We start from the raw sequence: 61244 nt of genomic DNA, 5'->3' as shown, positions 1-61244 counted from the left end.
TTTTATCTTTTTTCTAGCCTGGCTTTTTTTACTTATGAAAGGCTGCCTTTTTATTTTTTTCTAGCCTTGGCTTTTTTTTTTACTCATGAAAGGCTGCCTTTTTATTCTATTTTCGTTTGAAGGGGACAGCGATTCACTCCCTTTGTATCTCAGTATAAATAAATACCACCTAATGAATGGTACAAAACCTCCATCTTTTTCTTGCCACCATAATACCTCCAAGAATGTGCTAGCACTTTAATTTTAGTGACTAGGGTAGAAAATATAGGCCAACAAATGGATATAATAGGTAAGCAGATATAAGGACTTCAAAATATTCAACAAAGAAATTAGGCTTTTGGGGCTCAAATTGGTTACTAGGGGTTTATGCAAGGTCAGGCATGTGATAATTTGGATATGAGGTCTTTATTCCTATTGCCTAAATCATCTTTATGCACCAATATCAACAAGATTGCAACTCATAAAGCTCTCATTCAGACGATCGGCCATATGGCTTTTTAAATTAATTTTTCAAAACCGGAATAGTTCTCTCTCCTTAGCTCAAGAAATCGGGCAACAAAGAACACTGTTATCACTTATTTGAAGCACGGGAAACCTAGGACTTCAGAAGTTAGTAAGCAACAACTAAGTTTGCAGATCAACCCTTGAGAAAAACGAAGTCTACACTAATAACCCCTTTAGAAGTTAGCTCCTCCTCAACTCCTACACAACAAACACAAAACAAATAAATCAATTATATAAAGCAGCTGATAAATAAAAATAAAGAAATGAAGCACAACATAAGTAACAAATACTTAAAGTGCATATTCAAAAGTATCCACTTAAATACAACTTAATATGTTGGACAGCAAGTTCTAGATAAAGAATCCGATAGAATTTGTAACCTTTTCGGCTGCTGCTATTCATACTTGTGCTCCATTATCTAACGCAGGTACACATATGTAGAAATATATAAAAATGAGGCTTTATCATCAAAACAACTCATTCTAATATCAAGGAAGAACATATAAATCTTAACAAAACAATAAATACATTATACACATTAATTTTACATACAATGTAGGATTGACATCATTCCCACATCTAAACCGAGGCCAGCATATGAAATTATACAGTGCATCATTGGAGAATTAGTGCGTACTTTGAGCAAATCAAGAACAATATGCTTAAGCTCGGTTCTTTGCAAACAGTTATGAATCAAGAACAATATGCTTAAGTTAGTAATTCACCTACATAGGAATCTAATGTCCATGAATGATGCAAATGCAGATTTAGACAAGTAATTAGCTTATCACCTAACACTCGCACCATGTTGGATGTGGATTCTTCAATTGAAGTCTAGGTAAAATGCATGATCATATCAAGAGTTGGAAAAGTCAACATTCTAAATGTTTTATGCTCAATCCACCATGTCATTTTAGAAAAAGGAATACCACATAATAAGTTGACATCAACATATAGGAGGATATCAACTAAGGTAATACTAAAATAAACTTATAGCTATAGTTTGTAATTTTTTACTCCCTCCTTCCAACCATAAGCGTGGCACTTTTTAAAGCACGAGTTTTAAGAAATTGATATTTAAATAGTAAAGGCTCATAGTATATATACCTTCTCTGAGATAGTATGGTACATAAATGGCTCAGAGACATTAGTCCCAAGATGCTAGGAAGACAGAGTTGCATTAGTAGGATATGCAGCATTTCCAGTTTCCTGCATTGATAAAGTACATTAATAGAGTGCACAGGTAAAAAATTGCACAAGCAAACAATGGTTGATATGCAAACAGATTGTACTCACTTTTGCACAACTGGAAGGTTCCATTAGTAGCTAGCCAAAGCAAAAGAGAATGAAGGAATGATGTCGTTTTCAGGAGTTTGTGGACCTTCGCCAATTGAAATGTGAGATGAAGGAACTGAAAACGATCACCATAATTTTACTAATTTGATTCATTTTGTTTTTAGTTGCCCGTAGGGTTTACTGATAGGAAAACAAAACTAATAATTAATAAATGATATAAAAATCAAAAGAAAACATAAACTAAACAAACCTAGAAGGAATCTGGGATCCAACAGGTTCTATATCATCAGAGCCAATTTCCGGTGTTTAGGGCATAGCACCAATTCCAATGCTAACAAGGCTAGATGAGTAAATGCTACCACTTATTCCTGACGAAGCGGGGAATTGGAAATGCATTTGAGCTCTGGGTGGACCGATTCTCTAGAAAACTAGAAAAATACAGCAGACAAAATGACAAAATTAAATGAGATACAAATAAAGATCACAAAGATGAACTAGAGACTATACATATATGGCCACGTGAATCAACTTAGATATCCTAGAATTTGTTAAAGAATCACCTCATAAACGCGTTGTGAATGTGAAAAGTGGCCTGGTTAGCATAAAGGGCTCATTTGACCTTGCGCATAAAGGCTAGCATAAAAAAAGTGGCACAGCGCCGTCTCTATGCTTTCTCCTAACAGAAATTTGTTTATTTGTTTCCCCTTCAATGGTTTGGACTGCATGTAAACAAGGTTAATATGCAACAAGGACAAAATACAAACAATATGAATTCCAAACCCATACATACTGGACTAAATTAACATAACACTTGAACAAATTTTTTATAAGTTATTTGCTCACGAAGGTAACTAACCTGTGCCGCATATGGAACATAGAAATAGTTCATTGTTATTGAGAAGAAAAATAAAAATAAGATGTGATTACGTGACTATTGGTAAACTGCAGTGCATTAAACACATAACGGTTTTGGACTTCCAATCTAGTCTGTTGGTGGGCACAAAAAAGCTGTAAAGACGAAAGGACGGAAAGCTAAAGATGGCGACAAGCACACGGTGGTCCCTATTTTAGATGGCTGGGTTATCGTCCTCACCAAGCAACATGGAAATACAAAAACTCAACTCCATGGATGAAGGCTCAAACAAAACACAACGCAATATCAGATCGGAACTCGATTTGCAAAATCAAATGACTAATCATACTAAACCCAACAATTACGCCGACTGGTTAACAGATAGTACAAGATTGCAAAAATCAAATAGATCTCATGCATTCTATCAAGACCACCCTTCCAATACTCAATCAAAATCTCTAGATCTACTAACTTAAACAATTCTTCATGCAAGCGAAAGGATAGAAGGTTAATCCTCGGATCTAACAACTATAAAGGTAAATAAGCAATTGGAATGAAAAATCATGCATAATAAATTGAAAGACTCCATTGAAACCGCGATCCAAACACGATACCCAAGTTGTTAATCAAACTAAAATCTCCTTCAAAGTGTCAAACACTAGAAAACATTAAACTAGAATTGCAAGATGAAATGAGTGAAATTGTTGCAGAATCCAGTGAAGCTTCTGACTGGACAACGAACTGGAATGGTGATGACGCTCCTCTAGCAGGTGGTCGAAAGCAGGTAAGTGAACGTTGGATCTGAATGAAGAATGAGAATGGAAAGGGTATGCGTGTGAGTGTTATGTGTGTATAGTGTGTATTTTATTTTTAAAGTGGGTGTGTAATGTAAAATATGTAATGCATGGAGTGTGTATATAATTGGTAGCTTGTATAGTGTGTATTTTTGTATAATATACTGCACATTGTTTGTAGTATTTGTAGTGTGTTGTGTATGTATATTATGTGAGTGCATTATATGTATATGTGTATACTTGGTTGTTTACAATGTGTGTATTTTGTGTATTGAGTATGTAGCGTAGTGTATATATTTTTTGTGCGTTGTGTGTATTTTGTGTATTGTGCGTATTTTGTGAATCGAGTGTTTTTTGTGTATCGAGTGTATTTTGTGCATTTTATGTATTTTTTGTGTAAAGTGTATGTATTATTTATTATGTGTGTAGTCTGTGCATAGTTATGCGTATTTTTGGTGTAGTGTGTACAGTCTATACGGAGTGTGTTTGTATTTTGTGTGGTGTTTGTAGTGCTTATTATGTGTATACACATCTGCATTGTGTGTACCTTGTGTGTGTATATTGTGTGTAGTTTGTGTAGTATGTGCAATGAGTGCATATTGTGCCAGTAGTGAGTATATCAGCTATATTTTGTGATTTTTTTGTTTAGTATAGGAAAAATGGGTGCGATGTGTGTATTTTGTAGTGTGTATATTATCTATGTTTAGTATAGGAAAAATGTGTGCAATGTGTGTATTTTTTTGTAGTGTGTGATTTTGCGTGTACTGTGTGTAGTATGTGTAGTGTGTGTATTTTTTGTATTACATGTGTATAGTGCAGTTTTAATATTGTGTATAGAGTATATATATTTTATGTGTAGTAAGCTAAATGTGTATTTTTTTAGTGTTTGGTTTTGTGTATGGGTTTAGTATGTAAGTAGTGTGTGTACAACGCGATGTTTTTTATTGTGTATAGAGTGTACATATTTTGTGTATTGAGTGTGCAGCACAATGTATGTATTTTTGTGTATTGTGTGCAACATAAGTAGAGTTTGTAGCATGTGTTCTTTGTGTATGTCTCCGCTGTGTATATTTTGTGTATGAGTGTGTATAGTGTGTATTTTGTGCATAGTGTGTTTGTATTTTGTGTATACGCATATGCATTGTGTGTACGTTGTGTATATTAACTATATTTTGTGATTTTTTTCTTTAATATAGGAAAAATGTGTACAATGTGTGTATTTTGTAGTGTGTATATTATCTATGTTTAGTGATTTTTTTGTTTAGTATAAAAAAATGTGTGCTATGTGTGTATTATCTATGCGTGTAGTGTGTTTATATTGTGTATAGAGTAGATATTTTATGTGTAGTAAGCTAAATCTGTATTTTTTTATAGTGTGATTTTGTGTATAATGTGTTTAGTATGTACTTAGTGTGTGTACAACGTAGTGTTTATATTTTGTATTGAGTGTATATATTTTCTGTGCTATGCATATTGTGTATGTGTAGCGCAATGTTTATATTTTGAGTATAATGTGTGTATGTATGTGAATTGTATGTTATGCTTTTGCAGAGCGTGTGTATTTTGCGTCTAGTGTTTAGTGTAATGTGTGTAGTAGCGTTGTGTGTTTATTGTGTAATATGTGTAATAGTGTGTAATTTCCTTAGATGTGTGTATTTTCCTTGCATGAATGTATTTTTTGTTTGCTTTGTGTTTTTTCTTACAGTGTATATGTTAGTATATTGTGTGCAGTATGTAGTGTACGTATTAATTTACCTTATGTGTGTGTGTTTTGTGTATATACTCCGTGTTTTCTTTTTATAGTATGTGCGTTTGTATACTGTGTGTGCAGCAACAGCATGGTGTGTGTATGTTTTGTGTATGGTGTGTATTGTGTGCATTTTGTGTTTAAAGTGAATGTGTATAATGTAAAGTGTGTAATGCGTGGAGTATAGTGTGTATTTTTTATACAAAGTTTTTAGCAGGAGTGTGTTGTACTTTTTGTGTATGTTATGTTTGCGTTGTGTGTTTGTAATTTATGTGTAGTGTGTATAGTGTGTATTCTTTCTATAGCAATGTATATTTATGGTTTGTGTATGTGTATTTATTTTGCGTATTGAGTGTGTGTAGCGCAGTGTATGTATTTTTTGTGTATATGTGTGCTCGTGTGCATTTTATGTAGTGTTTGTGTAATGTTTGTATTTTTGTGGTAGTATATAGCATCTTTCTATAATGTATGTGGTTGTATAGTGTACATTGTACGCTCACTTTAGAAAAAAAAATAAACATGTATATACATACACATAATACAATCACATAATACACATGTTATACAAAAAAATACAAACACTACACACATACTAAATACAGTACACGCAAAATCACACACTACAAAAACAAATACACACATTGCAGATATTTTTCCTATACTAAACAAAAAAAAATCCCTAAACATAGATAATATACACTACAAAATACAATTATCGCAGACATTTTCCCTATACTAAAAAAAATCACAAAATATAGATAATATATACACTACTGGCACAATATGCACTCATTGCACATACTACACAAACTACACACAATGTACACACACAATGTACACTCAATGCAGATGTGTACACTACAAACACCACACAAAATACAAACTCACTCCACTTTACACACACTACACCAAAAATATACATAACTATGCATAAACTGCACACATTATACATAATACATACACTTTAAACAAAAAATACATAAATTGCACAAAATACACACAACGCACACATGCACACAGAACACAAGCTACATAGTCTGCTTATGTTGCACACAATACACAAAAAATACATACACTGCACTACACACTCAATACATAAAATACACACAACTAATACACAAGCCACAAATGTTGCACACACATTATAGACTGTACACACAAAAAACAACCAAGTATACATATATGTATAATACAAACACTCACATAATATACATACACACCACACACACATACTACAAACCTTGCCCATTATACTAAGTTAAACACATTATACAAAAAATACACACTATGCACACTATATATACACTTTACGCACTACATACTTTACGTTACACTCTCCCACTTTAAACATAAAATACCCCACTATACACACATAACAAGCTACACACACAACACATAAGCAGAGATTGATACTATACACTACAAACTCACAAGTTGCACACTATACAAACACACATACTACGAAAAGAAAACAAAATACAAATAAAATACTCAAAGGTGGGAAAAATACATACAATACAAACTGCACACACTTTACAAACACACATACCGCGAAAAGAAAACAAAATATAAACAGAATACACAAAGATAAGAAAAATACATACAATACAAACGGTACACTATACAACCACATACACTATAAGTAGGAAAAATACACGCAAAACACATTATGCACATACTACCCACAAAATACACACATTACACAAACACTATACACAAAATGCACACGAGCACACATATACGCAAAAAATACATACACTGCGCTACACACACTCAATATGCAAATAAACACACATACACCAACCATAAATATACATTGCTATAGAAAGAATACACACTATACACACTACACATAAATTACAACTGATTATAAACAGAAAAAAATACAAACACACAACGCAAACATAACATACACAAAAAGTACAACACACTGCTGCTAAAAACTTTGTATAAAAAATACACACTATACTCCACGCACTACACACTTTACATTATACACATACTAAACATAGTACACGCAAAATACTTTAAAAAGAAAACACGGAGTATATACACATACTAAACATAGTACACGCAAAATCACACACATTGCACACATTTTTCCTATACTAAACAAAAAAAAATCCCTAAATGTAGATAATATACACACTACAAAATACACACATCGCAGACATTTTTCCTGTACTAATAAAAAAAATCACAAAATATAGATAATATATACACTACTGGCACAATATGCACTCATTGCACATACTACACAAACTACACACAATATACACACACAAGGTACACACAATGCAGATGTGTATACACATAATACAAGCACTACAAACACCACACAAAATACAAACTCACTCCACTTTACACACACTACACCAAAAATACGCATAACTATGCATAAACTGCACACATTATACATAATACATACACTTTACATAAAAAATACATAAAGTGCACAAAATACACACAACGCACACATGCACACAAAACACACGCTACATAGTCTACTTATGTTGCACACAATACGCAAAAAATACATACACTGCACTACATACACAAATTACACACAACTAATACACAAGCCACAAATGTTGCACACACATTATAGACTGTACACACAAAAAACAACCAAGTATACATATATGTATAATACAAACACTCACATAATACTACCCACAAAATACACACATTACACAAACACTATACACAAAATGCACACAAGCACACATATACGCAAAAAATACACAAAGATAAGAAAAATACATACAATACAAACTGTACACTATACAACCACATACACTATAGAAAGATGCTATACCACCCACAAAATACACAAAAATACATACACTGCACTACACACACTCAATACACAAAATACACACAACTAATACACAAGCCACAAATGTTGCACACACATTATAGACTGTACACACAAAAAACAACCAAGTATACATATATGTATAATACAAACACTCACATAATACTACCCACAAAATACACACATTACACAAACACTATGCACAAAATGCACACGAGCACACATATACGCAAAAAATACATACACTGCGCTACACACACTCAATATGCAAATAAACACACAAACACAAACCATAAATATACATTGCTATAGAAAGAATACACACTATACACACTACACATAAATTACAACCGAGTATAAACAGAAAAAAATACAAACACACAACGCAAACATCTTTACACACAAAATATATACAATGCACAAAATACACACACTACACACTCAGACAAAATACACACTGCACGCATATACAAAGAACACACACTACTTATGGTGAACAAAATACAAAAAAATACATACACTAAGTTACACATACTCAATACACAAAATAACACAAATAGTACACAAACCACAAAATGTTGCACGCACATTGCTGTACAAAAAATGTACATTGTACGCTCACTTTAGACAAAAAAATAAACATGTATATACATACACATAATACACACAACTAATACACAAGCCACAAATGTTGCACACACATTATAGACTGTACACACAAAAAACAACCAAGTATACATATATGTATAATACAAACACTCACATAATATACATGCGCACCACACACACATACTACAAACCTTGCCCATTATACTAAGTTAAACACATTATACAAAAAATACACACTATGCACACTATATATACACTTTACGCACTACATACTTTACGTTACACTCTCCCACTTTAAACATAAAATACCCACTATACACGCATAACAAGCTACACACACAACACATAAGCAGAGATTGATACTATACACTACAAACTCACAAGCTGCACACTATACAAACACACATACTACGAAAAGAAAACAAAATATAAATAAAATACTCAAAGGTGGGAAAAATACATACAATACAACTGCACACACTTTACAAACACACATACCGCGAAAAGAAAACAAAATATAAACAGAATACACAAAGATAAGAAAAATACATACAATACAAACGGTACACTATACAACCACATACACTATAAGTAGGAAAAATACACGCAAAACACATTATGCACATACTACCCACAAAATACACACATTACACAAACACTATACATAAAATGCACACGAGCACACATACGCAAAAAATACATACACTGCGCTACACACTCAATATGCAAAATAAACACACATACACAAACCATAAATATACATTGCTATAGAAAGAATACACACTATACACACTACACATAAATTACAACCGATTATAAACAGAAAAAAATACAAGCACACAACGCAAACATAACATACACAAAAAGTACAACACACTGCTGCTAAAAACTTTGTATAAAAAATACACACTATACTCCACGCACTACACACTTTACATTATACACATTCACCTTAAACACAAAATGCACACAATACACACCATAAAAAAACATACACACGCTGCTGCACACATTGTTATTATACAGTACAAACATCACTAATTGCACACACAGTATACAAACGCACATACTTTAAAAAGAAAACACGGAGTATATACACATACTAAACATAGTACACGCAAAATCACACACTACAAAAAAATACACACATTGCACACATTTTTCCTATACTAAACAAAAAAAATCCCTAAACATAGATAATATACACACTACAAAATCCACACTAGAAAATACACCCATCGCATCCATTTTTCCTATACTAAACAAAAAAAATCACAAAATATAGATAATATACACACTACTGACACAATATGAACTCATTGGACATACTGCACAAACTACACACACAAGGTACACACAATGCAGATGTGTATACACATAATATAAGCACTACAAACACCACACAAAATACAAACACACTTCGTATAGACTGCACCCACACTACACCAAAAATACGCATAACTATGCACAAACTACACACATAATAAATAATACATACACTTTACACAAAAAATACATAAAATGCACAAAATACACAAAATACGCACAATACACAAAATACGCACAATACACAAAATACGCACAACGCACACATACACACATACACACATAACACACGCTACATAGTCTACTTATGTTGCACACAATACACAAAAAATATATACACTACGCTACACACACTCAATACACAAAATACACACAAATTATACACAAGCCACAACTGTTGCGCACACATTGTAAACAACCGAGTATACACATACGTATAATGCACACTCACATAATATACATACACAACACACTACAAACAATGTGCAGCATATTATACAAAAAAAATACACACTATAAACAATGTGCAATATATTATACAAAAAAATACACACTATACACGCTCTACCAATTATATACACACTCCATGCATTACATATTTTACATTACACACCCATTTTAAGAATAAAATACACACTATACACACATAACACACACACGCATACATCCATTGATACTACACACTACAAACTTCACAAGCTGCACACACTATACAAATGCATGCTACAAATAGAAAACAAAATATAAAATAAAATACACAAAGGTAAGAAAATACATACAATATAAACTGCACACTATACATACACACACTATAAAAAGAAATCACAAAACATACACAAAATACACAGAAGCACATATATACACAAAAAATACATACATTACACTACACACTCAATACACAAAATACACATACACAAATCATAAACATTACATATTGTTGTACAAAAAATACACACTATACACACTACACATAAATTACAACCCAAGTATAACCTGGAACATAATACAAACACTTAACATAATATACATACATACAATGCACACAGTACACATAATACATACAATCCTCACAAAATACACACTGTGCTACACACACTCAATACGCAAAATAAACATACATACACAAACCATAAATATTACATACACATTTCTATACAAAAAATAAACACTATACACACTACACATAAATTACAACCAAGAAACATAATACAAACCCTTGACACACATACATTGCACAAAGTACATACACTACACAGACAGTACACATAATACGTACAATACACAAAAAATACTAAGCTGCTACTAAAATCTTAAAACTTTGTATAAAAAATACACACTATACACACTGTATAAACACTCCACGCATAACACACTTTACATTACACCCACACACTTTAAACATACACTACACGCGCACAACACGTTGCTGCACACATTTTTATTATACACTACAAACAACACTAGTTGCACACACAATATACAAACGTACATAATATAAAAGAAAACACACAGTATATACACAAAAACACACACATTTAGGGTAAATTAATACATATACTACATACTGCAAACAATATACTAACACATACACTATAAGAAAAACACAAAATAAACAAAAAATATATTCACGTAAAGGAAATACACACATGTAAGGAAAATACACACTATTATACATATTACACAATAAACACACTGCACACATACTACACACATTACACTAAATACTATATACAAAATACACTCGCACATACATATACACAAAATACATGCCTTGCAAAAGCACAACATAAACTTCATATATATACACACACTACACTCAAAATACAAACATTGCGCTACACATACACCATATGCACAGTCTACAACATATCTACACTCTATACACAATATAAACACCGCGCTATACACAAAATACGTGCGTTACAAACTCACACTTCACACAATACACACTTTTCACACCATACACAAAATACACACATGTACACACACATACATAAAATACACACTACAAACACACGAATACACACTGCACGCAAAATCACAAAATACACAGTTCACACACTAAACACAAAACACACATAATGCGCACATACACTACACTACACTCACACTATACATAAAATACACTGTGCACATAGTACACACAAACACCTACACCCCCAAAATGAATCTAAACATTTCCCTTTATGTGATGGACAATAAAATGTGAGGCGAGACAGAATACTCCATTGTCTGCATAGGAAATTACGTGGTGGGGGTTAAGCTATTTCTTTTCTCATCGTGTCTCCTAAAAAGTTGGCTCCTCCATAACTCCTACAAAACAAACAAAAAAACAAAACAAAATAAACTATATCAATCAACTGATGAATAAGAATAAAGACATGAAGTACAACATAATTAACAAATACTTAAAAGTGCATAATACAAACTAATATGTGGGGTAGCAAGTTATCAATGTTCATCACATAGAAAATATCAAGAAGCCATAGAAAATATAAGAAACGTACTTTTGTTCACCACATAGAAAATATCAAGAAACCATAGAAAATATAAGAAATGAACTTGGTCTTGTTCAGCCTTGTTCAGCAGCACAAATTCATTCACATGCTAAAATATTAATAAGTGTTTTAAATTAGGGAATCTTAGTTCTCCAAGCCTTAAGTATACACAAATAACCTATAAAAAAGTGTTTCTGGTTACAATCAATAGAGAAAAAACCATGCAAACACACACAAATATGATAAATTACAACCACAAAAAAGAAGAATGCACGCAAACACCCACACCTCAAAACTATTCTAAACATTGCCCTCAATGTGAAGGGCATGAAAATGTAAAGGGAGATAGAATACTTAATTTTTTGCATAGAAAGCAAATAAGCGGTGGTGCTAGGATCACACCCCTATACCGGAACCGAGAACCAGGGCAACTCCGGGGTAAGTACCTACAAAAGTGTGAGTTCAAAGTGTACTAGCATAAAAATCCTAAGAGTATTGGGTACAGCTATAACACCTCACTGTTGAAAGGGGACATCTCAAGAACTTGATCAACTGATGTAGAGCTCACATCACGCGGCCGAGTTCTGCTTGCTACGCAGCCTTACACTCAGCCTGGAATGAACGGCAACAGAAATTAGATGAGCAGTACAAGCAAACTCAAGTTTGCAATCCAAAGCAAATATGATCCCTGGATAGATAATCTAAATGTCGTAGACAAACACGAATGCTGGAATAATATTTAAAATTTTGAGTGTATCACAACATTTCACAACAAGATCATTAACATTTATAACACAAGAAAGTAATAAAGCAAAGGTTATCTATACCTACAGGTTACATTAGCATGACTTCCTGTCAACCTTGCTACTACAAATGTGTTGCATTTCGTATAAGTTTGTCAACCTTGCTACTACAAATGTGTTGCATTTCATATAAGTTTCTCAACAGGCTCCGTGGCATAGACCTGCCATTTAAAAACATAACTTCTTTAGCATTTGCATTGTTATATATACTATGGAAAAAAGGGTCCTTCAGAATTAACGGGGTAGAGTAATCTAATTATTTACAACCACATAATCAAGCATGCACACAAACACCCTCACCCCAAATCTTAATCTTAACATTGTCGTTTATGTGAAGGGAAACAAAATAATCCCTTGTTTGCATGGGAAGTTAGGTGATGGGGGTTAGGTATTTCTTCTTTCATCTTGCTTCCTTTAGAAATTAGCCCCTCCTTAACTCCTACAAAACAAACAAATTCAATTATATAAATCAGCTGGTGAATAAAAATAAAGAAATGAAGCACAACATATGTAACAAATACTTAAATTGCATATTCAAAAGTATCAACTTAAATACAAAATTCTAATATCAGCTGGTAAATTGCATATGTTGGGCAGCAAATTCTAGATTAAGAATCTGACTGAATTTGTAACCTTTTCGGCAGCTGCTATTCGAACTTGTGCTACATAATATAAAGCAGACACACATATGTTTAAACATATAAAAAGGAGATTGTATCATCAAAATAACTCACTCTAATATCAAGGTTTGTCCCAGGATGCTCAGAAGACAGAATTGCATTCGTAGGATGTGCAGCATTTCTAGGTTCATGCATTTACAAATTCCACAGGTAAAAAAGTGCACAAGCAAACAATGGCATATATATAACAGGAGGGAATGAAGGAATGATGTAGTTTACAAGAGTTTGTGGAACATCGCCAATTGAAATATGAGATGAGCGAAATGAAAAATGATCACCGGAATTTTACTAATTTGATTCCTTTTAGTTTTTGGGATCCAACAGGTTCTATCTCGTCAGAGCCAATTTCCGGTGTATGGGGCATAGCACCAATTCAAGTGCTAACAAGGCCAGATGAGTAAATGCTAGCACTCATTTGGTCAGAAGTGGAGATGCAAATTGCCTGGATAATCCAGCTCCTGATGAAGCCGAGGGGCGAACTGGAAATGCATTTGAAGCTCTGGGTGGATCGATTCTGCTGTGAAAAAAGAGCAATATGCGGCAAAGAAAATAATAAAATGAAATGAGATACCAATAAAGATCACAAAGATGAACTAGATAATATATATTAGAATTTATCAAAGAATCACCTCATAAACTCGTTGTTGTGAATGTGACATGTGCCTTGGCTTAGGATAAAGGGCTTCCGTTTGACCTCGAGCATAAAGGCTAGCATTAAAAAAAGTGGCACAACACTGTCTCTATGCTTTCTTCTAATAGAAAGTAATCGATCTATTTCCCCATAAATGGTTTGGACTGCATGTAAACAAGGTTAAAATGCAATAAGGACAAAATACAAACAATATTAATTCCAAACCCATCCACAATGGACTAAATTAACACAAGACTTTACCAAAAATTTTATCAGCTATTTGCTGGTATTATTGCTTTAATAAGTAAATCTCATTCAACAGGGAAAACATCAATAGAATCCACGTTCACCACATGGAAAATACCAAGAGACCATTGAAAAAATTTAAGAAATGCACTTGGTTCACTTGGTCTTGTTCAGCAGCAGCACAAATTCATTTTCACATATTATTAAAATATTAATAGGTGTTTTATATTGGGGAATCTTAGCTCTCCAGAAGTTAGTACGTGACAACAACGTTCTGCAGGCCAACCCTTGATAGAAACACTAAGTCTATACTAATAACCCGTAATAAATGTGTCGGGTGACAAATTTAATCAATAGAGTGAACCTTGCATGCACCCACAAATAGGATACCTTATTACAAGCACAAGAAAAAGAATGCATGCAAACACCCACACCTCAAAACGATTCTAAACATTACCCTCAATGTGAAGGACAAGAAAATGTAACGGGAGATAGAATACTCACTTGTTTGAGTAAGAAAGCAAGTAAGGGATGGCGCCAGGATCACACCCCTATAACAGAAGCGAGAACCTGGACAACTCCGGGGTTAGTCCCTAAAAATGGGTGTGCTCAAAGTTTACTAGCAGAAAAATCCTACGTTTAGTGGTTAGAACTATAACAACTCATTGTTGAAGATCAGGGGACATCTCTGGAACATGATCAATACTGAAATAGCGCTCTCAACAACAGACCGAGTTCTGCTTGCAACGCAGCCTTGCACTCAACCTGCAATGAACAGCAGCAGAATTTAGATGAGCAGCACGAGCAAACTCAAGTTTGCAATCAAAAGCAAATTTGGTCCATCGATAGCTGATCTAACTGTCATAGACAAATACAAATGATGGAATAATATTTAAAATTGTGTGTATCACAACATTTCCATAGACAAATACAAATGATGGAATAATATTTAAAATTTTGTGTGTATCACAACATTTCCAGAGCGGCTATCGATCGAGGAAGATGTGTATCAGTGGATGGATTCCATTCATCGGTATCATCGCTGCCTGTGATTCCTGCAAAGCCGTATGGTATTTCTAATTAAAACCAATTAGTTTGGTTGATGCTAACAAGTCTTTTATTCGCATCTCTTTTAATGTAATATAATCATGGAAATAAAGACACATTGTATGAAAGGAGATTACCATTAGTCACCCGCTAAAATGACTGCTCCAGAAGATCCTTTGCTATGGCCAAGCCCTGAAGTGACCTTCTGAGTTGGCTTGATACTGAACCACGTAAAGGTTCCTAAATGTGATGTACGGGCATTTTCAATCAGCACACAAGAGAGTAATAAAGCAAAGGTTATCTATACCTAACAAGTTACATTAGCAAGAGTTCCTGCCAACCTTGCTACCATCTAATGTGCTGCATTTCGCATAAGTTTCTCATCGGGCTCCATGGCATAGTCCTGCTATTTAAAACACATAACTTCTTTAGTATTCGCATCGTTATAGAAAAAGGGTCCTTCAGAATCGGAGATAGAGTAATAAAATTATTTACAACCACATAATCAAGCATGCACACAAACACCCTCACCCCAAATCTTAATCTTAACATTGCCCTTTATGTGAAGGAAAAAAATGTGAGGGGAAACAAAATACTCCCTTGTTTGCATGGGAAGTTAGGTGATGGGGGTTAGGTATTTCTTCCCTCATCTTGCCTCCTTTAGAAGTTAGCTCCTCCTTAACTCCTACAAAACAAACCAAATCAACCATATAAATCAGCTGGTGAATAAAAATAAAGAAATGAAGCACAACATATGTAACAAATACATAAAGTGCATATTCAAAAGTATCAACTTAAATATAACCTAATATGCTGTATAGCAAGTTCTAGACAAGGAATCCGACAGAATTAGTAACCTTTTCGGCAGCTGCTATTCAGACTTGTGCTTCATTATCTAAAGCAGACACACATATGTTTAAACATATAAAAATGAGATTGTATCATCAAAACAACTCATTCTAATATCAAGGAAAAAACATATCAATCTAAACAATATAATAAATATATTTTGCACATTAATTTTACATACCATGTAGGATTGACATCATTCCCACTTCTAGACCGAGCCCAGCTTTTGAAATTATATAGTCATCATCGGAAATATTATCCTGAGAATCAGTGCATATTTTGAGTAACTCAAGAACAATCTGCTTAAGCTCGGTTCTTTGCAAACAGTATAGAAGCAGTAATTTACCTACATAGCAATCTAATGTCCATGATGCAAAGCAATGTAGCTTTACACATGTAATTAGCTCAATAAATAACATTCATACCTTGTTGGATGTGGATTCTACAATTGAAGTCTAGGTAAAACGCATGATCAAATTAAGAGTTGGAAAAGTCAGTAAAAGTTTTATGCTTAATCCACCATGTCTTAAAAAAGGAAAACAACATAATAAGTTGACATCAACATATTGGAGGATACCAATTACCAACTAAGATAATAGTAAAATAAATATATAGCTATAGTTTGTTATTTTGTACTCACTCCGTCCAACCATGAGCGAGGCAATTTTTTGGGCACGAGATATAAGGAATTGATATTTAAGAGTTAAGGCGCATAGTATATATATCTTCTCTGAGATAGTATGGTACATGTGCAATGCATCACCAAAGGTTATAAATGGCGCAGAGACATTTGTCCCGGGATGCTCGGAAGACAGATTTGCATTAGTGTCCATCAGTAGCTGGCCAAAGCAAGAAGGAATGAAGGAATTATGTCATTTTCAAGAGTTTGTGGACCATCGCTAATTGCAATGTGAGATGAAGGAACTAAAAACGATCACCATAATTTTATTAATTTGATTCAATTTTGTTTCTGTTGCTCGCAGGGTTTAGTCATAGGAAAACAACAACTAATAATTAATAAATGGTATAAAAATCAAAAGAAACCATAAACTAAACAAACCTTGTACGAATCTGGGATCCAACAGGATCCATCTCGTCAGAGCCAATTTCAGGTGTGTGGGGAATAGCACCAATTCCAGTGCTAACACTCACTTGGTCAGAAGTAGAGATGCAAATTTCCAGGAAAATCCACCCACTGACGAAGCAGAGGGGCAAACTGGAAATGCATTTGAGCTCTGGATGGATCGATTCTTTCCTAGAAAACGAGCAAAATGATGCAAACAGAATGAAAAAATGAAATGAGACATAAATAAAGATCACAAAGATGAAAATAGATAATATATATCTGACCACCTGAATCAACTTAGATGTCCTAGAATTTGTCCGGAATCACCTCATAAACTCATTTTGTGAATGTGACAGGTGGCCTAGCTTAGGACAAAAGGCTCACTTGACCTTGCACATAAATGCTAGCATAAAAAAAGTGGCACAACACTGTCTCTATGCTATCTCCTAATAGAAAGTTGTTGATCTATTCCCCATCACTGGTTTGGACTGCATGTAAACAAGGTTAAAAAAGGCAACAAGGACAAAATACAAACAATATGAATTCCAAACCCATGCTCAATGGACTAAATTAACACAAGCCTTTACCAATGTTTTTATATCAGTTATTTGCTAGTATTATTGATTTAAAAAGTAAATCCCATTCAACGGAAAAAAACATCAACAGACTCCACGTTCACCACAGAGAAAATTTCAAGCAACCATAGAAAATATATGTACTTGGTCTTGTTCAGCAGCACAAATTCATTTTCACATATTAAAATATAAGTAAGGTGTTTTAAATTAGGGAATCTTAGTTCTCCAACCCTTGAGAGAAACTAAGTCTACACTAATAAACCATTAAAAAGTGTTTCTGGTGACAATTAATAGAGAGAAAACCTTACATATACACACAAATAGGATAAATTACAACCCCAAAAAGAAGAATGCACGCAGACACCCACACCTCAAAACTATTCTAAACATTACCTTCAATGTGAAGGACAAAAAAATGTAAAGAGGATAGAATACTTACTTGTTTGAGTAGAAAGCAATTAAGAGGTGGTGTAAGGATCACACCCCTATACCGGAAGTGAGAACCAGGGCAACTCCGGGCTAGTTCCTGCAAAATTTTGTGCTCAAAGTGCTCTAGCATAAAAATCCTACGAGTAATGGTTACAGCTATAACACCTCACTGTTGAAGATCAGGGGACATCTCTAGAACTTATCAACACTGAAGTAGCGCTCTCAACACGAGACTGACTTCTACTTGCTACGCAGCCTTACACTCAACCAGGAATGAACAGCAGCAGAATTTCGATGAGCAGTATGAGCAAACTCAAGTTTGCAATCTAAAGCAAATTCGGTCCCTCGATAGATGATCTAACTGTCGTAGACAAACAAAAAAGCTGGAAATGATATTTAAAATTTTGAGTGCATCACAACATTTGCAGAGCGGTTATCAATCAAGGAAGATGCGTATCAGTGGATGGATTCCATTTATCGGTGTCAACTCTGTTAGTGATTCCTGCAAATGAAATGAGACACAAATAAAGATCACAAAAATGAACTAGAGAATATATATCTGACCACGTGAATCAACTTAGATGTTCTAAAAATTGTCAAGTATCACCTTATAAACTTGTGGTTGTGAATGTGACAGGTGCCTAGCTTAGGACAAAGGTCACATTTGACCTGGCACTTAAAGGCTAGCATTTTAAAAAGTGGCACAACACTATCTCTTATGTTTTCCCCTAATAGAAAGTTGTTGATCTATTTCCCAATCATTGGTTTGGACTGCATGTGAACAAGGTAATGCAACAAGGACAAAATACACAATGGACAAAATTAACACAAGCCTTTACCAAATTTTTAATAAGTTATTTGCTAGTATTATTGCTTTAATAAGTAAATCTCATTCATCAGTGAAAACATCACCTCAAAGAATGTCTTGTTCATTTTCACATATTAAAATATTAATAAGTTAGGTGTTTGAAATTAGGAAATCTTAGTTCTCCAACCCTTGAGAGAAACTAAGTGTACACTAATAACCCATTAAAAGTGTCTGGTGACAATCAAGAGTGAAAACATTGCATGCAAGAGAAAAAACATTGCATGCAAGAGAAAAGAAAAGAAGAATGCACGCATACACCCACACCTCAATGTGAAGGACTAGAAAATGTAAAAGGAGATAGAATACTCACTTGTTTGGGTAGAAAGCAAGGGGTGGTGCCAGGATCACACCCCTATACAGGAAGCGAGAACCTGGACAACTCCGGGGTTAGTCCATACAAAAGTGATTGATCAAAGTGTACTGGCATAAAAATGCTATGAGTAGAGGTTAGTGGTTACAGCTATAACACCTCACTGAAGAAGAACAGGGGACATTTCTAGAACTTATCAACACTGAAGTAGCGCTCTCAACACGGGACTGAGTTCTACGTGCTACGCAGCCTTACACACAACCTGGAATGAACAACAGCTGAATTTAGATGAGCAATACGAGCAAACTCAAGTTTGCAATCTATAGAAAATTTGGTCCCGCGATAGTTGATCAAACTGTTGTAGACAAACTCAACTGCTGGAATAATATTTAAAATTTTGGGTGTATCACAACATTTCCAGAGCGGTAATCAAATTATTTACTGCAGGAAAATTGTTTCTAAAATCAAGCAATGTAGGAAACTTCTCCAATATGTATGTCCAAACTTTGATTTGATTTTCCTACACGAGCTTATATGATTTCTGGAGTCACCCAGCCATAGAAGTAGCAACAAGCTGGCATTGCAGAAATATTAAAATCTTGAGAAAGATCAGAGGAAGTGGAGAGTTAATGTAATAAATAGAGATAGTCTTTAGTTATCTTGGAAGTACTTTCATATGACATCTCTAATATGATAGCATAATCCATTAGTTACCATTTCATACAAAGAAATTGACTTCAAAATTCTGAACCAGCTACTTGATGCTTAAATCAATCCAACACCATACATAAGAAAAAGAAATCATAACCTAAGAGGCACAACATGTCACAGTATATAGTACATGAAATTTTGGCTATACATCATGACAAATCCAACAACAAAACCAGACTATGAAATTACAATTATAACAGACCACAAGATGGCACTGGCAGATGCAAATTCAAAAATTAGTCTTGGCAAATAATATCTCACAGAATGATTTCTTTACACAACAACAGAAATTAACTTGCTTTTCAATGTGTCCTTGGGACCTTAATAGGGAGGGATTTTTAAAAAGAGAAAACACTAACCTCATACAAAGCATCTTTACTAGACACTAATTGAGTGTTCATCCAGCTTCCAAGGCCCACGATTTCTTTTTTAATGCAGGTACAGCAAACCGAATGCCAATGTAAAAAAGAAACATATCTAGGAAGTACTTGGGAAAGAGCCTGTGAAAACAATTTAACATGCCAAGATTTGACAATCAATGGGGTTTATATATCAAAGAAAAGAAATACTATTATAGCACATTTATGTACACGGCATATGACAAAAAAAATAGGATAATAAGTATATATTAATTATATAGATGCAAGGTAGCAAGAAGTGGATTAGAAAAAGTAGGAAATCACCAGGCACAGTATAATACCCAAAAATATATGTGATAGATTTATAAAGCTGCAAAAGGCAGCAGAAATTGAATCAAATAAGTAGAAAAATATATTCGCTACAACCAAGAAGAAGAAGATTAAGCAAAGCAGGCTCACCATTTCCCCCGGCTTCTTATAAGTTAAGAACTAAGTCTCCCCCTACCGCCATACGCCTTGCCCCCACCGGGCCGCCGTCCCCAGATCTTGCTCTTCCACCTGCGCGGCGCGTTTTAAACAACGCTAATATAAACAAGCATAAATGTAAAAATTGGTTTCCATAACAAATTCTAGTCTATTTATGCACTAGGCAGTTTCACTGAAAGCACCTGAAGAAGTGATCTCCACGTAGTTGGGCCTTGGCCTTCAGATTGACTAAGAAATTCTAGTCTATTTTTGCACGAGGAACTATCACGGAAAGCACCTTAGTTGCACAAGAGCTAACATTTGCAAGAATGAATCTGAATGCTTAGAGAGGCTGTTAGATCAACTAAGTGTAACACGAGCAATCATCTCAGTCGCCTCAAATGCAATAGATTGGAACACAGCTCTTTAATCTGACTCAAAGAAAAATTCTTTCCTGCATACAACAAGAAAAGGGTAAAAGGGTTTAGTGGAACATATAGAAAGAATCCAAGGAAATAAAAATAATAAATTGTTGCATGTATTCCACTTCCTACAACTAAACAAAAATTATATCTAAATGTATGTATAAGGAGGAGAATAGCTAACCACACATCCTAATATCGTGATCGTCAGTTTTAGACAAAGCAAGATCAACTCCAATTTTATCAGGTACCGACAAGCGTAGAGCATCAGAAAGATTTTGCAGTAGTTCTTCATTGACGGCTTTAGTATGAACTGAGAGACACTTAATATCGAAGTGGCCAAAATTGGCTAGGAGCAGTAATACGCTACCCTCCATTCCATTGTATACTGTCCGAGGAACAAGTTAGAAAATTACCCACTCACATCAAACACCCCCAAAACATAAGTCATGCTAGCCCTCGAGCAAGTTACACAATAAATCACACTCACAAGATATTAGATAATCCTCTGCTTCAAGTCACGCCAAACCATATGAATCGGTAGGGAAATTAGGCCGACCCCGAATTCACTCGCGGGTAAAACTTAAGAACAAGAATTGTACACGAACTAATTCCCTAAGAACTAGGCATCCCATGCTTCAATCTAAGTTCGAGTTGTGTCTTGGGAGTCTCAAACCATCGTCACTAATTCATAAAGAGAAGTTCTTCTAGCTATTCTTTATTTTAAGCACATAAGATCTTTCTCCCAAAATCAAGCAAAATTCATCACTCCCAAGTCAATATGATGCACATATCAAAAGGTCTTATTCATTGGGATGTAATGGGGCTTTTGGTAGAGGTGGGATAATATTTGGTTAAGTAGCTTACCACCATTCTTAAAATACTAGCACATCCATCACAAAACCTTTCACATCTCACTCACTGCATACAAATTTCTTATAGCTCAACACCCCAAACATGAGATTTTTCGACCATCTGTCAACTTATTCTTTTGAATCATTTCTATTTTTCGCTCAATATTTTTTTTCGAGCCTTGGCTTTTTTTTACTCAAGAAAGGCTGCCTTTTTATTTTTTTATTTTTTTTCTAGCCTTGGCTTTTTTTTAGACATGAAAGGCTGCCTTTTTTATTTTTATTTTTTTTCTAGCCTTGGCTTTTTTGACTAATGAAAGGCTGCCTTTTTATCTTTTTCTAGCCTTGGCTTTTTTTACTTATGAAAGGCTGCCTTTTTATTTTTTTCTAGCCTTGGCTTTTTTTTACTCATGAAAGGCTGCCTTTTTATTCTATTTTCGTTTGAAGGGGACAGCGATTCACTCCCTTTGTATCTCAGTATAAATAAATACCACCTAATGAATGGTACAAAACCTCCATCTTTTTCTTGCCACCATAATACCCTCCCAAGAATGTGCTAGCACTTTAATTTTAGTGACTAGGGTAGAAAATATAGGCCAACAAATGGATATAATAGGTAAGCAGATATAAGGACTTCAAAATATTCAACAAAGAAATTAGGCTTTTGGGGCTCAAATTGGTTACTAGGGGTTTATGCAAGGTCAGGCATGTGATAATTTGGATATGAGGTCTTTATTCCTATTGCCTAAATCATCTTTATGCACCAATATCAACAAGATTGCAACTCATAAAGCTCTCATTCAGACGATCGGCCATATGGCTTTTTAAATTAATTTTTCAAAACCGGAATAGTTCTCTCTCCTTAGCTCAAGAAATCGGGCAACAAAGAACACTGTTATCACTTATTTGAAGCACGGGAAACCTAGGACTTCAGAAGTTAGTAAGCAACAACTAAGTTTGCAGATCAACCCTAAACAAAAAAAAATCCCTAAATGTAGATAATATACACACTACAAAATACACACATCGCAGACATTTTTCCTGTACTAATAAAAAAAATCACAAAATATAGATAATATATACACTACTGGCACAATATGCACTCATTGCACATACTACACAAACTACACACAATATACACACACAAGGTACACACAATGCAGATGTGTATACACATAATACAAGCACTACAAACACCACACAAAATACAAACTCACTCCACTTTACACACACTACACCAAAAATACGCATAACTATGCATAAACTGCACACATTATACATAATACATACACTTTACATAAAAAATACATAAAGTGCACAAAATACACACAACGCACACATGCACACAAAACACACGCTACATAGTCTACTTATGTTGCACACAATACGCAAAAAATACATACACTGCACTACATACACAAATTACACACAACTAATACACAAGCCACAAATGTTGCACACACATTATAGACTGTACACACAAAAAACAACCAAGTATACATATATGTATAATACAAACACTCACATAATACTACCCACAAAATACACACATTACACAAACACTATACACAAAATGCACACAAGCACACATATACGCAAAAAATACACAAAGATAAGAAAAATACATACAATACAAACTGTACACTATACAACCACATACACTATAGAAAGATGCTATACCACCCACAAAATACACAAAAATACATACACTGCACTACACACACTCAATACACAAAATACACACAACTAATACACAAGCCACAAATGTTGCACACACATTATAGACTGTACACACAAAAAACAACCAAGTATACATATATGTATAATACAAACACTCACATAATACTACCCACAAAATACACACATTACACAAACACTATGCACAAAATGCACACGAGCACACATATACGCAAAAAATACATACACTGCGCTACACACACTCAATATGCAAATAAACACACAAACACAAACCATAAATATACATTGCTATAGAAAGAATACACACTATACACACTACACATAAATTACAACCGAGTATAAACAGAAAAAAATACAAACACACAACGCAAACATCTTTACACACAAAATATATACAATGCACAAAATACACACACTACACACTCAGACAAAATACACACTGCACGCATATACAAAGAACACACACTACTTATGGTGAACAAAATACAAAAAAATACATACACTAAGTTACACATACTCAATACACAAAATAACACAAATAGTACACAAACCACAAAATGTTGCACGCACATTGCTGTACAAAAAATGTACATTGTACGCTCACTTTAGACAAAAAAATAAACATGTATATACATACACATAATACACACAACTAATACACAAGCCACAAATGTTGCACACACATTATAGACTGTACACACAAAAAACAACCAAGTATACATATATGTATAATACAAACACTCACATAATATACATGCGCACCACACACACATACTACAAACCTTGCCCATTATACTAAGTTAAACACATTATACAAAAAATACACACTATGCACACTATATATACACTTTACGCACTACATACTTTACGTTACACTCTCCCACTTTAAACATAAAATACCCACTATACACACATAACAAGCTACACACACAACACATAAGCAGAGATTGATACTATACACTACAAACTCACAAGCTGCACACTATACAAACACACATACTACGAAAAGAAAACAAAATATAAATAAAATACTCAAAGGTGGGAAAAATACATACAATACAACTGCACACACTTTACAAACACACATACCGCGAAAAGAAAACAAAATATAAACAGAATACACAAAGATAAGAAAAATACATACAATACAAACGGTACACTATACAACCACATACACTATAAGTAGGAAAAATACACGCAAAACACATTATGCACATACTACCCACAAAATACACACATTACACAAACACTATACATAAAATGCACACGAGCACACATACGCAAAAAATACATACACTGCGCTACACACTCAATATGCAAAATAAACACACATACACAAACCATAAATATACATTGCTATAGAAAGAATACACACTATACACACTACACATAAATTACAACCGATTATAAACAGAAAAAAATACAAGCACACAACGCAAACATAACATACACAAAAAGTACAACACACTGCTGCTAAAAACTTTGTATAAAAAATACACACTATACTCCACGCACTACACACTTTACATTATACACATTCACCTTAAACACAAAATGCACACAATACACACCATAAAAAAACATACACACGCTGCTGCACACATTGTTATTATACAGTACAAACATCACTAATTGCACACACAGTATACAAACGCACATACTTTAAAAAGAAAACACGGAGTATATACACATACTAAACATAGTACACGCAAAATCACACACTACAAAAAAATACACACATTGCACACATTTTTCCTATACTAAACAAAAAAAATCCCTAAACATAGATAATATACACACTACAAAATCCACACTAGAAAATACACCCATCGCATCCATTTTTCCTATACTAAACAAAAAAAATCACAAAATATAGATAATATACACACTACTGACACAATATGAACTCATTGGACATACTGCACAAACTACACACACAAGGTACACACAATGCAGATGTGTATACACATAATATAAGCACTACAAACACCACACAAAATACAAACACACTTCGTATAGACTGCACCCACACTACACCAAAAATACGCATAACTATGCACAAACTACACACATAATAAATAATACATACACTTTACACAAAAAATACATAAAATGCACAAAATACACAAAATACGCACAATACACAAAATACGCACAATACACAAAATACGCACAACGCACACATACACACATACACACATAACACACGCTACATAGTCTACTTATGTTGCACACAATACACAAAAAATATATACACTACGCTACACACACTCAATACACAAAATACACACAAATTATACACAAGCCACAACTGTTGCGCACACATTGTAAACAACCGAGTATACACATACGTATAATGCACACTCACATAATATACATACACAACACACTACAAATACTACAAACAATGTGCAGTATATTATACAAAAAAATACACACTATAAACAATGTGCAATATATTATACAAAAAAATACACACTATACACGCTCTACCAATTATATACACACTCCATGCATTACATATTTTACATTACACACCCATTTTAAGAATAAAATACACACTATACACACATAACACACACACGCATACATCCATTGATACTACACACTACAAACTTCACAAGCTGCACACACTATACAAATGCATGCTACAAATAGAAAACAAAATATAAAATAAAATACACAAAGGTAAGAAAATACATACAATATAAACTGCACACTATACATACACACACTATAAAAAGAAATCACAAAACATACACAAAATACACAGAAGCACATATATACACAAAAAATACATACATTACACTACACACTCAATACACAAAATACACATACACAAATCATAAACATTACATATTGTTGTACAAAAAATACACACTATACACACTACACATAAATTACAACCCAAGTATAACCTGGAACATAATACAAACACTTAACATAATATACATACATACAATGCACACAGTACACATAATACATACAATCCTCACAAAATACACACTGTGCTACACACACTCAATACGCAAAATAAACATACATACACAAACCATAAATATTACATACACATTTCTATACAAAAAATAAACACTATACACACTACACATAAATTACAACCAAGAAACATAATACAAACCCTTGACACACATACATTGCACAAAGTACATACACTACACAGACAGTACACATAATACGTACAATACACAAAAAATACTAAGCTGCTACTAAAATCTTAAAACTTTGTATAAAAAATACACACTATACACACTGTATAAACACTCCACGCATAACACACTTTACATTACACCCACACACTTTAAACATACACTACACGCGCACAACACGTTGCTGCACACATTTTTATTATACACTACAAACAACACTAGTTGCACACACAATATACAAACGTACATAATATAAAAGAAAACACACAGTATATACACAAAAACACACACATTTAGGGTAAATTAATACATATACTACATACTGCAAACAATATACTAACACATACACTATAAGAAAAACACAAAATAAACAAAAAATATATTCACGTAAAGGAAATACACACATGTAAGGAAAATACACACTATTATACATATTACACAATAAACACACTGCACACATACTACACACATTACACTAAATACTATATACAAAATACACTCGCACATACATATACACAAAATACATGCCTTGCAAAAGCACAACATAAACTTCATATATATACACACACTACACTCAAAATACAAACATTGCGCTACACATACACCATATGCACAGTCTACAACATATCTACACTCTATACACAATATAAACACCGCGCTATACACAAAATACGTGCGTTACAAACTCACACTTCACACAATACACACTTTTCACACCATACACAAAATACACACATGTACACACACATACATAAAATACACACTACAAACACACGAATACACACTGCACGCAAAATCACAAAATACACAGTTCACACACTAAACACAAAACACACATAATGCGCACATACACTACACTACACTCACACTATACATAAAATACACTGTGCACATAGTACACACAAACACCTACACCCCCAAAATGAATCTAAACATTTCCCTTTATGTGATGGACAATAAAATGTGAGGCGAGACAGAATACTCCATTGTCTGCATAGGAAATTACGTGGTGGGGGTTAAGCTATTTCTTTTCTCATCGTGTCTCCTAAAAAGTTGGCTCCTCCATAACTCCTACAAAACAAACAAAAAAACAAAACAAAATAAACTATATCAATCAACTGATGAATAAGAATAAAGACATGAAGTACAACATAATTAACAAATACTTAAAAGTGCATAATACAAACTAATATGTGGGGTAGCAAGTTATCAATGTTCATCACATAGAAAATATCAAGAAGCCATAGAAAATATAAGAAACGTACTTTTGTTCACCACATAGAAAATATCAAGAAACCATAGAAAATATAAGAAATGAACTTGGTCTTGTTCAGCCTTGTTCAGCAGCACAAATTCATTCACATGCTAAAATATTAATAAGTGTTTTAAATTAGGGAATCTTAGTTCTCCAAGCCTTAAGTATACACAAATAACCTATAAAAAAGTGTTTCTGGTTACAATCAATAGAGAAAAAACCATGCAAACACACACAAATATGATAAATTACAACCACAAAAAAGAAGAATGCACGCAAACACCCACACCTCAAAACTATTCTAAACATTGCCCTCAATGTGAAGGGCATGAAAATGTAAAGGGAGATAGAATACTTAATTTTTTGCATAGAAAGCAAATAAGCGGTGGTGCTAGGATCACACCCCTATACCGGAACCGAGAACCAGGGCAACTCCGGGGTAAGTACCTACAAAAGTGTGAGTTCAAAGTGTACTAGCATAAAAATCCTAAGAGTATTGGGTACAGCTATAACACCTCACTGTTGAAAGGGGACATCTCAAGAACTTGATCAACTGATGTAGAGCTCACATCACGCGGCCGAGTTCTGCTTGCTACGCAGCCTTACACTCAGCCTGGAATGAACGGCAACAGAAATTAGATGAGCAGTACAAGCAAACTCAAGTTTGCAATCCAAAGCAAATATGATCCCTGGATAGATAATCTAAATGTCGTAGACAAACACGAATGCTGGAATAATATTTAAAATTTTGAGTGTATCACAACATTTCACAACAAGATCATTAACATTTATAACACAAGAAAGTAATAAAGCAAAGGTTATCTATACCTACAGGTTACATTAGCATGACTTCCTGTCAACCTTGCTACTACAAATGTGTTGCATTTCGTATAAGTTTCTCAACAGGCTCCGTGGCATAGACCTGCCATTTAAAAACATAACTTCTTTAGCATTTGCATTGTTATATATACTATGGAAAAAAGGGTCCTTCAGAATTAACGGGGTAGAGTAATCTAATTATTTACAACCACATAATCAAGCATGCACACAAACACCCTCACCCCAAATCTTAATCTTAACATTGTCGTTTATGTGAAGGGAAACAAAATAATCCCTTGTTTGCATGGGAAGTTAGGTGATGGGGGTTAGGTATTTCTTCTTTCATCTTGCTTCCTTTAGAAATTAGCCCCTCCTTAACTCCTACAAAACAAACAAATTCAATTATATAAATCAGCTGGTGAATAAAAATAAAGAAATGAAGCACAACATATGTAACAAATACTTAAATTGCATATTCAAAAGTATCAACTTAAATACAAAATTCTAATATCAGCTGGTAAATTGCATATGTTGGGCAGCAAATTCTAGATTAAGAATCTGACTGAATTTGTAACCTTTTCGGCAGCTGCTATTCGAACTTGTGCTACATAATATAAAGCAGACACACATATGTTTAAACATATAAAAAGGAGATTGTATCATCAAAATAACTCACTCTAATATCAAGGTTTGTCCCAGGATGCTCAGAAGACAGAATTGCATTCGTAGGATGTGCAGCATTTCTAGGTTCATGCATTTACAAATTCCACAGGTAAAAAAGTGCACAAGCAAACAATGGCATATATATAACAGGAGGGAATGAAGGAATGATGTAGTTTACAAGAGTTTGTGGAACATCGCCAATTGAAATATGAGATGAGCGAAATGAAAAATGATCACCGGAATTTTACTAATTTGATTCCTTTTAGTTTTTGGGATCCAACAGGTTCTATCTCGTCAGAGCCAATTTCCGGTGTATGGGGCATAGCACCAATTCAAGTGCTAACAAGGCCAGATGAGTAAATGCTAGCACTCATTTGGTCAGAAGTGGAGATGCAAATTGCCTGGATAATCCAGCTCCTGATGAAGCCGAGGGGCGAACTGGAAATGCATTTGAAGCTCTGGGTGGATCGATTCTGCTGTGAAAAAAGAGCAATATGCGGCAAAGAAAATAATAAAATGAAATGAGATACCAATAAAGATCACAAAGATGAACTAGATAATATATATTAGAATTTATCAAAGAATCACCTCATAAACTCGTTGTTGTGAATGTGACATGTGCCTTGGCTTAGGATAAAGGGCTTCCGTTTGACCTCGAGCATAAAGGCTAGCATTAAAAAAAGTGGCACAACACTGTCTCTATGCTTTCTTCTAATAGAAAGTAATCGATCTATTTCCCCATAAATGGTTTGGACTGCATGTAAACAAGGTTAAAATGCAATAAGGACAAAATACAAACAATATTAATTCCAAACCCATCCACAATGGACTAAATTAACACAAGACTTTACCAAAAATTTTATCAGCTATTTGCTGGTATTATTGCTTTAATAAGTAAATCTCATTCAACAGGGAAAACATCAATAGAATCCACGTTCACCACATGGAAAATACCAAGAGACCATTGAAAAAATTTAAGAAATGCACTTGGTTCACTTGGTCTTGTTCAGCAGCAGCACAAATTCATTTTCACATATTATTAAAATATTAATAGGTGTTTTATATTGGGGAATCTTAGCTCTCCAGAAGTTAGTACGTGACAACAACGTTCTGCAGGCCAACCCTTGATAGAAACACTAAGTCTATACTAATAACCCGTAATAAATGTGTCGGGTGACAAATTTAATCAATAGAGTGAACCTTGCATGCACCCACAAATAGGATACCTTATTACAAGCACAAGAAAAAGAATGCATGCAAACACCCACACCTCAAAACGATTCTAAACATTACCCTCAATGTGAAGGACAAGAAAATGTAACGGGAGATAGAATACTCACTTGTTTGAGTAAGAAAGCAAGTAAGGGATGGCGCCAGGATCACACCCCTATAACAGAAGCGAGAACCTGGACAACTCCGGGGTTAGTCCCTAAAAATGGGTGTGCTCAAAGTTTACTAGCAGAAAAATCCTACGTTTAGTGGTTAGAACTATAACAACTCATTGTTGAAGATCAGGGGACATCTCTGGAACATGATCAATACTGAAATAGCGCTCTCAACAACAGACCGAGTTCTGCTTGCAACGCAGCCTTGCACTCAACCTGCAATGAACAGCAGCAGAATTTAGATGAGCAGCACGAGCAAACTCAAGTTTGCAATCAAAAGCAAATTTGGTCCATCGATAGCTGATCTAACTGTCATAGACAAATACAAATGATGGAATAATATTTAAAATTGTGTGTATCACAACATTTCCATAGACAAATACAAATGATGGAATAATATTTAAAATTTTGTGTGTATCACAACATTTCCAGAGCGGCTATCGATCGAGGAAGATGTGTATCAGTGGATGGATTCCATTCATCGGTATCATCGCTGCCTGTGATTCCTGCAAAGCCGTATGGTATTTCTAATTAAAACCAATTAGTTTGGTTGATGCTAACAAGTCTTTTATTCGCATCTCTTTTAATGTAATATAATCATGGAAATAAAGACACATTGTATGAAAGGAGATTACCATTAGTCACCCGCTAAAATGACTGCTCCAGAAGATCCTTTGCTATGGCCAAGCCCTGAAGTGACCTTCTGAGTTGGCTTGATACTGAACCACGTAAAGGTTCCTAAATGTGATGTACGGGCATTTTCAATCAGCACACAAGAGAGTAATAAAGCAAAGGTTATCTATACCTAACAAGTTACATTAGCAAGAGTTCCTGCCAACCTTGCTACCATCTAATGTGCTGCATTTCGCATAAGTTTCTCATCGGGCTCCATGGCATAGTCCTGCTATTTAAAACACATAACTTCTTTAGTATTCGCATCGTTATAGAAAAAGGGTCCTTCAGAATCGGAGATAGAGTAATAAAATTATTTACAACCACATAATCAAGCATGCACACAAACACCCTCACCCCAAATCTTAATCTTAACATTGCCCTTTATGTGAAGGAAAAAAATGTGAGGGGAAACAAAATACTCCCTTGTTTGCATGGGAAGTTAGGTGATGGGGGTTAGGTATTTCTTCCCTCATCTTGCCTCCTTTAGAAGTTAGCTCCTCCTTAACTCCTACAAAACAAACCAAATCAACCATATAAATCAGCTGGTGAATAAAAATAAAGAAATGAAGCACAACATATGTAACAAATACATAAAGTGCATATTCAAAAGTATCAACTTAAATATAACCTAATATGCTGTATAGCAAGTTCTAGACAAGGAATCCGACAGAATTAGTAACCTTTTCGGCAGCTGCTATTCAGACTTGTGCTTCATTATCTAAAGCAGACACACATATGTTTAAACATATAAAAATGAGATTGTATCATCAAAACAACTCATTCTAATATCAAGGAAAAAACATATCAATCTAAACAATATAATAAATATATTTTGCACATTAATTTTACATACCATGTAGGATTGACATCATTCCCACTTCTAGACCGAGCCCAGCTTTTGAAATTATATAGTCATCATCGGAAATATTATCCTGAGAATCAGTGCATATTTTGAGTAACTCAAGAACAATCTGCTTAAGCTCGGTTCTTTGCAAACAGTATAGAAGCAGTAATTTACCTACATAGCAATCTAATGTCCATGATGCAAAGCAATGTAGCTTTACACATGTAATTAGCTCAATAAATAACATTCATACCTTGTTGGATGTGGATTCTACAATTGAAGTCTAGGTAAAACGCATGATCAAATTAAGAGTTGGAAAAGTCAGTAAAAGTTTTATGCTTAATCCACCATGTCTTAAAAAAGGAAAACAACATAATAAGTTGACATCAACATATTGGAGGATACCAATTACCAACTAAGATAATAGTAAAATAAATATATAGCTATAGTTTGTTATTTTGTACTCACTCCGTCCAACCATGAGCGAGGCAATTTTTTGGGCACGAGATATAAGGAATTGATATTTAAGAGTTAAGGCGCATAGTATATATATCTTCTCTGAGATAGTATGGTACATGTGCAATGCATCACCAAAGGTTATAAATGGCGCAGAGACATTTGTCCCGGGATGCTCGGAAGACAGATTTGCATTAGTGTCCATCAGTAGCTGGCCAAAGCAAGAAGGAATGAAGGAATTATGTCATTTTCAAGAGTTTGTGGACCATCGCTAATTGCAATGTGAGATGAAGGAACTAAAAACGATCACCATAATTTTATTAATTTGATTCAATTTTGTTTCTGTTGCTCGCAGGGTTTAGTCATAGGAAAACAACAACTAATAATTAATAAATGGTATAAAAATCAAAAGAAACCATAAACTAAACAAACCTTGTACGAATCTGGGATCCAACAGGATCCATCTCGTCAGAGCCAATTTCAGGTGTGTGGGGAATAGCACCAATTCCAGTGCTAACACTCACTTGGTCAGAAGTAGAGATGCAAATTTCCAGGAAAATCCACCCACTGACGAAGCAGAGGGGCAAACTGGAAATGCATTTGAGCTCTGGATGGATCGATTCTTTCCTAGAAAACGAGCAAAATGATGCAAACAGAATGAAAAAATGAAATGAGACATAAATAAAGATCACAAAGATGAAAATAGATAATATATATCTGACCACCTGAATCAACTTAGATGTCCTAGAATTTGTCCGGAATCACCTCATAAACTCATTTTGTGAATGTGACAGGTGGCCTAGCTTAGGACAAAAGGCTCACTTGACCTTGCACATAAATGCTAGCATAAAAAAAGTGGCACAACACTGTCTCTATGCTATCTCCTAATAGAAAGTTGTTGATCTATTCCCCATCACTGGTTTGGACTGCATGTAAACAAGGTTAAAAAAGGCAACAAGGACAAAATACAAACAATATGAATTCCAAACCCATGCTCAATGGACTAAATTAACACAAGCCTTTACCAATGTTTTTATATCAGTTATTTGCTAGTATTATTGATTTAAAAAGTAAATCCCATTCAACGGAAAAAAACATCAACAGACTCCACGTTCACCACAGAGAAAATTTCAAGCAACCATAGAAAATATATGTACTTGGTCTTGTTCAGCAGCACAAATTCATTTTCACATATTAAAATATAAGTAAGGTGTTTTAAATTAGGGAATCTTAGTTCTCCAACCCTTGAGAGAAACTAAGTCTACACTAATAAACCATTAAAAAGTGTTTCTGGTGACAATTAATAGAGAGAAAACCTTACATATACACACAAATAGGATAAATTACAACCCCAAAAAGAAGAATGCACGCAGACACCCACACCTCAAAACTATTCTAAACATTACCTTCAATGTGAAGGACAAAAAAATGTAAAGAGGATAGAATACTTACTTGTTTGAGTAGAAAGCAATTAAGAGGTGGTGTAAGGATCACACCCCTATACCGGAAGTGAGAACCAGGGCAACTCCGGGCTAGTTCCTGCAAAATTTTGTGCTCAAAGTGCTCTAGCATAAAAATCCTACGAGTAATGGTTACAGCTATAACACCTCACTGTTGAAGATCAGGGGACATCTCTAGAACTTATCAACACTGAAGTAGCGCTCTCAACACGAGACTGACTTCTACTTGCTACGCAGCCTTACACTCAACCAGGAATGAACAGCAGCAGAATTTCGATGAGCAGTATGAGCAAACTCAAGTTTGCAATCTAAAGCAAATTCGGTCCCTCGATAGATGATCTAACTGTCGTAGACAAACAAAAAAGCTGGAAATGATATTTAAAATTTTGAGTGCATCACAACATTTGCAGAGCGGTTATCAATCAAGGAAGATGCGTATCAGTGGATGGATTCCATTTATCGGTGTCAACTCTGTTAGTGATTCCTGCAAATGAAATGAGACACAAATAAAGATCACAAAAATGAACTAGAGAATATATATCTGACCACGTGAATCAACTTAGATGTTCTAAAAATTGTCAAGTATCACCTTATAAACTTGTGGTTGTGAATGTGACAGGTGCCTAGCTTAGGACAAAGGTCACATTTGACCTGGCACTTAAAGGCTAGCATTTTAAAAAGTGGCACAACACTATCTCTTATGTTTTCCCCTAATAGAAAGTTGTTGATCTATTTCCCAATCATTGGTTTGGACTGCATGTGAACAAGGTAATGCAACAAGGACAAAATACACAATGGACAAAATTAACACAAGCCTTTACCAAATTTTTAATAAGTTATTTGCTAGTATTATTGCTTTAATAAGTAAATCTCATTCATCAGTGAAAACATCACCTCAAAGAATGTCTTGTTCATTTTCACATATTAAAATATTAATAAGTTAGGTGTTTGAAATTAGGAAATCTTAGTTCTCCAACCCTTGAGAGAAACTAAGTGTACACTAATAACCCATTAAAAGTGTCTGGTGACAATCAAGAGTGAAAACATTGCATGCAAGAGAAAAAACATTGCATGCAAGAGAAAAGAAAAGAAGAATGCACGCATACACCCACACCTCAATGTGAAGGACTAGAAAATGTAAAAGGAGATAGAATACTCACTTGTTTGGGTAGAAAGCAAGGGGTGGTGCCAGGATCACACCCCTATACAGGAAGCGAGAACCTGGACAACTCCGGGGTTAGTCCATACAAAAGTGATTGATCAAAGTGTACTGGCATAAAAATGCTATGAGTAGAGGTTAGTGGTTACAGCTATAACACCTCACTGAAGAAGAACAGGGGACATTTCTAGAACTTATCAACACTGAAGTAGCGCTCTCAACACGGGACTGAGTTCTACGTGCTACGCAGCCTTACACACAACCTGGAATGAACAACAGCTGAATTTAGATGAGCAATACGAGCAAACTCAAGTTTGCAATCTATAGAAAATTTGGTCCCGCGATAGTTGATCAAACTGTTGTAGACAAACTCAACTGCTGGAATAATATTTAAAATTTTGGGTGTATCACAACATTTCCAGAGCGGTAATCAAATTATTTACTGCAGGAAAATTGTTTCTAAAATCAAGCAATGTAGGAAACTTCTCCAATATGTATGTCCAAACTTTGATTTGATTTTCCTACACGAGCTTATATGATTTCTGGAGTCACCCAGCCATAGAAGTAGCAACAAGCTGGCATTGCAGAAATATTAAAATCTTGAGAAAGATCAGAGGAAGTGGAGAGTTAATGTAATAAATAGAGATAGTCTTTAGTTATCTTGGAAGTACTTTCATATGACATCTCTAATATGATAGCATAATCCATTAGTTACCATTTCATACAAAGAAATTGACTTCAAAATTCTGAACCAGCTACTTGATGCTTAAATCAATCCAACACCATACATAAGAAAAAGAAATCATAACCTAAGAGGCACAACATGTCACAGTATATAGTACATGAAATTTTGGCTATACATCATGACAAATCCAACAACAAAACCAGACTATGAAATTACAATTATAACAGACCACAAGATGGCACTGGCAGATGCAAATTCAAAAATTAGTCTTGGCAAATAATATCTCACAGAATGATTTCTTTACACAACAACAGAAATTAACTTGCTTTTCAATGTGTCCTTGGGACCTTAATAGGGAGGGATTTTTAAAAAGAGAAAACACTAACCTCATACAAAGCATCTTTACTAGACACTAATTGAGTGTTCATCCAGCTTCCAAGGCCCACGATTTCTTTTTTAATGCAGGTACAGCAAACCGAATGCCAATGTAAAAAAGAAACATATCTAGGAAGTACTTGGGAAAGAGCCTGTGAAAACAATTTAACATGCCAAGATTTGACAATCAATGGGGTTTATATATCAAAGAAAAGAAATACTATTATAGCACATTTATGTACACGGCATATGACAAAAAAATAGGATAATAAGTATATATTAATTATATAGATGCAAGGTAGCAAGAAGTGGATTAGAAAAAGTAGGAAATCACCAGGCACAGTATAATACCCAAAAATATATGTGATAGATTTATAAAGCTGCAAAAGGCAGCAGAAATTGAATCAAATAAGTAGAAAAATATATTCGCTACAACCAAGAAGAAGAAGATTAAGCAAAGCAGGCTCACCATTTCCCCCGGCTTCTTATAAGTTAAGAACTAAGTCTCCCCCTACCGCCATACGCCTTGCCCCCACCGGGCCGCCGTCCCCAGATCTTGCTCTTCCACCTGCGCGGCGCGTTTTAAACAACGCTAATATAAACAAGCATAAATGTAAAAATTGGTTTCCATAACAAATTCTAGTCTATTTATGCACTAGGCAGTTTCACTGAAAGCACCTGAAGAAGTGATCTCCACGTAGTTGGGCCTTGGCCTTCAGATTGACTAAGAAATTCTAGTCTATTTTTGCACGAGGAACTATCACGGAAAGCACCTTAGTTGCACAAGAGCTAACATTTGCAAGAATGAATCTGAATGCTTAGAGAGGCTGTTAGATCAACTAAGTGTAACACGAGCAATCATCTCAGTCGCCTCAAATGCAATAGATTGGAACACAGCTCTTTAATCTGACTCAAAGAAAAATTCTTTCCTGCATACAACAAGAAAAGGGTAAAAGGGTTTAGTGGAACATATAGAAAGAATCCAAGGAAATAAAAATAATAAATTGTTGCATGTATTCCACTTCCTACAACTAAACAAAAATTATATCTAAATGTATGTATAAGGAGGAGAATAGCTAACCACACATCCTAATATCGTGATCGTCAGTTTTAGACAAAGCAAGATCAACTCCAATTTTATCAGGTACCGACAAGCGTAGAGCATCAGAAAGATTTTGCAGTAGTTCTTCATTGACGGCTTTAGTATGAACTGAGAGACACTTAATATCGAAGTGGCCAAAATTGGCTAGGAGCAGTAATACGCTACCCTCCATTCCATTGTATACTGTCCGAGGAACAAGTTAGAAAATTACCCACTCACATCAAACACCCCCAAAACATAAGTCATGCTAGCCCTCGAGCAAGTTACACAATAAATCACACTCACAAGATATTAGATAATCCTCTGCTTCAAGTCACGCCAAACCATATGAATCGGTAGGGAAATTAGGCCGACCCCGAATTCACTCGCGGGTAAAACTTAAGAACAAGAATTGTACACGAACTAATTCCCTAAGAACTAGGCATCCCATGCTTCAATCTAAGTTCGAGTTGTGTCTTGGGAGTCTCAAACCATCGTCACTAATTCATAAAGAGAAGTTCTTCTAGCTATTCTTTATTTTAAGCACATAAGATCTTTCTCCCAAAATCAAGCAAAATTCATCACTCCCAAGTCAATATGATGCACATATCAAAAGGTCTTATTCATTGGGATGTAATGGGGCTTTTGGTAGAGGTGGGATAATATTTGGTTAAGTAGCTTACCACCATTCTTAAAATACTAGCACATCCATCACAAAACCTTTCACATCTCACTCACTGCATACAAATTTCTTATAGCTCAACACCCCAAACATGAGATTTTTCGACCATCTGTCAACTTATTCTTTTGAATCATTTCTATTTTTCGCTCAATATTTTTTTTCGAGCCTTGGCTTTTTTTTACTCAAGAAAGGCTGCCTTTTATTTTTTTATTTTTTTTCTAGCCTTGGCTTTTTTTTAGACATGAAAGGCTGCCTTTTTTATTTTTATTTTTTTTCTAGCCTTGGCTTTTTTGACTAATGAAAGGCTGCCTTTTTATCTTTTTCTAGCCTTGGCTTTTTTTACTTATGAAAGGCTGCCTTTTTATTTTTTTCTAGCCTTGGCTTTTTTTTACTCATGAAAGGCTGCCTTTTTATTCTATTTTCGTTTGAAGGGGACAGCGATTCACTCCCTTTGTATCTCAGTATAAATAAATACCACCTAATGAATGGTACAAAACCTCCATCTTTTTCTTGCCACCATAATACCCTCCCAAGAATGTGCTAGCACTTTAATTTTAGTGACTAGGGTAGAAAATATAGGCCAACAAATGGATATAATAGGTAAGCAGATATAAGGACTTCAAAATATTCAACAAAGAAATTAGGCTTTTGGGGCTCAAATTGGTTACTAGGGGTTTATGCAAGGTCAGGCATGTGATAATTTGGATATGAGGTCTTTATTCCTATTGCCTAAATCATCTTTATGCACCAATATCAACAAGATTGCAACTCATAAAGCTCTCATTCAGACGATCGGCCATATGGCTTTTTAAATTAATTTTTCAAAACCGGAATAGTTCTCTCTCCTTAGCTCAAGAAATCGGGCAACAAAGAACACTGTTATCACTTATTTGAAGCACGGGAAACCTAGGACTTCAGAAGTTAGTAAGCAACAACTAAGTTTGCAGATCAACCCTTGAGAAAAACGAAGTCTACACTAATAACCCCTTTAGAAGTTAGCTCCTCCTCAACTCCTACACAACAAACACAAAACAAATAAAATCAATTATATAAAGCAGCTGATAAATAAAAATAAAGAAATGAAGCACAACATAAGTAACAAATACTTAAAGTGCATATTCAAAAGTATCCACTTAAATACAACTTAATATGTTGGACAGCAAGTTCTAGATAAAGAATCCGATAGAATTTGTAACCTTTTCGGCTGCTGCTATTCATACTTGTGCTCCATTATCTAACGCAGGTACACATATGTAGAAATATATAAAAATGAGGCTTTATCATCAAAACAACTCATTCTAATATCAAGGAAGAACATATAAATCTTAACAAAACAATAAATACATTATACACATTAATTTTACATACAATGTAGGATTGACATCATTCCCACATCTAAACCGAGGCCAGCATATGAAATTATACAGTGCATCATTGGAGAATTAGTGCGTACTTTGAGCAAATCAAGAACAATATGCTTAAGCTCGGTTCTTTGCAAACAGTTATGAATCAAGAACAATATGCTTAAGTTAGTAATTCACCTACATAGGAATCTAATGTCCATGAATGATGCAAATGCATATTTAGACAAGTAATTAGCTTATCACCTAACACTCGCACCATGTTGGATGTGGATTCTTCAATTGAAGTCTAGGTAAAATGCATGATCATATCAAGAGTTGGAAAAGTCAACATTCTAAATGTTTTATGCTCAATCCACCATGTCATTTTAGAAAAAGGAATACCACATAATAAGTTGACATCAACATATAGGAGGATATCAACTAAGGTAATACTAAAATAAACTTATAGCTATAGTTTGTAATTTTTTACTCCCTCCTTCCAACCATAAGCGTGGCACTTTTTAAAGCACGAGTTTTAAGAAATTGATATTTAAATAGTAAAGGCTCATAGTATATATACCTTCTCTGAGATAGTATGGTACATAAATGGCTCAGAGACATTAGTCCCAAGATGCTAGGAAGACAGAGTTGCATTAGTAGGATATGCAGCATTTCCAGTTTCCTGCATTGATAAAGTACATTAATAGAGTGCACAGGTAAAAAATTGCACAAGCAAACAATGGTTGATATGCAAACAGATTGTACTCACTTTTGCACAACTGGAAGGTTCCATTAGTAGCTAGCCAAAGCAAAAGAGAATGAAGGAATGATGTCGTTTTCAGGAGTTTGTGGACCTTCGCCAATTGAAATGTGAGATGAAGGAACTGAAAACGATCACCATAATTTTACTAATTTGATTCATTTTTGTTTTTAGTTGCCCGTAGGGTTTACTGATAGGAAAACAAAACTAATAATTAATAAATGATATAAAAATCAAAAGAAAACATAAACTAAACAAACCTAGAAGGAATCTGGGATCCAACAGGTTCTATATCATCAGAGCCAATTTCCGGTGTTTAGGGCATAGCACCAATTCCAATGCTAACAAGGCTAGATGAGTAAATGCTACCACTTATTCCTGACGAAGCGGGGAATTGGAAATGCATTTGAGCTCTGGGTGGACCGATTCTCTAGAAAACTAGAAAAATACAGCAGACAAAATGACAAAATTAAATGAGATACAAATAAAGATCACAAAGATGAACTAGAGACTATACATATATGGCCACGTGAATCAACTTAGATATCCTAGAATTTGTTAAAGAATCACCTCATAAACGCGTTGTGAATGTGAAAAGTGGCCTGGTTAGCATAAAGGGCTCATTTGACCTTGCGCATAAAGGCTAGCATAAAAAAAGTGGCACAGCGCCGTCTCTATGCTTTCTCCTAACAGAAATTTGTTTATTTGTTTCCCCTTCAATGGTTTGGACTGCATGTAAACAAGGTTAATATGCAACAAGGACAAAATACAAACAATATGAATTCCAAACCCATACATACTGGACTAAATTAACATAACACTTGAACAAATTTTTTATAAGTTATTTGCTAGTATTATTGCTCCAATAAGTAAATCCCACCCAACAGAAAAAACATCAATAGAACACGTTCAGCACAGATATAAAATATCAAGAGACCATTATAACTCTCCACACATCTAAATCATGTGGCCTTACCATCAGGATTTAGGACCCACTTAATATATGCTGGAAGGAACTTCATCATCCAGTTGGTTAAAAGTACGTATGTTTTTCAGACATGATATGCATCAATGATTACATGACACGGAAACATGCATGGCCTATGTATTTCTTTAATCTTGATAAAGGCTTCCAAATTTATTTAAACTAAATCGTGAAACCTACCAGTGAAACAAAAGTCACAAGGTACTACAGTCAAAAGTCAAAAGTGAAACTATAGCTATAAGGATTAACAAATTTATTTAGAAGCCGCATAGATTCATTTTAACATATTATTAAAATATTAGGTTTTTTAAATTAGGGAATCTTAGTTCTCCAGAAGTTAGTAAGTGACAACAACGGTAATAACCGATAAAAAAAGTGTCTGGTAACAATCAATAAAGAGAAAACCTAGCATGCACACACAAATAGGATAAATTACAACCACGAAAAGAAGCATGCATCCAAACACCCACACCTCAAAACTATTCTAAACATCTATCGATGCAGGAAGATGGTGAAAAAAATCAGATTTCATCAACGAGAAGCACAGCCCATTTTCTAATCGAACAGATAGGGCTGAGAAAGAAACCAAGGCAAATTTAGCCACTAGCCAGACTCATTCGAACAAGGATTAACAAATTAGCACACAAAATCATTTACTTCTCAAAACTGGACGGACTGTACCTAGTAGTGCTACCTCGAGCCCAATTAGTAATTTCAAGCAGAAGAGGGGACCTCTTGCGGGGCATTTCGGGTTGGTTCAACAACTTTGACGCCATTCTCTTTGTGGTGACACCAAAGCACACACGCATTATCATCATTCAAAATCTTGCAAGAACAATCCCTCCCCATGCATGCTCCAACAGTGAGTTAATTAGAATCAGAGGAACAAAGTCCCCAACATCATGATGATTATGAAGAATGAGAGGAGAGGAGCCTTATGTATCTTGTCGCCACATTCAAGATCACTCGGTAAGAAATTCACTATACATAGAACATCCCTATCAACCTTTTTCCCATCACAATCACTCATCAGTTTCATCACATAAATTCATCTATCCCACCCACAAAAATCCATGTTTCCACACATTCAAGTTTAGAAGAAAGTGCTTCATGAGTCTAGCTAGCAACGAAAGGAAAGTTGCATATTGTTCATTCATCAAGCTTTTTCTCATATCTAAGTAAGTTCCCTACCAAAATTCTTTGTTCAAAGCAAGCCATAATTTAGTACATATATCTGTCCCAAAACCCAAAACACAAGCATGCTTAGTGTTTCTTCAAGATCTCAACTTTTATGCATAAATAGGAAAAACCTTAGCCCTCTTCAATCACAAATACATAATCCACTCAATTAAGAATTTGACTAAGGAAGTAAGAAATCATACCCTGGCTGGAGTTTCTGTCCTCTGTCAGCAACAGCGGCAGCGCCGGGTCGGCGGCGGCGACAGCATCCGGCGGTGGTGGCGAAATCCGGCAAACAACGACACTTCTTGGCTCCTTTTCAACCCCTCTTAATTTCTGAAAATTTAAGCAAAGATTCAAAGTTTAGAAACTTGTTTTTACAAATTAAAAGTGAAATATACTTACCTCCCGAGCGACGACGGCGACGGCGGCCGGCGCTGCGGCAGCGGCAGTTTCCAGCCGGCGGCGGTGCTGGCTGAGAGGGAGACCGAAAGAGAGAGTGAGAAGAGAGGAAAGAAGGAGAGAAGGGAAGAAGGGAGAGATGGCCGGAGGGCCGGCGGCTGATCGGTACCGGCGGTGGCAGACGTTTCCGGCAGAGGCGAGAGAGAAGGGAGATTTGAGAGAGAGAGAGGCGTGGGGGGAAGGAGGCGCAAGCGAGAGTTAGAATTTGAATAGAGTAGGGTTTCATTTTTATTTCTTGACTAAAGGATGGACTTTCAATTAATTATGTTTTGAGTTTTATTTTTAATTATTCTTTATTATAAAATAAATTCTCTAAAATTTAAATAGTTGAGCCTAAATCTTCTTTTAAATGTTTGTGTTGGTCTAGTCCAATTTTTATGATGATTATAATTAATTTTTGAAGTTAGATTTATTTAACTAGTAAGTTATGTAGTTGAAGCTTTGGTATTTATTGTCTTAATTTTATTTTTGCCCTTGCATAATTGGAGTAAGGTAAATTCATGGTTAAAATTTAACCTCTTGGGAGTAGTGATAAATTAACAAAAATTGTGTATACAAAAACTAGATAATTTGGGTATTTTACATTTATATTAAATTTATGATGATTATTTAATTTAATATTTTACTTAATTAACCTTCTATGATTATTTAGGGAACACTAAATTTTTCATAATAATCATTTACATAAATTTAGACTTTAGCCGATTGAGGAGATAGTTTACCATCTTAGTAATTAATAAATGTAGATATCATATAGTTTCTTAATCTTTTCTTCCATTAACAAGAATGTGGATATTTTTTTCATTCCATTTAATTTCTTAATATTATCATCAAATGAAATAAGCATACTCATTCACATCAAATTATTTTATTATTAAATAATTTTTAAAATTTCAATATAAAAATGACTACATCCATCCATATATATTTAATTTTTGAGTTTTGTCATTAAATGAAACCATCATAGTCATCCGCATCAAATTGTTTTAATAGTATTAAATAATTTTTAGATTTGTAAATTATATAAAATGACTACATGCATATATACTCAATTTCTTAATGTTACCATCCAAATAAATAATAATATTATTTCACATTCAATTATTTTATTATAAAATTATTTTTTTAAACCTTGGAAGGCCCGATGAAGTAACTAAAGTCGACCTTCCAGAACTGGACGATGGTTTGTTATCTTTTCATAGCCAAAGGATTAAGGATCCTGAGATTGATTCCCATAGAGTACCAGAGTTTTGTGATGCACTTATTTTAAAGCATTCTGATTTTATTTCTCCTGCATTTGACAATGACCAGTATTGATTCTAATAGGCAAGCTGTATATAGAAGTGGTAACTTGAAGGTTTCAACTTCTAATATTCTAAGTGTGTATCTAGAGGATACATTCAATAATGGTACTGTAGATTCCACTCTTTTATTTAGAAAAGAGAAAATATCTCAATTTGGGAGATATGAAACTGAAGTGAGCAGTGGTGCTTCTGCTATTGATACAGGGGAGAGCGGCATTATATCAAATATTTTATCACTAGACTTTGACTCATGGGATAAGTCTGAAACTTCACCTCAGAACCTGGCAAAGTAGCTAGGTGAAACTGATAGACGACAAGGGTCTTATGGAGCACCAGGTTCCTGGAAAGCTCCGAATAGCAGTCAGTCAAGATTTTCGTTTGCTAGAGAGGAGGAAGCTATGGGCCATTTACCTGAACAATCTATTGATTACCATGAACAAGCCTTGAAGCAGCATCTTTTTGGCCATAATTTCTCCAGCAACAACAGATTGCATGTTGAGAAGTATGTTAGTACGATTGGCTTACCTGTTTCAACTGGCACATAACAAGATTATTTTACTAACGATGTTACTCAATTTTCTTCCAACAAGCCTCCTTGTAAGTTAATAGTAATTCATAATTTTCTTAAGTACTACTACTACATGTGGCCTTGAAAAATAGAAACTTTTGAAACGGCATGGGTTTTAATGCACAATTGGTTAAGTAAGAAAGACAGAGAGAAAAAAAGGGTAGAGTAAGAGAGAGGGAGAGAAAAATGGGTAAAGAGAGAGGAAGAGAAAAAAATAGAGGAAGTAGTGTTAGTGGATTATGGGGTCCAGTTCATAAAATAGAAAGTTTTAGAAAGTTTATATTTTTAAGGGACAGACCAAATGGAAATCGTTTCTCTTTTTAAGGGACGGAGGTAGTATTTGACTATCTTTTTCACTTTTGTTTGGGGTTCAAAATTATGCAAACTTATCTTGAAAATATCTGTTTATTTAGTAATGTTGGGGAGTGATCAATTGCTAACTTATCATTTAATTGCTAACTACAACTAATTTAAGATCATAGGATTTTAGAAATCTTGTGGTCTACAATTTGCCATGTGTAATTTTATTTTTCATTTTTTAATATTAAAAAGATAATAGCAACTATCAAATTTAGGGTTTAGAAGCACAATGTCAATACAGTGTATGAAATACATCAACACAAAGACATGACAATGTCAATACAATTTCATATTGACATTATACAAGCCTTGTATTGACATAAAGTTGTTACCGAAATTTATTAAAATTTTCGATTTTTTTTCAAATTTTGACATGGAAACATATGTAAGTGAGATTTCGTTAGAATCCTTATGAAATTATCTTTGATTTGATATTTGTTGTGCGAAAAAATAATTTAAATCGAGAAAGTTATATGCGTTTTAAAGTTATGGGATATTTTTCAAAAGTTAGTTACAACTAATTTGTTGTAAATTGACACTAATACCCTTATTGACGTTTTTTCTTGATCGTATTAACATTTCGGGGCTAATGATCTAGGCCATTGATTTGAATACAGTACACGCAAAATCACACACTACAAAAACAAATACACACATTGCAGATATTTTTCCTATACTAAACAAAAAAAAATCCCTAAACATAGATAATATACACTACAAAATACAATTATCGCAGACATTTTCCCTATACTAAAAAAAATCACAAAATATAGATAATATATACACTACTGGCACAATATGCACTCATTGCACATACTACACAAACTACACACAATGTACACACACAATGTACACTCAATGCAGATGTGTACACTACAAACACCACACAAAATACAAACTCACTCCACTTTACACACACTACACCAAAAATACGCATAACTATGCATAAACTGCACACATTATACATAATACATACACTTTAAACAAAAAATACATAAATTGCACAAAATACACACAACGCACACATGCACACAGAACACAAGCTACATAGTCTGCTTATGTTGCACACAATACACAAAAAATACATACACTGCACTACACACTCAATACATAAAATACACACAACTAATACACAAGCCACAAATGTTGCACACACATCATAGACTGTACACACAAAAAACAACCAAGTATACATATATGTATAATACAAACACTCACATAATATACATACACACCACACACACATACTACAAACCTTGCCCATTATACTAAGTTAAACACATTATACAAAAAATACACACTATGCACACTATATATACACTTTACGCACTACATACTTTACGTTACACTCTCCCACTTTAAACATAAAATACCCCACTATACACACATAACAAGCTACACACACAACACATAAGCAGAGATTGATACTATACACTACAAACTCACAAGCTGCACACTATACAAACACACATACTACGAAAAGAAAACAAAATACAAATAAAATACTCAAAGGTGGGAAAAATACATACAATACAAACTGCACACACTTTACAAACACACATACCGCGAAAAGAAAACAAAATATAAACAGAATACACAAAGATAAGAAAAATACATACAATACAAACGGTACACTATACAACCACATACACTATAAGTAGGAAAAATACACGCAAAACACATTATGCACATACTACCCACAAAATACACACATTACACAAACACTATACACAAAATGCACACGAGCACACATATACGCAAAAAATACATACACTGCGCTACACACACTCAATATGCAAATAAACACACATACACCAACCATAAATATACATTGCTATAGGAAGAATACACACTATACACACTACACATAAATTACAACTGATTATAAACAGAAAAAAATACAAACACACAACGCAAACATAACATACACAAAAAGTACAACACACTGCTGCTAAAAACTTTGTATAAAAAATACACACTATACTCCACGCACTACACACTTTACATTATACACATACTAAACATAGTACACGCAAAATACTTTAAAAAGAAAACACGGAGTATATACACATACTAAACATAGTACACGCAAAATCACACACATTGCACACATTTTTCCTATACTAAACAAAAAAAAATCCCTAAATGTAGATAATATACACACTACAAAATACACACATCGCAGACATTTTTCCTGTACTAATAAAAAAAATCACAAAATATAGATAATATATACACTACTGGCACAATATGCACTCATTGCACATACTACACAAACTACACACAATATACACACACAAGGTACACACAATGCAGATGTGTATACACATAATACAAGCACTACAAACACCACACAAAATACAAACTCACTCCACTTTACACACACTACACCAAAAATACGCATAACTATGCATAAACTGCACACATTATACATAATACATACACTTTACATAAAAAATACATAAAGTGCACAAAATACACACAACGCACACATGCACACAAAACACACGCTACATAGTCTACTTATGTTGCACACAATACGCAAAAAATACATACACTGCACTACATACACAAATTACACACAACTAATACACAAGCCACAAATGTTGCACACACATTATAGACTGTACACACAAAAAACAACCAAGTATACATATATGTATAATACAAACACTCACATAATACTACCCACAAAATACACACATTACACAAACACTATACACAAAATGCACACAAGCACACATATACGCAAAAAATACACAAAGATAAGAAAAATACATACAATACAAACTGTACACTATACAACCACATACACTATAGAAAGATGCTATACCACCCACAAAATACACAAAAATACATACACTGCACTACACACACTCAATACACAAAATACACACAACTAATACACAAGCCACAAATGTTGCACACACATTATAGACTGTACACACAAAAAACAACCAAGTATACATATATGTATAATACAAACACTCACATAATACTACCCACAAAATACACACATTACACAAACACTATGCACAAAATGCACACGAGCACACATATACGCAAAAAATACATACACTGCGCTACACACACTCAATATGCAAATAAACACACAAACACAAACCATAAATATACATTGCTATAGAAAGAATACACACTATACACACTACACATAAATTACAACCGAGTATAAACAGAAAAAAATACAAACACACAACGCAAACATCTTTACACACAAAATATATACAATGCACAAAATACACACACTACACACTCAGACAAAATACACACTGCACGCATATACAAAGAACACACACTACTTATGGTGAACAAAATACAAAAAAATACATACACTAAGTTACACATACTCAATACACAAAATAACACAAATAGTACACAAACCACAAAATGTTGCACGCACATTGCTGTACAAAAAATGTACATTGTACGCTCACTTTAGACAAAAAAATAAACATGTATATACATACACATAATACACACAACTAATACACAAGCCACAAATGTTGCACACACATTATAGACTGTACACACAAAAAACAACCAAGTATACATATATGTATAATACAAACACTCACATAATATACATGCGCACCACACACACATACTACAAACCTTGCCCATTATACTAAGTTAAACACATTATACAAAAAATACACACTATGCACACTATATATACACTTTACGCACTACATACTTTACGTTACACTCTCCCACTTTAAACATAAAATACCCACTATACACACATAACAAGCTACACACACAACACATAAGCAGAGATTGATACTATACACTACAAACTCACAAGCTGCACACTATACAAACACACATACTACGAAAAGAAAACAAAATATAAATAAAATACTCAAAGGTGGGAAAAATACATACAATACAACTGCACACACTTTACAAACACACATACCGCGAAAAGAAAACAAAATATAAACAGAATACACAAAGATAAGAAAAATACATACAATACAAACGGTACACTATACAACCACATACACTATAAGTAGGAAAAATACACGCAAAACACATTATGCACATACTACCCACAAAATACACACATTACACAAACACTATACATAAAATGCACACGAGCACACATACGCAAAAAATACATACACTGCGCTACACACTCAATATGCAAAATAAACACACATACACAAACCATAAATATACATTGCTATAGAAAGAATACACACTATACACACTACACATAAATTACAACCGATTATAAACAGAAAAAAATACAAGCACACAACGCAAACATAACATACACAAAAAGTACAACACACTGCTGCTAAAAACTTTGTATAAAAAATACACACTATACTCCACGCACTACACACTTTACATTATACACATTCACCTTAAACACAAAATGCACACAATACACACCATAAAAAAACATACACACGCTGCTGCACACATTGTTATTATACAGTACAAACATCACTAATTGCACACACAGTATACAAACGCACATACTTTAAAAAGAAAACACGGAGTATATACACATACTAAACATAGTACACGCAAAATCACACACTACAAAAAAATACACACATTGCACACATTTTTCCTATACTAAACAAAAAAAAATCCCTAAACATAGATAATATACACACTACAAAATCCACACTAGAAAATACACCCATCGCATCCATTTTTCCTATACTAAACAAAAAAAATCACAAAATATAGATAATATACACACTACTGACACAATATGAACTCATTGGACATACTGCACAAACTACACACACAAGGTACACACAATGCAGATGTGTATACACATAATATAAGCACTACAAACACCACACAAAATACAAACACACTCCGTATAGACTGCACCCACACTACACCAAAAATACGCATAACTATGCACAAACTACACACATAATAAATAATACATACACTTTACACAAAAAATACATAAAATGCACAAAATACACAAAATACGCACAATACACAAAATACGCACAATACACAAAATACGCACAACGCACACATACACACATACACACATAACACACGCTACATAGTCTACTTATGTTGCACACAATACACAAAAAATATATACACTACGCTACACACACTCAATACACAAAATACACACAAATTATACACAAGCCACAACTGTTGCGCACACATTGTAAACAACCGAGTATACACATACGTATAATGCACACTCACATAATATACATACACAACACACTACAAATACTACAAACAATGTGCAGTATATTATACAAAAAAATACACACTATAAACAATGTGCAATATATTATACAAAAAAATACACACTATACACGCTCTACCAATTATATACACACTCCATGCATTACATATTTTACATTACACACCCATTTTAAGAATAAAATACACACTATACACACATAACACACACACGCATACATCCATTGATACTACACACTACAAACTTCACAAGCTGCACACACTATACAAATGCATGCTACAAATAGAAAACAAAATATAAAATAAAATACACAAAGGTAAGAAAATACATACAATATAAACTGCACACTATACATACACACACTATAAAAAGAAATCACAAAACATACACAAAATACACAGAAGCACATATATACACAAAAAATACATACATTACACTACACACTCAATACACAAAATACACATACACAAATCATAAACATTACATATTGTTGTACAAAAAATACACACTATACACACTACACATAAATTACAACCCAAGTATAACCTGGAACATAATACAAACACTTAACATAATATACATACATACAATGCACACAGTACACATAATACATACAATCCTCACAAAATACACACTGTGCTACACACACTCAATACGCAAAATAAACATACATACACAAACCATAAATATTACATACACATTTCTATACAAAAAATAAACACTATACACACTACACATAAATTACAACCAAGAAACATAATACAAACCCTTGACACACATACATTGCACAAAGTACATACACTACACAGACAGTACACATAATACGTACAATACACAAAAAATACTAAGCTGCTACTAAAATCTTAAAACTTTGTATAAAAAATACACACTATACACACTGTATAAACACTCCACGCATAACACACTTTACATTACACCCACACACTTTAAACATACACTACACGCGCACAACACGTTGCTGCACACATTTTTATTATACACTACAAACAACACTAGTTGCACACACAATATACAAACGTACATAATATAAAAGAAAACACACAGTATATACACAAAAACACACACATTTAGGGTAAATTAATACATATACTACATACTGCAAACAATATACTAACACATACACTATAAGAAAAACACAAAATAAACAAAAAATATATTCACGTAAAGGAAATACACACATGTAAGGAAAATACACACTATTATACATATTACACAATAAACACACTGCACACATACTACACACATTACACTAAATACTATATACAAAATACACTCGCACATACATATACACAAAATACATGCCTTGCAAAAGCACAACATAAACTTCATATATATACACACACTACACTCAAAATACAAACATTGCGCTACACATACACCATATGCACAGTCTACAACATATCTACACTCTATACACAATATAAACACCGCGCTATACACAAAATACGTGCGTTACAAACTCACACTTCACACAATACACACTTTTCACACCATACACAAAATACACACATGTACACACACATACATAAAATACACACTACAAACACACGAATACACACTGCACGCAAAATCACAAAATACACAGTTCACACACTAAACACAAAACACACATAATGCGCACATACACTACACTACACTCACACTATACATAAAATACACTGTGCACATAGTACACACAAACACCTACACCCCCAAAATGAATCTAAACATTTCCCTTTATGTGATGGACAATAAAATGTGAGGCGAGACAGAATACTCCATTGTCTGCATAGGAAATTACGTGGTGGGGGTTAAGCTATTTCTTTTCTCATCGTGTCTCCTAAAAAGTTGGCTCCTCCATAACTCCTACAAAACAAACAAAAAAACAAAACAAAATAAACTATATCAATCAACTGATGAATAAGAATAAAGACATGAAGTACAACATAATTAACAAATACTTAAAAGTGCATAATACAAACTAATATGTGGGGTAGCAAGTTATCAATGTTCATCACATAGAAAATATCAAGAAGCCATAGAAAATATAAGAAACGTACTTTTGTTCACCACATAGAAAATATCAAGAAACCATAGAAAATATAAGAAATGAACTTGGTCTTGTTCAGCCTTGTTCAGCAGCACAAATTCATTCACATGCTAAAATATTAATAAGTGTTTTAAATTAGGGAATCTTAGTTCTCCAAGCCTTAAGTATACACAAATAACCTATAAAAAAGTGTTTCTGGTTACAATCAATAGAGAAAAAACCATGCAAACACACACAAATATGATAAATTACAACCACAAAAAAGAAGAATGCACGCAAACACCCACACCTCAAAACTATTCTAAACATTGCCCTCAATGTGAAGGGCATGAAAATGTAAAGGGAGATAGAATACTTAATTTTTTGCATAGAAAGCAAATAAGCGGTGGTGCTAGGATCACACCCCTATACCGGAACCGAGAACCAGGGCAACTCCGGGGTAAGTACCTACAAAAGTGTGAGTTCAAAGTGTACTAGCATAAAAATCCTAAGAGTATTGGGTACAGCTATAACACCTCACTGTTGAAAGGGGACATCTCAAGAACTTGATCAACTGATGTAGAGCTCACATCACGCGGCCGAGTTCTGCTTGCTACGCAGCCTTACACTCAGCCTGGAATGAACGGCAACAGAAATTAGATGAGCAGTACAAGCAAACTCAAGTTTGCAATCCAAAGCAAATATGATCCCTGGATAGATAATCTAAATGTCGTAGACAAACACGAATGCTGGAATAATATTTAAAATTTTGAGTGTATCACAACATTTCACAACAAGATCATTAACATTTATAACACAAGAAAGTAATAAAGCAAAGGTTATCTATACCTACAGGTTACATTAGCATGACTTCCTGTCAACCTTGCTACTACAAATGTGTTGCATTTCGTATAAGTTTGTCAACCTTGCTACTACAAATGTGTTGCATTTCGTATAAGTTTCTCAACAGGCTCCGTGGCATAGACCTGCCATTTAAAAACATAACTTCTTTAGCATTTGCATTGTTATATATACTATGGAAAAAAGGGTCCTTCAGAATTAACGGGGTAGAGTAATCTAATTATTTACAACCACATAATCAAGCATGCACACAAACACCCTCACCCCAAATCTTAATCTTAACATTGTCGTTTATGTGAAGGGAAACAAAATAATCCCTTGTTTGCATGGGAAGTTAGGTGATGGGGGTTAGGTATTTCTTCTTTCATCTTGCTTCCTTTAGAAATTAGCCCCTCCTTAACTCCTACAAAACAAACAAATTCAATTATATAAATCAGCTGGTGAATAAAAATAAAGAAATGAAGCACAACATATGTAACAAATACTTAAATTGCATATTCAAAAGTATCAACTTAAATACAAAATTCTAATATCAGCTGGTAAATTGCATATGTTGGGCAGCAAATTCTAGATTAAGAATCTGACTGAATTTGTAACCTTTTCGGCAGCTGCTATTCGAACTTGTGCTACATAATATAAAGCAGACACACATATGTTTAAACATATAAAAAGGAGATTGTATCATCAAAATAACTCACTCTAATATCAAGGTTTGTCCCAGGATGCTCAGAAGACAGAATTGCATTCGTAGGATGTGCAGCATTTCTAGGTTCATGCATTTACAAATTCCACAGGTAAAAAAGTGCACAAGCAAACAATGGCATATATATAACAGGAGGGAATGAAGGAATGATGTAGTTTACAAGAGTTTGTGGAACATCGCCAATTGAAATATGAGATGAGCGAAATGAAAAATGATCACCGGAATTTTACTAATTTGATTCCTTTTAGTTTTTGGGATCCAACAGGTTCTATCTCGTCAGAGCCAATTTCCGGTGTATGGGGCATAGCACCAATTCAAGTGCTAACAAGGCCAGATGAGTAAATGCTAGCACTCATTTGGTCAGAAGTGGAGATGCAAATTGCCTGGATAATCCAGCTCCTGATGAAGCCGAGGGGCGAACTGGAAATGCATTTGAAGCTCTGGGTGGATCGATTCTGCTGTGAAAAAAGAGCAATATGCAGCAAAGAAAATAATAAAATGAAATGAGATACCAATAAAGATCACAAAGATGAACTAGATAATATATATTAGAATTTATCAAAGAATCACCTCATAAACTCGTTGTTGTGAATGTGACATGTGCCTTGGCTTAGGATAAAGGGCTTCCGTTTGACCTCGAGCATAAAGGCTAGCATTAAAAAAAGTGGCACAACACTGTCTCTATGCTTTCTTCTAATAGAAAGTAATCGATCTATTTCCCCATAAATGGTTTGGACTGCATGTAAACAAGGTTAAAATGCAATAAGGACAAAATACAAACAATATTAATTCCAAACCCATCCACAATGGACTAAATTAACACAAGACTTTACCAAAAATTTTATCAGCTATTTGCTGGTATTATTGCTTTAATAAGTAAATCTCATTCAACAGGGAAAACATCAATAGAATCCACGTTCACCACATGGAAAATACCAAGAGACCATTGAAAAAATTTAAGAAATGCACTTGGTTCACTTGGTCTTGTTCAGCAGCAGCACAAATTCATTTTCACATATTATTAAAATATTAATAGGTGTTTTATATTGGGGAATCTTAGCTCTCCAGAAGTTAGTACGTGACAACAACGTTCTGCAGGCCAACCCTTGATAGAAACACTAAGTCTATACTAATAACCCGTAATAAATGTGTCGGGTGACAAATTTAATCAATAGAGTGAACCTTGCATGCACCCACAAATAGGATACCTTATTACAAGCACAAGAAAAAGAATGCATGCAAACACCCACACCTCAAAACGATTCTAAACATTACCCTCAATGTGAAGGACAAGAAAATGTAACGGGAGATAGAATACTCACTTGTTTGAGTAAGAAAGCAAGTAAGGGATGGCGCCAGGATCACACCCCTATAACAGAAGCGAGAACCTGGACAACTCCGGGGTTAGTCCCTAAAAATGGGTGTGCTCAAAGTTTACTAGCAGAAAAATCCTACGTTTAGTGGTTACAACTATAACAACTCATTGTTGAAGATCAGGGGACATCTCTGGAACATGATCAATACTGAAATAGCGCTCTCAACAACAGACCGAGTTCTGCTTGCAACGCAGCCTTGCACTCAACCTGCAATGAACAGCAGCAGAATTTAGATGAGCAGCACGAGCAAACTCAAGTTTGCAATCAAAAGCAAATTTGGTCCATCGATAGCTGATCTAACTGTCATAGACAAATACAAATGATGGAATAATATTTAAAATTGTGTGTATCACAACATTTCCATAGACAAATACAAATGATGGAATAATATTTAAAATTTTGTGTGTATCACAACATTTCCAGAGCGGCTATCGATCGAGGAAGATGTGTATCAGTGGATGGATTCCATTCATCGGTATCATCGCTGCCTGTGATTCCTGCAAAGCCGTATGGTATTTCTAATTAAAACCAATTAGTTTGGTTGATGCTAACAAGTCTTTTATTCGCATCTCTTTTAATGTAATATAATCATGGAAATAAAGACACATTGTATGAAAGGAGATTACCATTAGTCACCCGCTAAAATGACTGCTCCAGAAGATCCTTTGCTATGGCCAAGCCCTGAAGTGACCTTCTGAGTTGGCTTGATACTGAACCACGTAAAGGTTCCTAAATGTGATGTACGGGCATTTTCAATCAGCACACAAGAGAGTAATAAAGCAAAGGTTATCTATACCTAACAAGTTACATTAGCAAGAGTTCCTGCCAACCTTGCTACCATCTAATGTGCTGCATTTCGCATAAGTTTCTCATCGGGCTCCATGGCATAGTCCTGCTATTTAAAACACATAACTTCTTTAGTATTCGCATCGTTATAGAAAAAGGGTCCTTCAGAATCGGAGATAGAGTAATAAAATTATTTACAACCACATAATCAAGCATGCACACAAACACCCTCACCCCAAATCTTAATCTTAACATTGCCCTTTATGTGAAGGAAAAAAATGTGAGGGGAAACAAAATACTCCCTTGTTTGCATGGGAAGTTAGGTGATGGGGGTTAGGTATTTCTTCCCTCATCTTGCCTCCTTTAGAAGTTAGCTCCTCCTTAACTCCTACAAAACAAACCAAATCAACCATATAAATCAGCTGGTGAATAAAAATAAAGAAATGAAGCACAACATATGTAACAAATACATAAAGTGCATATTCAAAAGTATCAACTTAAATATAACCTAATATGCTGTATAGCAAGTTCTAGACAAGGAATCCGACAGAATTAGTAACCTTTTCGGCAGCTGCTATTCAGACTTGTGCTTCATTATCTAAAGCAGACACACATATGTTTAAACATATAAAAATGAGATTGTATCATCAAAACAACTCATTCTAATATCAAGGAAAAAACATATCAATCTAAACAATATAATAAATATATTTTGCACATTAATTTTACATACCATGTAGGATTGACATCATTCCCACTTCTAGACCGAGCCCAGCTTTTGAAATTATATAGTCATCATCGGAAATATTATCCTGAGAATCAGTGCATATTTTGAGTAACTCAAGAACAATCTGCTTAAGCTCGGTTCTTTGCAAACAGTATAGAAGCAGTAATTTACCTACATAGCAATCTAATGTCCATGATGCAAAGCAATGTAGCTTTACACATGTAATTAGCTCAATAAATAACATTCATACCTTGTTGGATGTGGATTCTACAATTGAAGTCTAGGTAAAACGCATGATCAAATTAAGAGTTGGAAAAGTCAGTAAAAGTTTTATGCTTAATCCACCATGTCTTAAAAAAGGAAAACAACATAATAAGTTGACATCAACATATTGGAGGATACCAATTACCAACTAAGATAATAGTAAAATAAATATATAGCTATAGTTTGTTATTTTGTACTCACTCCGTCCAACCATGAGCGAGGCAATTTTTTGGGCACGAGATATAAGGAATTGATATTTAAGAGTTAAGGCGCATAGTATATATATCTTCTCTGAGATAGTATGGTACATGTGCAATGCATCACCAAAGGTTATAAATGGCGCAGAGACATTTGTCCCGGGATGCTCGGAAGACAGATTTGCATTAGTGTCCATCAGTAGCTGGCCAAAGCAAGAAGGAATGAAGGAATTATGTCATTTTCAAGAGTTTGTGGACCATCGCTAATTGCAATGTGAGATGAAGGAACTAAAAACGATCACCATAATTTTATTAATTTGATTCAATTTTGTTTCTGTTGCTCGCAGGGTTTAGTCATAGGAAAACAACAACTAATAATTAATAAATGGTATAAAAATCAAAAGAAACCATAAACTAAACAAACCTTGTACGAATCTGGGATCCAACAGGATCCATCTCGTCAGAGCCAATTTCAGGTGTGTGGGGAATAGCACCAATTCCAGTGCTAACACTCACTTGGTCAGAAGTAGAGATGCAAATTTCCAGGAAAATCCACCCACTGACGAAGCAGAGGGGCAAACTGGAAATGCATTTGAGCTCTGGATGGATCGATTCTTTCCTAGAAAACGAGCAAAATGATGCAAACAGAATGAAAAAATGAAATGAGACATAAATAAAGATCACAAAGATGAAAATAGATAATATATATCTGACCACCTGAATCAACTTAGATGTCCTAGAATTTGTCCGGAATCACCTCATAAACTCATTTTGTGAATGTGACAGGTGGCCTAGCTTAGGACAAAAGGCTCACTTGACCTTGCACATAAATGCTAGCATAAAAAAAGTGGCACAACACTGTCTCTATGCTATCTCCTAATAGAAAGTTGTTGATCTATTCCCCATCACTGGTTTGGACTGCATGTAAACAAGGTTAAAAAAGGCAACAAGGACAAAATACAAACAATATGAATTCCAAACCCATGCTCAATGGACTAAATTAACACAAGCCTTTACCAATGTTTTTATATCAGTTATTTGCTAGTATTATTGATTTAAAAAGTAAATCCCATTCAACGGAAAAAAACATCAACAGACTCCACGTTCACCACAGAGAAAATTTCAAGCAACCATAGAAAATATATGTACTTGGTCTTGTTCAGCAGCACAAATTCATTTTCACATATTAAAATATAAGTAAGGTGTTTTAAATTAGGGAATCTTAGTTCTCCAACCCTTGAGAGAAACTAAGTCTACACTAATAAACCATTAAAAAGTGTTTCTGGTGACAATTAATAGAGAGAAAACCTTACATATACACACAAATAGGATAAATTACAACCCCAAAAAGAAGAATGCACGCAGACACCCACACCTCAAAACTATTCTAAACATTACCTTCAATGTGAAGGACAAAAAAATGTAAAGAGGATAGAATACTTACTTGTTTGAGTAGAAAGCAATTAAGAGGTGGTGTAAGGATCACACCCCTATACCGGAAGTGAGAACCAGGGCAACTCCGGGCTAGTTCCTGCAAAATTTTGTGCTCAAAGTGCTCTAGCATAAAAATCCTACGAGTAATGGTTACAGCTATAACACCTCACTGTTGAAGATCAGGGGACATCTCTAGAACTTATCAACACTGAAGTAGCGCTCTCAACACGAGACTGACTTCTACTTGCTACGCAGCCTTACACTCAACCAGGAATGAACAGCAGCAGAATTTCGATGAGCAGTATGAGCAAACTCAAGTTTGCAATCTAAAGCAAATTCGGTCCCTCGATAGATGATCTAACTGTCGTAGACAAACAAAAAAGCTGGAAATGATATTTAAAATTTTGAGTGCATCACAACATTTGCAGAGCGGTTATCAATCAAGGAAGATGCGTATCAGTGGATGGATTCCATTTATCGGTGTCAACTCTGTTAGTGATTCCTGCAAATGAAATGAGACACAAATAAAGATCACAAAAATGAACTAGAGAATATATATCTGACCACGTGAATCAACTTAGATGTTCTAAAAATTGTCAAGTATCACCTTATAAACTTGTGGTTGTGAATGTGACAGGTGCCTAGCTTAGGACAAAGGTCACATTTGACCTGGCACTTAAAGGCTAGCATTTTAAAAAGTGGCACAACACTATCTCTTATGTTTTCCCCTAATAGAAAGTTGTTGATCTATTTCCCAATCATTGGTTTGGACTGCATGTGAACAAGGTAATGCAACAAGGACAAAATACACAATGGACAAAATTAACACAAGCCTTTACCAAATTTTTAATAAGTTATTTGCTAGTATTATTGCTTTAATAAGTAAATCTCATTCATCAGTGAAAACATCACCTCAAAGAATGTCTTGTTCATTTTCACATATTAAAATATTAATAAGTTAGGTGTTTGAAATTAGGAAATCTTAGTTCTCCAACCCTTGAGAGAAACTAAGTGTACACTAATAACCCATTAAAAGTGTCTGGTGACAATCAAGAGTGAAAACATTGCATGCAAGAGAAAAAACATTGCATGCAAGAGAAAAGAAAAGAAGAATGCACGCATACACCCACACCTCAATGTGAAGGACTAGAAAATGTAAAAGGAGATAGAATACTCACTTGTTTGGGTAGAAAGCAAGGGGTGGTGCCAGGATCACACCCCTATACAGGAAGCGAGAACCTGGACAACTCCGGGGTTAGTCCATACAAAAGTGATTGATCAAAGTGTACTGGCATAAAAATGCTATGAGTAGAGGTTAGTGGTTACAGCTATAACACCTCACTGAAGAAGAACAGGGGACATTTCTAGAACTTATCAACACTGAAGTAGCGCTCTCAACACGGGACTGAGTTCTACGTGCTACGCAGCCTTACACACAACCTGGAATGAACAACAGCTGAATTTAGATGAGCAATACGAGCAAACTCAAGTTTGCAATCTATAGAAAATTTGGTCCCGCGA

The 61244-nt window shown here is 34.5% G+C and overlaps 6 long non-coding RNA genes across 100 annotated transcripts in view; all 6 read right to left on the bottom strand.

Annotated features, from left to right (window-relative positions):
- Positions 1 to 506: 506 nt before the first annotated feature.
- Positions 507 to 2600, bottom strand: LOC121788493. 3 transcript variants are annotated; one of them, XR_006047761.1, is made up of 6 exons: positions 2361 to 2600; positions 2051 to 2228; positions 1801 to 1915; positions 1612 to 1713; positions 885 to 922; positions 507 to 702 (listed from the first exon to the last, which is right to left on the bottom strand). It is a non-coding gene; the product is annotated as an uncharacterized LOC121788493 (long non-coding RNA). The 3 variants fall into 3 exon arrangements; XR_006047760.1 differs by lacking the exon at positions 885 to 922 and having other exon boundaries at positions 2051 to 2220; positions 2361 to 2596; XR_006047759.1 differs by lacking the exon at positions 885 to 922 and having other exon boundaries at positions 2361 to 2593.
- A 9429-nt stretch (positions 2601 to 12029) lies between these two features.
- LOC121788496 lies at positions 12030 to 23020 on the bottom strand. 30 transcript variants are annotated; one of them, XR_006047819.1, is made up of 24 exons: positions 22397 to 23020; positions 22091 to 22294; positions 21688 to 21938; positions 21479 to 21601; positions 21020 to 21160; positions 20109 to 20211; positions 19950 to 20010; positions 18055 to 19273; positions 17762 to 17956; positions 17048 to 17540; positions 16883 to 16961; positions 16710 to 16747; positions 16194 to 16537; positions 15990 to 16092; positions 15779 to 15860; positions 15443 to 15570; positions 15310 to 15375; positions 14558 to 14723; positions 14148 to 14442; positions 13983 to 14049; positions 13549 to 13687; positions 13273 to 13409; positions 12960 to 13057; positions 12561 to 12891 (listed from the first exon to the last, which is right to left on the bottom strand). It is a non-coding gene; the product is annotated as an uncharacterized LOC121788496 (long non-coding RNA). The 30 variants fall into 30 exon arrangements; XR_006047821.1 differs by having other exon boundaries at positions 17127 to 17540; XR_006047822.1 differs by having other exon boundaries at positions 17342 to 17540.
- Positions 23021 to 28462: 5442 nt separating this feature from the next.
- On the bottom strand, positions 28463 to 39356 carry LOC121788499. 30 transcript variants are annotated; one of them, XR_006047853.1, is made up of 24 exons: positions 38786 to 39356; positions 38480 to 38683; positions 38077 to 38327; positions 37868 to 37990; positions 37410 to 37550; positions 36499 to 36601; positions 36340 to 36400; positions 34445 to 35663; positions 34152 to 34346; positions 33438 to 33930; positions 33273 to 33351; positions 33100 to 33137; positions 32584 to 32927; positions 32380 to 32482; positions 32169 to 32250; positions 31833 to 31960; positions 31700 to 31765; positions 30948 to 31113; positions 30538 to 30832; positions 30373 to 30439; positions 29939 to 30077; positions 29706 to 29799; positions 29393 to 29490; positions 28994 to 29324 (listed from the first exon to the last, which is right to left on the bottom strand). It is a non-coding gene; the product is annotated as an uncharacterized LOC121788499 (long non-coding RNA). The 30 variants fall into 30 exon arrangements; XR_006047855.1 differs by having other exon boundaries at positions 33517 to 33930; XR_006047856.1 differs by having other exon boundaries at positions 33732 to 33930.
- A 159-nt stretch (positions 39357 to 39515) lies between these two features.
- LOC121788500 lies at positions 39516 to 44103 on the bottom strand. 4 transcript variants are annotated; one of them, XR_006047861.1, is made up of 8 exons: positions 43834 to 44103; positions 43632 to 43764; positions 42931 to 43230; positions 41835 to 41993; positions 41525 to 41702; positions 41274 to 41388; positions 41085 to 41186; positions 39516 to 40174 (listed from the first exon to the last, which is right to left on the bottom strand). It is a non-coding gene; the product is annotated as an uncharacterized LOC121788500 (long non-coding RNA). The 4 variants fall into 4 exon arrangements; XR_006047862.1 differs by lacking the exon at positions 42931 to 43230 and adding an exon at positions 40358 to 40395 and having other exon boundaries at positions 43834 to 44102; XR_006047859.1 differs by lacking the exon at positions 42931 to 43230 and having other exon boundaries at positions 43834 to 44102.
- A 1048-nt stretch (positions 44104 to 45151) lies between these two features.
- On the bottom strand, positions 45152 to 46277 carry LOC121788501. The gene is made up of 2 exons (XR_006047863.1): positions 45606 to 46277; positions 45152 to 45534 (listed from the first exon to the last, which is right to left on the bottom strand). It is a non-coding gene; the product is annotated as an uncharacterized LOC121788501 (long non-coding RNA).
- Positions 46278 to 52981: 6704 nt separating this feature from the next.
- Positions 52982 to 61244, bottom strand: part of LOC121788495 — a 10991-nt gene continuing 2728 nt past the window's right edge. For 2 of the 32 annotated variants that reach the window (XR_006047763.1, XR_006047774.1), the window contains exons 6-22: positions 61061 to 61163; positions 60902 to 60962; positions 59007 to 60225; positions 58714 to 58908; positions 57835 to 58492; positions 57146 to 57489; positions 56942 to 57044; positions 56731 to 56812; positions 56395 to 56522; positions 56262 to 56327; positions 55510 to 55675; positions 55100 to 55394; positions 54935 to 55001; positions 54501 to 54639; positions 54225 to 54361; positions 53912 to 54009; positions 53513 to 53843 (exon numbers count right to left, since the gene is read on the bottom strand). This is a non-coding gene — a long non-coding RNA (uncharacterized LOC121788495). Of the gene's footprint in view, positions 53213 to 53512; positions 53844 to 53911; positions 54010 to 54224; positions 54362 to 54500; positions 54640 to 54934; positions 55002 to 55099; positions 55398 to 55509; positions 55676 to 56261; positions 56328 to 56394; positions 56523 to 56730; positions 56813 to 56941; positions 57045 to 57111; positions 57490 to 57661; positions 57700 to 57834; positions 58493 to 58713; positions 58909 to 59006; positions 60226 to 60901; positions 60963 to 61049; positions 61164 to 61244 lie in introns of those variants that run through there. The other 30 variants (XR_006047789.1, XR_006047791.1, XR_006047792.1 and 27 more) reach the window with 30 other exon arrangements.

The sequence above is a fragment of the Salvia splendens genome, unplaced genomic scaffold, assembly GCF_004379255.2.
Source record: "Salvia splendens isolate huo1 unplaced genomic scaffold, SspV2 ctg106, whole genome shotgun sequence".
In the NCBI taxonomy this organism is placed as follows: Eukaryota; Viridiplantae; Streptophyta; class Magnoliopsida; order Lamiales; family Lamiaceae; genus Salvia; species Salvia splendens.
This window is presented reverse-complemented; position numbering and strand designations above follow the sequence as displayed.